This window comes from Cannabis sativa, chromosome 7, assembly GCF_029168945.1.
Source record: "Cannabis sativa cultivar Pink pepper isolate KNU-18-1 chromosome 7, ASM2916894v1, whole genome shotgun sequence".
NCBI classification, from domain to species: domain Eukaryota; kingdom Viridiplantae; phylum Streptophyta; class Magnoliopsida; order Rosales; family Cannabaceae; genus Cannabis; species Cannabis sativa.
The window spans coordinates 43356465-43428375 of NC_083607.1; the positions used below are offsets into that span (position 1 = coordinate 43356465).

Below are 71911 nucleotides of genomic sequence, written 5' to 3' on the forward strand. Positions count from 1 at the left end.
CAGAGTCAGTGCAGCGGACCAATGAGGCAATAGAGAAAATAAAAGCTAGAATGCTTGCCTCACAGAGTAGACAGAAAAGTTATGCAGATCCGAAACGCAGAGATGTTGAGTTCCAAGTAGGGGACCATGTGTTTTTACGGGTATCTCCGATGAAGGGGATCAAACGTTTCGGGAAAAGAGGCAAGTTGTGCCCTAGATTTACAGGACCTTTCGAGATTCTCGAGAAGATAGGTCAAGTGGCATACAGGTTAGCATTGCCTCCAGCTTTATCAGCAGTTCACAACGTATTCCATGTCTCGATGTTGAGAAAATACGTTTCAGATCCCTCTCATATACTCAGTTATGAGAGCCTAGAACTGCAGCCATATATGTCTTATGAAGAACAGTCAGTGCAGATCCTGGATAGAAAGGATAAAGTCCTTCGGAATAAGACCATAGCATTGGTCAAAGTTCTCTGGAGAAACAGCAAGGTGGAGGAAGCCACCTGGGAGCTAGAGTCAGATATGAGAGCTCAATATCCAGAGTTATTCAGGTTAGATTTCGGGGACGAAATCCTTTTAAGGGGGAATAATTGTAAAGACCGCTTAGTTTAATTTGGAAATTAGCAGATAATCACGTTTAATTATGAAATTATTTATAGCTATTTAAATAATTATTATACTGTTATTATTGAATTCAGAGATGCATTTTTTATGTCATGTAGTAGTTTTCATAATTTTGCATTCCGGTGCCCGGTATTTTGGAACTCGGTGTTTGGCTCAGTAAAATCACAACTTAGCATGTTAGTAGTTTGGGACGGTTTATTAGACATTGGGAATGTCGGGAATGGGCGGGAATTTAGAATTTCCCAAAAATACCCCTTTAGTGTGATTTATGTGATTTTAGTGTGAAGGGGCGAAATGGTCATTTTGCCCCACTATTAGTTTGTCTTTTTGTGACTTAATGAATGAGAAATATGTGTTGTATTTGATGATATATTGGCTGAAATAAGTGAGTAGGTGGCATTTCTCTTATTTTCCAAACTTAGACAAAAATAGAAAAAAAAAATTCAAAGGAAGCTCTCTCTCTCTTTCCCTCTCCATTTCGGCCTCTTTGTGCAGCAAGGAAAAGGGGATTTTTTCTTGTGAATCTAGTAATTTTGAGCAAGTATTGTGTGATCCTTGAAGAGGTATTTCTTTGTCTAGTTTTCTTACTTTGTTTTCTTAAAATTTTTGATGAAAAAGATGAGTAATGCATGATGATTTTGATGATGTTGCTGCTGTAAATTGTTGTTGTTGTTTCCATGATTAAAATGTTGATTTAAGTAGGTTTAATTAGGTTGAATTGCATGCTAGTATTTCTTGCTCTAGTTGGATAGAATTCTTGTTAAAAAGCTTGAATTTTCAAAGAAAAATTGAGGTTTTGGTGGCTGTAGTGTTTGCATGAGTTAGGTTTTAGTTTCTGCAGTTGTTATCTGCTTGATTATGAGTTTGAAGCATGGATTGGATGCATGTTAGTTGTTATTAACTGTAGAAAATAGTGAATCGAATTATGTGTGTATTTCATAGAATAGTACATATTTATATACAAAGCTAGGAGACTAGGAAATAGGAAACTACCAACAAAATAGGAAACTACTAAATACAAGTTACCCTAATTCTTTTACACCTAATATACAGCGAATACTCTAACATTAACCAAGTTTGAGTTTTGGAACTCAAAGCTTGGGCTTTAATGGTGTTTTTCGTTTCTGTGCGTTCTGGGTGAATTTAATGCTTTAGAAATGTTATTTGGGTTATATGGAATAGGTCTGGAAGGTTTGAGGTGATTTGGTTTGGATTTGGTTGAGATATGAATTTTTGAATTTCTGCCTGCGAGGAACCGGAATTCCGGTTGTGCATCCGGAATTCTGGATGGGCTTCGAAAATTCCCAGAACCAGAATTCCAGTTGGGCAACCGGTCTACCGGTTGGGGAAATTTCAGAAACCCTAGTTTTCCTCGTTTTTATGTTATTTGGGGTATTGCCATGCTTTTTATCGATAGGGAAACTTTTAGTTCCTAGTTTAAGTCCCCGGGAAGTGATTTAGCGTATCACTTATAGTGTTGTGATTTTTATGGTTTAGGAGCCTGTAATCCGCCGCGCAGATAGTTCCAGTCAGGTTGACCGGCACACCTGAATTCGGAATCCAGGTAAGATTAGTATAATAGTATGCATATGTAGATTACATGTTTAGCGTGCATGTAGGAAGCCTGTTAGATTACATTAGATATGTATGTTGGTTTCGAACCATCCAACTGTGTCACGTCGATACAGGCTGGAGTATGACCAGCAGCCGGAGTATGACCGGTTCGACCGATTAGGCTGACACTATCACGTCGGTACAGGCTGGAGTATGACCGACAGCCGGAGTATGACTGGTTCGACCGATCAGGCTGATACTTAGGTTGGTGGTTCCGTACTATTTGACGTATCACGTCGGTACAGGCTGGAGTATGACCAGCAGCCGGAGTATGACCGGTTCGACCGATCAGGCTGATACTGTAACACGTCGGTACAGGCTGGAGTATGACCAGCAGCCGGAGTATGACCGGTTCGACCGATCACGCTGTTACTTGTCAATAGTACCGTCCCTATGAACGTTCAGAACTCAGTACTGTGTTGGACACGGCAGTTAGGGGGACTCAGTATCGTGTTGGACACGGCAGTTAAGGTTATGATCAGAGGTATGGGCGTGTGATCATGACCGGGATTTATGTATGAGTATTATTATGCTTTTCTTACTAAGTCTGTCGACTAACAGTGCTATGTTTATGTGTAGGTAAAGGCAAAGCTAGAGCTGATGGACCGTGAACGAGCCTATGAAGATTGTACATGTCGGGGCGGTTAGGCCTGGAGCGTACGATCCTCGGGACAGCAAGGCTATTTTTTTGTAATTAGTCGCTAGGCGACAAGTATTCTATTTAGACAGTAAACTTTTGTAAATGATTTTGTAATCGGGATCTCGAGTCTTTTGTATAAATATTTTACAAGTTTAATTAAAAAGCAAAAATTTTAATTAATCATGTTTTCCATAAACCTCGTTGATTAGCAACGAGCTGCACAGCATGTTTAAAAATCACGTAATACGCCTATGCTAGTTAGGGTGTTACACAGGCTCTGGATTTTGTTCTTCTGAGCCGACTGGAGCAGGAGGATCTATTGTTTGAGCAGGAGAAGTATCAGCAGCCTGGTCAGAAGCTTGGCCGGAAGTTGAAGCAGCCACCTCTTTCCCACCATAGGCAACTTGGGTCGCGCAGTACTCGAGGTACATTTCCTTGGCGTCGCCTAAGTAGTCGAAGTTGGCCTGGGGATTACCCTTCCAAAAATCAAAGAAGAGCTCGAGGCCGGCAGTCTCCAAAGCATCTACCTTCTCCCTCAAGCGGTTCGCTTTGACCGTCTGAGCGTCCTTATCATCCTTCAGCCGAAGGTGGACCTGCCGCAGAGAAGTCCTCTCATCTTGAAGACGATCAACATCGGCTGATAAAGACTCGATGGTTTCCTCAAAGCGATCAGCAGCCTCGAGCTCCTTTGTCAGCACGGTGACCTTCTTCTTGGCAACAAAAAGCTTCTTGTTGGCCTCACCCAACTCATGGCGAACAGCTACAGTCTCCGCCCTGGCCTCCTCAGCTTCCTTCTTGGCCAAGTCCGCCTCCGCCCTGAAGGTGTTGGACACAGCCGTACTCTTGGAAGCAGCAGATTTAGCCCGGGAGTAAGCATAACCCAGCTTCAAACCGACCTGCACAAAGGAAAAGGTCAGCATATGAAGCTAAGTATGAAAAGCTAAAAGGGAAGTGTCAAAAAAGAAAAGACTAACCCTGGTAAGCTCCTGCAAGACTCCGCCCACCAACACATCCAGAGATGAGTGGTCTGCACCAGCCAGCTGCTGACCGACCTCAGGAACCAGCCGGTTCATGTGATGAGCCATCACCTCCCTGCCCTACTTGACCTCAGGCATCACGGGCATGGGTGGAGTTGGTGTTTGCTCCCGTTCAGGAATCCTCCTGACCAGTTCGGACCCAGATGTTGGTGGCCCAGACTCCTTAGACTTGACAGATTGGGGAGTAGAAGGATTTGCAGCAGCCAGATCCTCAGAAAGGTCAATGACCTCTCCAGGAGGCCTCTTCTCTGAAGACCCCTCTCCGACCTTGGACTTCTTGGTCGGAGGGGAAGCACTAGAGCCTCCGCTCATCCTCTTCTGCAAGGCGTCCATCATCTGCCAAAACATGTCTACACAAAAGCAAAAATAGCATGGTTAGCAAAAACCAACAAAAAATACAAAGTATGGAAGCCAAGAAGCTGAAAAAAGAAGCAAAGCGCAGAGTGACGGTCCGCCCAGAAAGTCAGAAGTCCACCATCACCTGACATCGACTTTATCTCAGCCATAACGGCCTTCCCTTTTCCGGCATAAGGATGGGATGGCCGAACAGGTGAAATGGGCTCCCTTATCGTTACGAAAATTATGATCACTACGCAAGTATACACAATCAAGTAGTAAACTCACACAGGTGAGGTCGAACCACAGGGAATTGGACTAATTACTACTAAATTATACTTATGATTCTATCTGGTAAAATAATACTTTTTACGAATCAAGTAAGACAATTCAGAAAATTAAAAATAACAAAGGAAGATTAATCAAGATAAGAAAATAGGGAGACGAATCCTGTTGTTAAGTTACCAATGTTAATGTCTAATTGATATCCTTCTCTTGAAGTGAATGACAGATTATAAATTAACCTAACTCTTTTCAGATCTTTTAGGTTCTAAATCTCATGCTCTCTAATTAATCTCTTAATTAAACTAACATGAAATCAGCATTAAGCAATAATCTATTTGTCACAAAGACTATGTAAATACTTTCGTTTCACATCAAAACCTAGACTGTCCAATTTTAGCATTCTCAATTCTCACTTTTCAGATTTCGAATTGAGATCATAAAACATGTAAAAGGTGATCAATCTTGCACATGGAAATTAAACACAAATATGAATAGTGTTCACAATCAAGATGGAGGAATGGCAATTATTCATTAACTAGGAAAAACTTAAACAACATTCATCATTCTCCCTAAATAGGAGTTTAGTTCAAAACATCCATAATCAAATCGATAATTAACATTGAAATACAAAAGAACATAGAAATATTAAAGAGAAGAGATAGAACTAGTTGAAGCAATTGATCCGGGTCGCCACAAGCCGTTCTTCTAGCCTCCTTCTTTGTTTCTAGGGTTCTAATTCTGAATCATCCCTAATTTTCACGAACTCTCACTATTTAAACCAAGTCTCAACTTAAAAATTCGTGAAATTACGAAACTGCCCAAAAATCCCGTCATTGGGGTCCCCGTCGCGACTGGCAAAGCTCCCATCGCGACGGGATTAAACTTTGAAACTTCAATATCCTCTCTGCCAGTTCCCGTCGCGACTGGCATGTTCCCCGTCGCGACGGGAGTAAACTTTGACTCCTTGAAAATCTCTCTGCCAGTTCCTGTCGCGACTGGCAAATTCCCCGTCGCGACTGGAACAAGCAGCGACACCAATCTTGGATTTTCTTCTCGACTCTTTCACAACTTTTCCTCAATTCTTGAACATACTTTCTTTAAATGCCCGAGGACCTAAAACCAAAGAATCAAGCGTAATATAGCCCTAAAACTAGAAACAAAGAGTGAAAACTAACCGAAAATATGACCCGAAACTTAGACTAATTTTAGCCTAACACTTATGCGAATGCCGTGTTCCACGGGCTTGGGCGTGGCCGGGAGTTTCTTCTTCCTCCTCAAAGGAGCCACCTGCTCAGCCTCAGCCTCAGCCTCAGCTTCATCTTCAGGATTCATAGGCTCATGAGTGTACTGCTTTGCCCGAACACCACCCTTCAACTTAGCCTCCCCCTTAAGTTGAATCAGCTCATCCTCCGAATGAGCTCGTTCAGGCCGAGCAGCAGCAGACTTCCTCTTCTTCCCCGTCACGGACTTAGAAGAAAAGTCCTCAGGGTAGAGCCCATACTGCACCAAATTTGCATCGGAGGTCAACTGGATAATATCCCTGTCTTCCGCCGGCAACCGGGCAAGTTTCTGAGCCCTATCCCAAAGGGTAAGAGTGAGGGGAGGACGGTGATATGTCGAAATCTGCTGAAACCGAGTCCGGGTGATGTTCGGATCCTTCACCATGAAGTACTCATCAACAAAACGCCCTATTTTGCTGATGGCCTTGTTGTCCGTCCCGCTCAACCACTTGAAGCCTGGCTGAGAGAAGTAAAAAATACCCCAACCTGCCTTGCTTGGGAGTAGACTTCAAGTCGAATAACCAAGCGACCTCATGGGGAGAGGGAACACCCCATTCCTGGGAAGCATAGAGGACGAAGAGGGCAGACAGATACTTAATGCCCTTGGGAGTGATCTGGGCCAGGCAGAGGCCGAAGAAGTCCGCCACATCCCGGAAGTACTTGTGCAAGGGCATCAATGCCCCTTGCTGGCCGTGAGCCCCCGACCAGGCGCACATCCCCTCACAAGGGTTTGAAGCATGATTGTCGTGGGCGGGAATGAAGCAGTCCAGCTCGCCCAGGTATCCGTCCTGGTCGAGAGTGCGGAGGCGCGCCTCCAAAATCTTGGATGGAGGACTCACCCATATGGCGCCCAAGGCACCCTGCCTCCGATGAGGAACCGCCTCAGCAAGCTCCTCGGTGACGTAGCTGACGCCTGCAACCAGAACGTCCCCGTTAACATCAACTAGTTTCCCATTCTCATTGTACTCCCCATAGTTAGGGGGTTCAATCTCCTCCTCTCCCCTCAGCAGAGGGAGGGCTGCCCGGACGTGCCTCGTCCAGCTCCTCAATTTCCTGGACTTCAACGTCCCCCTCACGGTCCTCCTCCATGCGGACTGCCAAATCCTGTTCGGCGTCGGGCAAGGTGGCAAGCCGAGCCACCTGGGGATCAGAAGCGTCAGCCAGACGCGTAGTTTTCTTCGTACGAGCCATCATTCTATGGCTGGGTACGGAATCAGAAAAAGGATTAGCACGAAGACGAGGGTGGACTTCTTGCAGAAGTTGAAGCAGTTCCTGGTTTATTTGATGCTCGGGCTCCCAAGACTCACCAGGGTTCATCTACAAAAGACAATACGCAAGATGAGTGTTGGACGGAGTATCAAGCGAAAAAACAAGCAGATATGCCGACCAGGAATACCCAACAGAATAAAGAACAGCCATGTTCGAAGAAAAGTCTAAACTCAAGAAGTCAGAAAGTTTTTCTTGAGTTAGGGCAAAAAAGTTCATGAACCTTAAAGAAAGCAGAGTGAAAAATAGACGCAATGCAGTTCTAAAGTAAGCCTCACGGCTGAAAGCTAACGCAAGGACATGGAAAAGAAGAGTCACAGAAGTTTCAAACCCTAGGGTTTCCTAGAGTGTTCTTTCTACAGCAAAGATAAAGGAAGTCAGAAACTTACTCAAAGATTCAAGTGTCCAGATTCAAGCAAGCCTGAAATCGTCTGAAAGCTCTTCAGCAACTTTGAAGCCAGAAAATTCTCTCTTTTTGCTCTGAAGTTTGCTTAACAACGAAGGGTGATTAAATGGGGTAATGTGCCAGTACTCCAAGTATTTATAGGCAAAGGGGTAACTGTACGTAAAGGAACCTCAGACGCCTCGACTTCCCGCCTTGAAAGCAAATATGGGAAATCAAAATAATCGAGTGCAACCGTCAGCCGTGGAGAGAGAAATTCTGATTTTCAAAATATTAATTGTCAGAGCATTAATTAGCCGAAAACCGAAGGGACGCCCAGTCAGCTTCATATCGAGTCTCGAACGGTCACGCTCGACACGTGTCCCCTTCCAAGGCAGAGCCAGCTCGGAAGAAGTCTATACGCAACCTCAGAGGTCCCGCATAGACTTGGGGGGCAAATGTTATCCCAAAATTGGCACTTTAACGTGGTATCACAAGAATGGTGACACGTGGCATCAACTTAGAGCACCTGGTCGGATCAACATGCCGAGCAGGATGCCTCGCTGGCATGTCCATAACGGAATACTCAACGAGCCGTGCAGAATGAGCAACACTTAGCAAATTCAGCCAAGCACTTCGTGAGTCACCAGCTCAATCCCTATAACTCAGGGATCAACTTGCGTGGATATGGCATACACACGATTCCACTATCGGTGTATACGGCCTCAATCCCACGATCCTAGCATTCAGCAATGATCCCACGATCTTTGTGTTTATGTGCTTTGTAACGAGAGAGGAAACTCTTCCTCCTTAAGTTTCCTACCCTATAAATAGTGAGGAATGTTCACTGGGCAAAGGAAAAGGAGAAATCATACGCCAAAACGCTATAAGCTAAGGCTATCTAAGAATTATAGATTCAGAGATACTATTGTAAGAGCTATAAGAAAAGGAATCTTCTTCCTTATTCTTAAGTCAATACAACTAACGAGGATTAGGCTATTACCGAACTACTCGGGGCTGAACCTCTATAAAATTTATGTGTCTTCTTATTATTATTTGCTTTATTACATATTCTTATTACAACATATCGTTCATCGCTTATTAAAAGACTCATTGTCGTTGGCTAAAAGCGAAGTCAACAAGAATCATTAACAAAGGAGATTTACATTCTCACTTGTTTTTATTAATGATTCTATTATAGATCTTGGTATTTGTTGCTTGTTTCAATTCATTAATCAATTCCAAAAAGTGAACTAGAGGAGAAGGTAACAGACTGCCATAAAGATTTTCCTCTAATAGTGGTGAACATATGCAAGCTTAAAGTGTCTACCTATAGATTAAAACAAACATCTCACAAATTGGTATTATATCATCTTTTCCTTTAGGTTTGAAAAGAGAATTATGGAAATAATTATATACCAGAAAGTTAGTGGGAGTAATATTTGTTTTATATATAGACAATATGTTGCTTACAAATGATGATAAAAGTTTTCTATATAAGGTAAAATAATTCATATCTCAAATTATTATTTTGAGATAAAGAATATAAATAACATATATAATTTTAATTAATTAGAGAGTAGCCACAACATCTCTAATTAAATAAAATTATGTATTATTCATCTAATATAACTTTTATCATAGGTGTGATAAATTCAACTCAAACCAGCATCTGAAAAATGATCTGGAATGAGAATAAATTAAGAACATTCATTTGCTTCTATTTTTTTTTTTTTTTTTTGAAGCCTGATGTACTTAAGAGTCTGAATAAGATTTTGCATTACATTTATTTCAGGATCATTAAGTAGTATCAGAATAACTAAAGTTAAGACCACTTTATTCTTCATACAAAGTGATGAGGTGTCCTTAAGATAATAAAAATTATGGTCATACATATTTTGTTAAGAAGAATTGACCATCTAAAAATACAGTTAACCAATTAGATTCTAACGTACTTCACTGGTTATATTGATTCACGTAAGTCAATATTTGATTACGTCCTTAAGATTTCCAGTAAGTTGTATTGTGGAGAATCTTGATTATTATTTCCACTATAGAAGTCAGATTCATTTATTGTTTTGAGGATACATCTCGATGATGTATTATAGAGTTTCATAGTAGGCCAAGAGTTTAGAATTACAGTTTCATTAGGCCATTAAGAAAATTTTGCAACAAAATCAGCTACAATATTTATGGCTAACAACTATAAGGGTACTGGTCAAAGCTAGCATATTAACATTAAGTATTTAGCCATAAAAAGACATGATAAGTGGTCATTAATCACGCAAACCGAATTGGGTAATCGCATATCCTTGACTAAAGGCATGCCGCAACACAAATTCAAGGATCATAAAGTAAATATGGGATTCAGTTACCCCATATTTAGTTTTTATTTGTACAACTAAAAAGTATACAATGAAACTCTAATTTAGATATTTTCTCATATTTATGTGAACCTTAATTTCGTCTGAGCAAATTATCATAAGAGGACCAGAATAAACATAAGGCTTAGGGTTTATTCGCTTAAGTACATTGCCACATTAAGTACATTGTTATATAATAAATATATCGTAATACATGGAAGATAATACTCAACTTATAATGAGGACATATCGCTATGATTCATATGTTATATAATGAGGAACGTTTCAGTTTGAATGTTTTAGTTTAAAATGCTGACCAAGTGGGAGAATATTAGAATATTTCTAATTAAAGAATAAATAAAGAATTGATTTTGTGATAATGAATATTTTATATTCATTGAATCTGGACATAATTAATTACGTAATATTCTAATATTGCTCAGATTTCAATATTCATTACCTGATTTGATTTCCTGAATTAATTGTCAAAATATTCTGACAATTAATGTGGCGCAGATACTGATAGAGTATCTTACCTATAAATATAGGGTCTCGGTCCCCGAGCTCCTCACTCATTCTGATCATAACAGTGAAATTCCATCTAAAGAGAGTTGAGATAGCGAGGAAGCTCGATTATCCACATCAACCAGTTTCCTTTGCAGATCAAAGCTTGTGTGGGTTTGAAGCTCAAAAGTTAATGGCAGGAGGTATTTCGATCCTATAGTTATATAGTGTATGTATTCATTCATTCCGCATGTTATATACACATACATATATTTCATTTTATACATATAAATGTCCAACAAGAATATGTAATTATTTTCTGTTTATAGATTTTTAATGGGCATATTTGTCTTTTCTATTTTTAATTAATAAAAGGGAAATTACGCCATATACTATTTTTTAACTTTTTTTTTTTCAAATTTACGATTTAGGTTTTTAAAGTGGTTGCAGCGCTAGTTGTAATAGGGGTTTCTGTACGATTTTTTTTGTTGCAATTTAGGTTGCAGTGCTAGTTGCAATAGGAGTTTCTTTGTAGAATTCCGTAAAAATGCAAAAAAAAAATTATAATGAAGACATATCGCTATGATTCATATGTTATATAAAGGAACGTTTGGGTTTGAATGTTTTAGTTTAAAATGTTGACCAAGTGGGAGAATATTAGATATTTCTAATTAAAGAATAAATAAAGAATTGATTTTGTGATAAATTAATATTTTATATACATTGAATCTAGACATAATTAATTATGTAATATTCTAATATTGCTCAGATTTCAATATTCATTACCTAATTTGATTTCTTGAATTAATTGTCAAAATATTCTGACAATTAATGTGGCGCAGATACTGATGGAGTATCTTACCTATAAATATAGGGTCTCGGTCCCTGAGCTCCTCACTCATTCTATTCATAACAGCGATATTCCATCTAAAGAGAGTTGAGAGAGCGAGGAAGCCCGATTATCCATATCAACCAGTTTCCTTTGCAGATCAAAGCTTGTGTGGGTTTGAAGCTCAAAAATAAATGGATGGAGGTATTTTGATCCTATAGTTATATAGTGTATGTATTCATTTATTCCGCATGTTATATACACAACATATATTTCATTTTATACATATAAATGTCTAACAAGAATATGTAATTATTTTCTGTTTATAGATTTTTAATGGGCATATTTATCTTTAATATTTTTAATTAATAAAAGGGGAATTACGCCATATACTATTTTCAAACTTTTTTTTCAAATTTACGGTTTGGGTTTCTAAAATGGTTGCAGCGATAGTTATAATAGGGGTTTCTGTAGGATTTTTTTGTTGCAATTTAGGTTGCAGCGCTAGTTGCAATAAGGGTTTCTTTGTAGAATTCCGTAAAAATGCAAAAAAAATTATTTTGAAGTGTAAAAATAAAAAAGCCCCTTAATAAAATTAAAATTAAAATAATTTAAAGTTAGAAAAGGAAAATGTATTCCCTATAAAAATGGGGGGAGAACCATTCCTTTCTAAAATTTAGTTAACAATTGTATGTGAATCAATATCATACTATTCATTTACATTCTTTTTAACTAAACATGCCAGTAAATGAATGATTACCTTATTATTGATTCTTATTACTCATTAATAAATATGCCAATAGTGGAATGACCAAATTTCTTTAAATATAAAAGTTGAAGAAATTTTTTTAATAAGGTATATATTTTAGGGACAATATTAATATTGTCTAAAGAGAGTAAAATTGGTAATTATTGGCGGACATAGAAATTCAAATTTGGGAACTAGTTTTCGAGTGAGTTGGCAAAATAGGCTTTATGAAAAAAAAATTCAGGAAAATGACTTTTCAAATATTTTAATTAGCAAAATAGCATTCTTTTAAAATTGATATAATAATTAATATAACAAATACAATTAATATTAATTTTTCTTTATCATTAAAAAAAATAGATTTGGTTGGACTCCCATATGAGTTTTTATCTTCATCTTCATCTTCATCTTCATCTTCAATTGAGTTCTTTATTACCATATGAGTTTTTATCTTCATCTTCATGGCACTACTCAAGTATTTCTTCTTCATTGATATTCATGCACATTTGACCTAAAAAATTCAAGAAACCCTTAAAGAAGAAGTGAAAATTCCATCCAACAATTGTAAAGGTTAGTAACTAACTTTACTCTCAAGTTTAATGATTGGGCATTTGTTATTTTACAGTTATATAACAATATAAAATATAAAGCATGAATTTAGGTTATTCTAAAAAAAATGGTGTGAAAATAACTCCAGTTCGAGGTTGAAGATGACCTATGATATGCGACCTTGTGCGACCAATTTTGGTCGCATATGGTCGTTTAGTGAAAACAAAAAAAAAATACTATGCGACCATGCGCGACCATGTAGGTCGCACATAGTCGCTCAGTGTAACTAGAAAACTACACTATGCGACCATGTAGGTCGTACATGGTCGCTCGATGTAACTAGAAAATTATACTATGCGACCATGTAGGTCGTACATGGTCGTACATGGTCACACATGGTCTAACATGGTCGCTTTCTACTAATTTTTGGATTCCAACATGTATTTCTAAATGCATCTAAATGGCTTCAAAATAACTATAAGCTAAGTGATTTGATATTCTTACTTTACACTTGTTAATTTGAAACTTTAACTTTATGATAGGTATGGATCATATCTTTATATGCATGGACTATAATGGTGAGTAGAAGATTACCAATAATCGTATTTGGGAATGGTTTGGTACTAGTTGCAACAAGGGATTTGTGGTTGATCGTAGTATCAAGTTTCATCAACTAGTGAATAAAGTCTATGAAAAAATAGGTGTTGATCGAAATTTGTATGAAATTAAAATAACTCATAAGGTGGCAGGTGAAACATTCAACAAGATAGCACCAAGTAAGATTTCTGGTGATTCTGATGTGGAGGATCTATTGAAGGAGTTGTACAAAGTTAAAGAAGTGATTCCTTTATTTGTGTGCGTAAAAAGAATAATGATAAAGGAAAGACAAAGTTTGTCAATGATGATGATGGTGATGGTAATGAACTCACTGGTCATGATGTTAAATTTGATTGTGATGATGATGATTTTGATAATGGAAGCTGCAATAGCGTACCGTATTGAAGAGTTTAATAAACACCTCGACCAACTTCGCAAAACATATCCACGTGTCGCTAAGTATCTTGAGAATGATGTCAAGTTCAGAAAGTGGTTTAGAGCACATTTTGTTGGTAACCGATATGAAGTCATGACCACTAACATAGTTGAGTCAGTGAACAATATGATGCGAAAGGCCAGAGAGTATCCAATTATTACTATGATTGATTTTATCATTAGCACGATGGGATAATAGTTTTTTGAACGTCGGCAGGAAGCATGTGTAGTTACAACTCCATTAACACCAAAGAGGGAAGAAATATTACGCAAGAGATGGGATGAAGTCAGTTCATTGATAACTCTCCAGTTAAATGAGAATGAGTACAATGTGTTAGGCTAAAATTAGTCTAAGTTTCGGGTCATATTTCAGTTAGTTTTCACTCTTTGTTTCTAGTTTTAGGGCTATTTTATGCTTGATTCTTTTGTTTCAGGTCCCCGGGTGTTTAAAGAAAGTATTTACAAGAATTGAGGACAAGCGGTGAAAGAATCGAGAAGAAAAACCAAAGATTGTGTCGCTGCCTGTTCCAGTCGTGACTGGGAACATGCCAGTCGCGACGGGAACTGGCAGAGAAATTTCAATAATTCGCTGCTTAACCCCGTCGCGACGGGGGCTTTGCCAGTCGCGACGGGGACCCCAGTGACGGGATTTTTGGGCAGTTTCGTAATTTCACGAATTTTAAAGATGAGATTTGGTTTAAATAGAGAGAGTTCGTGAAAATTAGGAATTATTCAGAATTGGAGCCCTAGAAACAAAGGAGGAGGCTAGAAGAGCGGCTTGTGGCGACCCGGATCGATTGCTTCAACTAGTTCTTTCTCTTCTCTTTAATTTTTCTATGTTATTTTCTATTTCAATGTTAATTATGGATTTATGGATTTGATTATGGATGTTTTGAACTAAACTCCTATTTAGGGAGAATGATGAATGTTGTTTAAGTTTTTCCTAGTTAATGAATAATTGCCATTCCTCCATCTTGATTGTGAACACTATTCATATTTGTGTTTAATTTCCATGTGCAAGATTGATCACCTTTTACATGTTTTATGATCTCAATTCAAAATCTGAAAAGTGAGAATTGAGAATGCTAAAATTGGATAGTCTAGGTTTTGATGTGAAACGAAAGTATTTACATAGCCTTTGTGACATTTAGATTATTGCTTAATGCTAATTTCATGTTAGTTTAATTAAGAGATTAATTAGAGAGCATGAGATTTAGAACCTAGAAGATCTGAAAAGAGCTAGGTTAATTTATAATCTGTCATTCACTTCAAGAGAAGGATAGCAATTAGACATTAACATTGGTAACTTAACAGCAGGATTCGTCTCCCTATTCTCTCATCTTGATTAATATTCACTTGTTTCTTTAAGTTTCTTGAATTTCTTTCTTCCTTTTTCAATCATAAATACTTTTGATTTGCCAAATAGAATTATAAGTATAGTTTAGTAGTAATTAATCCAATTCCCTGTGGTTCGACCTCACTTGCGTGAGTATACTACTTGATTGCGTGCACTTGCGTAGTAATTAATAATTTTCGCAACAAGTTTTTGGCGCCGTTGCCGGGGAATTGTTTAAAGATTAATATTACACAAAATTATACTAACTTCTACTTTGGTTTATTTCTGTTGCTGAATTTCTAACCCGTCTCTTGCAAAGCTACTTTTATCTATTTCAGGTATCTTGAGTGCATGCGCCGCCAAGGGCAAGCAGTTGTATTACCCGTCGACCCTGAAATCGAGAAAACTTGTAGGAGAAACAGGAGGAACAAAAGGCAAGAGAGAGTTTCAGCACCTGCTGAAACACTAAAAATCATGGCTGACAACGCTAATGTTGTGAATAATGCTGCAAATAACGGCAATAATGGTGGCGCCGTGGAAGATCAAGCTAATGGCCGTAGCTTGAGAGATGACATTCTCCCTACTCTGACGGGAGTGTAGTCATGTATCAGGCCACCGGCAGTGGATGCGAATAACTTTGAGATCAAACCTGCCATACTTCAAATGGTGCAGTCTTCAGTTCAGTTTGGTGGCCTCCCTTCTGAAGATCCTAATCTGCATCTCTCGAACTTCATGGAACTTTGTGAGACTTTTAAAGTCAATGGAGTTAGTGATGATGCCATTCGTTTGAGACTGTTTCCATTCTCACTTAGAGAAAGAGCCAAGAGCTGGTTAATCTCCTTGCCACCAAATTCCATAGCAACATGGACAGACTTAGCAACTAAATTTCTGTCTAAGTTCTTTCCCCCAGCAAAGTCTGCTAAGCTGCGAGGAGAGATCAACAATTTTTGTCAACAAGAGAATGAGTCTCTCTATGAGTCTTGGGAGAGGTTCAAGGACTTAATCAGAAAGTGTCCTCATCATGGTATTGAGAAGTGGATGCTGGTTCATAATTTCTATAACGGGTTGGTTGGTAACACTAGAACCCTGATAGATGCAGCAGCTGGTGGAGCCTTTATGAGAAAGAGTGCTAATGAGGCTTATGATCTATTGGAGGAGATGGCTCTAAACAATCAGCAGTGGCCAACTGAAAGGAGTCAAACTAAGAATGTAGCTAGTGTGCTAGAGGTGGATGTCATTACAAAGCTGACAGCTCAGGTTGAGGCCCTAACAAAGCTGATCACAGTGCAAGCCAAACAAGCTCAAGTGGTTTGTGAGATATGTGGAGGTCCCCATCACTTTTCTGAGTGTCAGGCAGATGTGGATGATTTGTCAATGGATCAAGCAAAAGCCATTGGAAACTATTCCCAAAACAATAAATATGGGCACAACCAACAGGGGTTCTACCAGCAGAGAAACCAGCCCCAACAAAACCAACAACAGCTGCAACAACAAAGTTCTAGTGGAGGCTCCACTATCCAAGCTGATTTATTGCTCCAATTCATGATAGAAACTAGAGCCTCTATTAAAACTCTAGAAACTCAAATGAAACAATTGGCTACTCAAGTGGAAAAACAAGCTCAAGGAAATTCGCCTAGCACTAATGATGCAAAAGGAGAAGAGCAATGTAAAGCAATTTCCTTAAGGAGTGGAAAGAAATATGATGGGCTTGAGATGATACAACCAGTGGATGAAGAGATTAAAGATCAAACAACACCAACTCAAGCATCATCAGATAAGAAGATTACTGATAGTCCAGCACCACCACAACAGTCTCCACCAATCAGTATTGATCGTCATGTGAAAATACCCTATCCTCAGAGACTCCGAAAGACCAATCTAGACAAGCAGTTCACAAAATTTCTAGAGGTCTTTAAAAGACTACACATCAACATTCCTTTTGCTGAAGCCTTGGAACAAATGCCCCGTTATGTGAAGTTCATGAAGGAGATATTGCCTAAGAAGAGAAAATTTGAGGACTATGAAACAGTGGCATTAACTGAGGAGTGTAGCGCCATTTTGCAAAAGAAACTACCGCCCAAGCTTAAAGATCTGGGTAGTTTCAATATTCCATGCTCTATAGGGGGTTCGGTGGAAACTAAAGCTCTATGTGATCTGGGAGCAAGCATTAATCTAATGCCCTTGTCTGTCTTCAAACGGCTAGGATTGGGAAAAGCAAAGCCCACAACAATGACTTTACAACTAGCGGATCGTTCTTTGACTCATCCTCGTGGGATAATTGAAGATGTACTGGTGAAGGTTGGTAAGTTTATCTTCCCTGCTGATTTCCTAATTCTTGATATGGAGGAAGATTCAACTATTCCCATTATTTTAGGAAGACCATTCTTAGCCACAGGCCGAGCATTAATAGATGTTCAAAAGGGAGAGTTAAAGTTGAGAGTGCAAGATGAAGAGGTCAATTTTAATGTTTTTGCCCCAACCGACATTCCTACCTGTTGCAAGATTGAGATGGTGAAGGGTTCTTGTGTTAAAGCTGATAAGAAGAAAGCAAAGCCTAAAGAGCGACTTCGAACGATTCGACGTCATTGGAAAAGATTGATGTGTGGTAGTTCTGAAGGTGAGCTTACTCTTGTGCGAAACTCTGAAATCAACACGATTGGTGGTAAATTTTCTTCATTTAGTACGAGGGTTCTTTTGGATGAAAAGGGTCCGCCCAACCCCTTCTGATGGGGGTTCAGGTAAGTCCTTCTCACCTTGAGTATAATAGCACATTGGGGACAATGTCATATTTAGTTTGGGGGGAGAGACTTAAAATTTTTAAATTCTGCACTTTAATTTCTACATTTTAATTATCTGTTTTAGTTTTTTTTTTGTTTTAGTTAAGGAATGGCAATAAGCTTGACGATAGTTGTATACTGCTGATTAGTGTGATGTGATCTGAAATTGTAAAATAACTGTGTGCTTGATTCTGCTAACTCTTTGGATTAGTTTGGATGCTTAGAAACCTGTGTTTATCTGCAAATACTCAATTTGTGAAAATTGTTATAATTGTTTTACGATGGTTTGTGGTAAGATTGACAGGATAGCTTAGAACTTGCATGTTTATTCTTTTGAGACGAAATCCTTGATAGTGTTCAATTGGAATATGACTTAGGCATTTGTTGGATAGTTTGAGCCTTTCAAGCCTACCGTAATAATGTGTATCCCTAGTTAACCTTTTGAGCCTAAACCCGTTATGTTTTTCACCCATCGATTTGAAAAATTGCAACTACACTATTAATTTTTCTTCACCATGTTATCCATGATATCATAAGCTAAATAATTAGTTTGGGGGAGGAGAAATATTTAGTGTGAGAGAATAGTTAGAGGGAGAAGAACTTGTGAGATTGAGAAAAGAAAAATGTGTAATCCAATATCACTGAAGAAAAAAAAAATGAAATATGAATGATGGAAAAAAAAAAAGAAGAAAGAAAGAAAAAACACAATAAAAAGTAAGAATGTGTTTGAAAAAATTCAGTGATGTTGGGAAAAATAATAGAGATATCTTCTCTCAGTCTTGGTAAATGCGGGAACATTATGGGGTTTTGAAAAAGAAAAGTAAGAAGCTTGTGGGTTCTGTTTGTGTGCTTATGATATCTTGAGCCAAAACCGCCTTTTGTCTATTTCTGAATGTCTGAGCCATAATGCCTAAACCTTGAAGACCTAATGATTCTAAAGGATATTGTCAACATTAGGGGAGAAAGGTAAGCATGCAAGCTTATGAGTTATCGGGATGTGGAACTGTTGGAAAGAGTAAAACTTTTATACCGATGTTTAACATATGAATAAATTTTGTGGTTATACATAGTGTTATGAATTGAGCATCTGAGTTAATTGTTAGAGTTAGTAGGATCGAAATTCTAGTTTTTGCAAGGAAGAAAGCAGAGCATGAGTCAGCAGTGTAGTGATTATCTGATAGCGTAGTTAGTTTTCTTTTACCTTACTCGGGGGCGAGTAAGAATCTAGTTTGGGGGAATTTGTTAGGCTAAAATTAGTCTAAGTTTCGGTCATATTTCAGTTAGTTTTCACTCTTTGTTTCTAGTTTTAGGGCTATTTTACGCTTGATTCTTTTGTTTCAGGTCCCCGGGTGTTTAAAGAAAGTATTTACAAGAATTGAGGACAAGCGGTGAAAGAATCGAGAAGAAAAACTAAAGATTGTGTCCTTTGCTCGATCCGGCCGCAATCGGGAACATGCCGATCGCGACGGAACTGCGAGAAATTTCAATAATTCGCTGCTTAACCCCGTCGCGACGGGGGCTTTGCCAGTCGCGACGGGGACCCCAGTGACGGGATTTTTGGGCAGTTTCGTAATTTCACGAATTTTAAAGATGAGATTTGCTTTAAATAGAGAGAGTTCGTGAAAATTAGGAATTATTCAGAATTGGAGCCCTAAAAACAAAGGAGGACGCTAGAAGAGCGGCTTGTGGCGACCCGGATCGATTGCTTCAACTAGTTCTTTCTCTTCTCTTTAATTTTTCTATGTTATTTTCTGTTTCAATGTTAATTATGGATTTGATTATGGATGTTTTGAACTAAACTCCTATTTAGGGAGAATGATGAATGTTGTTTAAGTTTTTCCTAGTTAATGAATAATTGTCATTCCTCCATCTTGATTGTGAACACTATTCATATTTGTGTTTAATTTCCATGTGCAAGATTGATCACCTTTTACATGTTTTATGATCTCAATTCAAAATCTGAAAAGTGAGAATTGAGAATGCTAAAATTGGATAGTCTAGGTTTTGATGTGAAACGAAAGTATTTACATAGCCTTTGTGACATTTAGATTATTGCTTAATGTTGATTTCATGTTAGTTTAATTAAGAGATTAATTAGAGAGCATGAGATTTAGAACCTAGAAGATCTGAAAAGAGCTAGGTTAATTTATAATCTGTCATTCACTTCAAGAGAAGGATAGCAATTAGACATTAACATTGGTATAACTTAACAACAGGATTCGTCTCCCTATTCTCTCATCTTGATTAATATTCACTTGTTTCTTTAAGTTTCTTGAATTTCTTTCTTCCTTTTTCAATCATAAATACTTTTGATTTGCCAAATAGAATTATAAGTATAGTTTAGTAGTAATTAATCCAATTCCCTGTGGTTCGACCTCACTTACGTGAGTATACTACTTGATTGCGTGCACTTGCGTAGTAATTAATAATTTTCGCAACACAATGTGATGTGTGGAAAACTCGATGCAATAGTAAATTTAAGGTCAAAGAGTTGCACGTGCAAAGTTTTTCATATTGAGAAACTTCCATGTATCCATGCAATAGCAGCAGCAGGAAAGGCACAACCCCAAAATACTGGGGAACTCTTATATTCTATGTGTTCACAGTACTACACATCAGAATATTGGTTGTTAGCATATGCTGAAACTATTTATCCTGTACCTCCAAACTCACAATGGACTGACATTCCTGAAGATATTCTTGCAATACAAGTGATAGCACCTCCTGAAGACAAGACTATAGGAAGACCAAGAACCAATCGCATAGCTTCCAAAGGTGAATTTCTTAAGAAACAATATAATTGTGGAGCATGTGGATAGTTAGGACATAATTCGCAAACATGTCCACAAGTGCCATCAGATGGTAGAAGCACAACTCATGTGTGATTTATTATTATGTAGTTCTCTAAATTATATATTTAATATTTCTTGTGTTTGATATATGCAAACTTTTATTTATATCTATTTGTAAAATTTATGCTAATTAAAGTACTTATTACGGATCTTGTGCGACTCTGTGCGACCATGTGCGACTAAGTATATTTCAAAGTATATCCTAATATGTGTTTATGCGACCCTGTGTGACTATGTGCGACCATAGTATATTTACAACTGTATTCTGATATTGGTCTGTGCGATCATGTGCGACCATAGTATATTTAAAACTTTATTCTGATATTGGTCTATGCGACCATGTGCGACTATATGCGATCATAGTATATTTCAAAATATATCATAATATTGGTCTATGCGACCCTGTGCGACCATGTGCGACTATGTGCGATCATAGTATATTTCAAAATATATCCTAATATTGGTCTATGCGACCCTATGCGACCATGTGCGACTATGTACCACCATAGTATATTTTAAAATATATCCCAATATTGATCTATGCGACTATGTGCCACCTTAGTATATTTCAATATAATCATTTAATACATTATATATATGACAATAAATTATTTAACTATATTTTCTAAGTTATTTCATTAAGTATGTATGTGTATAATCATTTAGTATAATTTATAAATTATAATTAAAGTATATTATATAATTGTATAAGTCTATGTGATTATTTAATTACATTATATATATATGAGATTCAATATATAAATTAAATTATTTTGTAAAATATGTATGTATAACAATTTAAGTTTGTTCATCGCCGTTAATAGCAAAGTTATGTTTTTATCGAAGAACATAAAAGACCATGATGGTCGCATAGTATAAATTCAAGGTCGTTTATGGTCGTTCAGAGCAAATTCAAGTTCTTTAAAGTTTGTTGAAGAACATAAAAGACCATAATGGTCGCATAGTGTAAATTCAAGGTCGTTTATGGTCGTTCAGAGCAAATTTAAGTTCTTTAAAGTTTGTTGAAGAACATAAAAGACCATAATGGTCGCATAGTGTAAATTCAAGGTCGTTTATGGTTGTTCAGAGCAAATTCAAGTTCTTTAAAGTTTATTGAAGAACATAAAAGACCATGATGGTCGCATAGTATAAATTCAAGGTCGTTTATGGTCGTTCAGAGTAAATTCAAGTTCTTTAAAGTTTGTTGAAGAACATAAAAGACCATGATGGTCGCATAGTATAAATTCAAGATCGTTTATGGTCGTTCAGAGTAAATTCAAGTTCTTTAAAGTTTGTTGAAGAACATAAAAGACCATGATGGTTGCATAGTATAAATTCAAGGTCGTTTGCGGTCGTTCAGAGTAAATTCAAGTTTATCCACAAAATTACAAAATTCGGAATTATGAACAAGGACATGGTTAATTAAGGATCTGCACTACCCACATATAATTGAATTGCATATGCCTTCCTGAATGTATCTATGTTGTCGTCGTTGAGCAACATTGTAGCTAACTCGTTGCACTTACCAGCAATGTGCATTTTCATTGTCTTAAGCATGAATATACCACAATCTCCGCTATAAAGACAAAGTTAACTGCGTTAGCATTAATATTAACAGTTTGGATTTAAAGGCACACATATTAAATAAAACTTACGTTCTCTTGTTCAGAGGAACAGTATTTGCAGGAGCTACTTTTATACTCATGAGATCACTACACTGATGATGGAGGCTCCCAATATGGCAACTGTTTTTATGTAAAAAAGGAAAATATGCTGCAAGTGGCTCCACAAATTTTTTCATTGCCTCTATGGAGATCAAGTGATCTGGAATCGAGTCATAAATCAATATTGTCCAACTATGTCTGTCAACTACCACTAACATCCAGTGTGCATCATCATTCCAAGGCACATAGAAGTAATTGACATCCGACCAAATTCTTCCTCTAATTGGTCTGGTACCTTTGACAAACATCATTAGCTCTTCATTGATTTTCCAACCAAGCCATCAAGGAATATGATTTCTCGGGACTCTTTGTCCTACCATTTCATCCAACTTTGGCATTGCTTCGCAAATCCATATCTATAAAATAAAAATTCATATCAAAATTATATCTCAAAATACAATAAAAAATATCTAAAAAATAAATAAACTAAATTATAATCATAATCATATTTCTTACCAGAAATATCCAAGGACAACTAAAGAGGTTCCACTTAATATCCTTCTCACTTGGATTATTCTTCATATCTTTTTTAGTGATTTGCTCTATTATTTTCTCATATGCCAACTTTCCCCAACAATAATTGTCAAATATTGGTAGATTGTCCACTAGTTGTAGCCATTTAAGATCTATTACCGAAGAAGGACTTGGCATTATTAGAAATACACTGAGCAAATAGATAAAGCACAACTTCACTCTGTGTCTAGTCTTTACTTATCTAGATATGCTATCTAGAGCATTGGCAACATCTGTTATTTTAATAGACATCATGTTCTTGAAGTATTTTTCTTTTAACTTGTTCTTAGAAGAAACAAGCTCCATTTCTTCAGGTGTCGGGCCACCATCAGTGTACAATTGACATACTATTGCAAATTCTTGGAGAGAAAATCTCACAGGTTTCCCATTAATCAAAAACCATAACTCATGCCTCTTTTGGCAATCTACCCTCCTCAAAACTATCTGGTTTACTAAGGTGCCAGGAAAAAGCCCTTTAGTATCGAGGTCCAAGAGACGACCCAATTGGGAGTAATGTTTAAAAATATCATGATCAGACTTTGTGAGCTAATTCTTTATTTGGCCTATTACACTTAGTGGGAATTTGATGGTAACTTTAGATTTTGCAGCTGTATTAGTAGTAATGGCACGAGATATACATGGAAGCTCTGTTGTTAATATAGTTTTGGGCATCTATAATAATAATGTGTGAAATGAATAAAAAATATATAAATGATAAGAACATAAATATAAAAAGTATAAAAATAATTACAAATTTAACTAAATGAATAAGGTCACAAGTGGTATGAAAATAGATAGTGAGACCATGTGCGACCCTATGCAACCTGTGCGACCTTGTGCAACCTTAGTGGTCGTTTATGGTTGTTCAGAGAAAATTCAAGTTACATAGTGTAAATTCAAGGTCGTTCAGAGCAAATTAATGTTCTTTAAAATTGGTTGAAGAACATAAAAGACTATTATGGTCGCATAGTGTAATTGAAGATCATTTATGGTCGTTTATATCAAATTCAAGTTCTTTAAAATTAGTTAAAGACCGACCATGATGGTCGCATAATATAAATTCAAGGTCGTTTATGGTCGTTCAGAGCAAATTCAAGCTCTTTAAAATTAGTTGAAGGACATAAAAGACTATTATGGTCGCATTGTTGGGATTTTATGCCCTAAATAAAACACATTTCAATCTAATCTGATTTGTTATCAATAAAAGATAAGAAGTCGTTTATGTTTACATGTTGTTTTCATGTTTATGGTTTAATATATACAAAATCTGTTAAGTCCAGAACATATAGTCATTTACAATTACAGTGATGTCAACACAGTGGAATATGATTGTGATTATATGCTTCAAAAGACAAAGTCCATGTTTCATCAGTGCATTGGATTTACACTGATGTGATAATCAGCGATGAAGTGCACTTACACTTTGCATAAGTGTTATGTTCTTTCCAGAACATTGGCAAAGTATGCTAGTTTCGAATGTATGGCGTATACATTGGATTGGGACCGATATTGATCTTGGATAAGATATTATAATATTACCGTTGTATCTTTCTAAGTCAATATCATTAGTTGGTCTTAGATCAAGAGATCTTAATCCTGATATGCTTAGGTTCAATCTCAGGAGTGCTATTCATGTTCTTTGATTTGTTAGTTAAGCCTTCTTTCGGGTCAGGGTGATACGTACATTTTGGGAACATGGTAGTATGATTGAGTGGGAGCGCTAAACATAGATATGGAATCTATAGCTTCTATAGGTATTTAGAAGTGAAACGATGATTTCCTTCGAGCTTGGCTTAATAGAGGTAAATGGAAGAGCTCTTGTTTCAGTGATTATATTTTAGTTCACTGAAATATCATTTACAGGAAGCTAAGTGTTTTAAGGATAAAATACAATGAGGAGTGAAACGGTAAATTTATTTCTATTCGGTGTAAATCATCTATAGAGGATCTTTGATTATTGAGATTATAACGATGGTTAAATGTTGATAGCGTATCTATATGGTGGAACATATAGAGCGTTCTATATGACTGAGAGTGCAATTCCAAGTTCTATGAGTTGATGCAACAAGGAATTAATAAGTTAGGGAATTTACTCGGTAAATTCTAGTTTGGCTTATTGGAAGCTCAGTTGTATAGGCCCATGGTCAACATACTAGTTGAGACCATACTACTTGTAAGACTCAGATAATTGATTTCAATTAATCAATTATGATTCTAAAATTAGACTGTGTCTAGTTTATGAATTTTCACTAAGCAATGGCTAAATTGTGAAGAAAAGAGATTCTAGGTTTTATTTATTAATTGAAAGACTTTGATTAGTCTAATTAATAAATATATTAAATGGTAATTTTATTTGATAATTAATTTTAATTATTAAATAATTAGATTTGGCATTTAAGTGGTTAAATTGGAAAATTGGCGTTTTTGAGAAAATGAGATGGAAAAATGACAAAATAGCAAAATTGCAAAGTGAGGCCCATTATCCATACATGGCCGGCCACTTATAGTGCAATTTACCATTTATTTTTTTATTATTATTATTTTAATGCCAAATAAATCTAACCTAACCCTAGGTGGTTTACTATAAATAGGTAGTGATGGCTTCAGGAAAAATATGATGCATCTCATTCCTTCAAAAAAAAAAACTCAAAGCCTTCTTCCTATACCCTAGCCGCCACCTTCTCTCTCTCTTCCTCTCTTCTAAATTGAAGTCCTTGAGTGATAGAGTGAGTGCCCACACACATCAAGTGATATCTCAATCATAGCGTGGAAGATTGTGAAGAATCCAGAATCAAGAGAAGGACATTCGGGCTCAGATCTTGGTGATACTCTGCGACAAACAGGATACAAGGGTTAGAGATCTGAGCGAAAGAAGACATTATATTCCGCTGCACCCAGTGTAAGGTTTTCTGAGACTTTATATGTGTTTAATTTTATTGTTTTAGAAATTCATATTAGGATGTTAATGAAACATACTTGTTAGTAAATCTAGATCCTGGTAAAACATATTCCAACACGCATAGTGTAAATTCAAGGTCGTTTATGGTCGTTCAGATCAATTCAAGTTCTTTGAAATTAGTTGAAGACCGTAAAATATTATGATGGTCGCTTAATGTAGATTCAAGGTCGTTTATGGTCGTTCAGATTAAATTTAAGTTCTTTAAAATTGGTTGAAGACCATAAAAGACCATGATGGTCGCATAATGTAAGTTCAATGTCGTTTATGGTCGTTCTATGCAAATTCAAGTTCTTTAAATGGTTGAAAAACATAAAAGACCATGATGGTCACATAATGTAAATTTAAGGTTGTTTATGATTGTTTAGAGAAAATTCAAGTTCTTTAAAGTTAGTTAAAGAACATAAAAGACCATGATGGCCGCATAGTGTAAATTTAAGGTCGTTTATGGTTATTCAGAGAAAATTCAAGGTCTTTTATCTATAAATTACAAAAATCAAAATTATAAGCCAAAATGCTGTAATAAAATATATATATGTTACATGTTCATGTTCATTGGGTGGTGTGGGTATTGTGGTTGATGCATCACTTGTTGATTCCATTATAATTCTGAATGATTAGTTATTGCAATAAGAGATTGAGAGAAGAAAAATATTAATAGCTACAACTGAAAAAAAAAATTAAAGAAAAGAAACAAAATGAGAAGAGACAAGGAAATCATTAGGGTTTACCTTTGTTAGAATGAATTTCAAATTCTTTTGTCTATGGCTGGCACCACTTGCCACCATTTATGATAATGAGTGGTCTTTTTGGTCTTACTAGCAAGAAGAAGAAAAAGGATGAGAAGAGGAAGAGAAGAAGAAGAATGGTTCACTTGTGAGTATTCATGGTCTTTTTAGTCTTATTAGCAAGAAGAAGGAGTGACTTAGGTGAGGAGAAGAGGAGAAGAAGAACAAAAAGAAAGAGGAGACTATAAAAAAAAAGTTAGGGTTAGTATTTTATTGTATGAGGTTTTAATTAATTTTGTTTAATATTAAATTAATTTTTTAAATGTTAAGGGTAAAATAAAAGTAATAAATTGTCCTGTGACGTGCTTTTACGGAATGTATTTCGTAGTATGTCAGATGGGTCTCAAATAACTCCATCATCTAATGGTAAAGTACAATCACAGGACAAAATGATGTCCCTAAAAAAAATAAAGAAAAAAGAAAAGTTTATTTTGCTAATTTCTGTCAAAAAGTCTATTGACAAATTTTACCTAGTTTTCTTATTTCCCCGAGAGTGAATTGCAGGTAGAGACTGAAAGAGGGGAGGGTGACTGAGATGTTGAGGACTCGGTTGGCATGGACAACCATCGGGTTCGCGGTCTCAGCCGCGGCAATTTCCCAATTCGTTTGGAAAGATCTTCTGGTCGATCGTCACACTTTTTCCTCCGAGGTAAACACTAGACACCCTTATATTTGCAAATCTTCAAAATTTGTTCATTTATATATATGTAATAATAATAATAATAATAATAATAATCAGTTTCCTGTATTTCTCCGCAGATGAGACAGAAGTTTGATGCTCTTGAACAAAGAGTTGCAAATCTGGAGTCTGTTCCTTATCAGAATTCAAATTCTATTACTAATACTGAGGTACTTGGTACTTTCTCTTCGTTCACTCCCCCTTTATTTATTTATTTATTTTTAATTCTTTAATCATTTGGGTTAAATTCAATATAAATATTTATGCTTTTATAAAATTTGACCGCAACTTGTGTTAAATTCAATATAATATTTATTAGAATTATAAGAATAGTAAAATGACATTTCACTTTTTTTTCTAGGTAAATCATTATGTATATGAGACTGGATTAACTATTAAGTACTTTTTCTTGTGTAAGGATGACTGATTCATTGTTGCAAAAAAGTGATAAGTAATTAGTGATAATTTTTTTCCCTTTTAATTTTGAAAAACTGAGCAATAATCTCTTTTTCTTAAAATTCAGAAGGCAAAATAAGGTGCTCTATTATTAATAATTGGAATAATATTTATGAACAAGTTGCTTTCGTTTGCAATTAATGTGTATCCAAACCAACCACGAAAAGCAAAGCTTATGCAGTAACAATGAATTATAGACTTGTCAAGAGTCCTCTTGAAGGGATTTTGGCTCAGTCCAGTCCAGTTCTTACCTTATATACTGCATATTGTATAAATATATTTGTGTGTATATATATTTATATATAAATCAGTATTTCCTACTTTAGAACTAGAATGTCCTATCTTTGTGTTAGATCAACCTAAAAAAACCCTTGATATTTGTTTGGGGCATGTAAGTAGATAGATGTTATTCAGTATTGTTGAGGATGAACTAAGGTTTATTAGTGCTTGGTGTGGTATTTATGGAGTAGTAGAATCATTAAAGATGTTAACACACAGGACTAGTGAACAATTATTCTCTCTCGCTTTGTGTTATTTTTCTTATATTGGGTGAAATGAAGTTGCAAATAAAACAAGCTCGTTATGGCATTGTGATAAGTATTTTGTATACTAAAATGCAACGTTTAAGGCTTGAGACTTCTCTGGATGACTTTGTGAAGTAGAGGGGACTATGGAAATGTTTCTGTAGAATTAGTATGGCAGGCTTAGATGACTTTGTGAAATGGACGGGACTATGGAAATGTTTCTGTAGAATGGCAGGCTTAGATGACTTTGTGAAATGGAGGGGACTATGGAAATGTTTCTATAGAATGGCAGGCTTAGATGAGCTGTTGCCCTGTTTGTACCGTCACAAACGAGGAAAGTGGTGGGAATTTTCATTTGGCCAACTTGATTTTCTGTTCTACTACGTTGCTTGTAGTTTGCATAGATTTCCATAGGTCGAATATTCCCCAAAAGTCACCTAATGCAAAACTGCTTAACTGTCACTCACCACTTAACACCTTGGCACTCAGTCAGTACCACTAGGCAGACTTAACTTGTTCCTGCTTCGTAGGACGCCTAGGCTATGTGAACCATGTAGGAGGTCTATCAGCGAACATGAGGTTGCTTGATGTTGATGTAGTTTTCATAGATTATTGCATTTATTTCTGTTTCAAAGCAGGATGCCATTTTGTAAAGATCTCACTCTTTCGTTGTACAAGTTCAATAATAAACAAAATCATATTGAGATAATGCTGTTAAAGGTCACTTTTTTTCAATTGTTTTGGTAATGTGTTACCTTTTGCAGGCTGAAGCCTAAATCTAATTAAGAGCTCGAATGAAGTTTTGCCTGTTGAGTTCTATATCTGAATTGGAGCCTTAAATGCTGGTTTTCACTTTTTTCTGATATTAACTAGAGAGAATGTATCCATATTTCGTAAGGTGACATCATACTACTCATTTATGAGGAAATGAGAAGTTTACTATTGTTTTTAAGAAGAAAAAATGGAGTACAAATATGAACACATGGAGTGGTTTCCTTCCTTCAAAGTTGTGTGCTAAATAAGTTCTTTGCTACCTTGTTTAATAGTAATGTAGAAATGACTCTTGAAGCACCGTTTAGTTTTATACTTTTATTCAATAATCAACAGGAATATTTAGGCCATTTCCTTCCACATAAATGGATAGTTGGAACAGTTGGTGATCCCAAATCTTCTTTAGTAATTCGGAAAAGCCTATACTTGAGAATAAAAATAATGACACATGGAATGGATTACGGTTACGTTTCTCTTTTATGTAGCTTTACTTTTTCTTTGCTAAATGTCTCATCTACATGCAGGTGTTTTGTTTTTCTTTTTATATGGCTTGATTTTCAAGTCAGATATTTTCTGTTAAAGCAACTACTGTGCTCTTTCTGTAAAAAACAAAATTCTCTGTAATATCCATCAAAGAAAAGTTCAAAAGTAGAAGTCTTTACAAAATCTTAGAATCCATAATTGTAATTTATTATATCTCACAAATTAACATCTATTACTGTTGTCTAATTTGATGCTGATCTTGACACGATTATAATAATTGCATCATTTTGTGTTTGTGCAAGCACACTAGGTCTAACCCATTTTGACACTTTTGTATGCTTGGCATAACATATCTATAATCAAAATTGTGAAGGACTATGTGCTTCCACAAATGTCTGCATACGTGCTTCCTTTTACTAATCCTATAATGTTCCCACTGTTACTGTATACAACAACCATACATTTGGAAGAAAGATAATTTTCCAATAAGATCATCAAATTCAGAAACAACCATTATTTGTAGCTGTGTGTACACCAATGGTGAAGTGGTGAACCAAAACTGTTTTCTGCATATATTTTTGTAAAGGAAACCTCTGTACAAATAGTACCTAACCAGTGATAGACCAATATGCTTGTATACATCAGACAGGCATAGCATCCTCCCTATCCTTATGCATTGTTCTAATAACTGTGGTTATCTGTTCAACTTGTTCTTCGCTTGAACATGACGAAAGAAGAACTTTTGCAGTTCCTCCATCTGGGTAGCAACCAGAATCAATCATTTCTTCAAAAATTTCTAAGCATCTTGTGTACAGTTTCTTTCTAGAGTAGGCCCCAAGACGAGAAGTCCATGTTACGACATCAGGTCTTAAATTTTTACTTGGAATCACTTGGAAGAGCTCTTCCATTCTGTCAAAAAATCCAGCCCGTCCATAAACATTAATCAGGATGTTATATGTACTTATGTCTTCTTTATATTGTCCTTTTTCCATAGCAGCAAGAACTTTCTCCATTTTGTCAAACTGCCCTAATCGACCGTATAGGTTCAGCATACTGTTTATGACAAAAGTGTCTGGATCCAATCCATACTCTTGCATCTGATTCACTATATCTTCACATTTAGCTACATTGCCGATTCGAGAGTAAGCAGATAAAAGCAACATATGGGATTTCATTGTTGGGGTAATCCCTATACGTTTCATCTCTTCAAACATGGCTTCAGCATCTAAATATGAAGGGAAAGAAAAGTTACAACAATACCAAAAGTTCAGGATAGAGGATAAGAGTTATTTCAAACAAACATGGCTGATAGATTTTAGTGACATGAGTTGCTAAATCATATGTAAGCCTAAGATAATTGGGGCATTACACCATAACTGTTTGGGATTGCAAAAGGATGAATTGTTCCATAGAACCTTTGGGACATGGAATATGCCGTTGTGAAAAGATTGCAATTTTCGAGTGAATCCTTGCACAAGTACACAGATCTAAATTATTCCCTTGTTGCTTAGTTAAAATGAATAACATTTTGCAAGCTGACTTCTAACATCATTCCTAGTGTTTGATGCTCTAAGAGGACCTTCCTTACGACACTATGCTCTAGGAGGATCCTTTTTTGGTTAGATTATTCATCATTAATACTAGTATCAAGTTTTCTTTCTTAAAAGTTGGTTCAGTGAAGAATATCAATGAATGTTTGTAAATTGCTGGATTTTAAATGTCAGAAAAAGTAGGGCAGAAATTGAAGTCGACAAAATGGGATATTTCCAAGTTTTAGTTTATTATACCTTCGTGAAGACCAGCTCGTCCATATGCATCTACCATGATATTGTATGATGCTCTATCTGGTTCACAACCCATGTGCTGCATGAGTGAAAAAATTTCTGCAGCTCCAAATGGAAAACCTGCCCGACTGATTGAAGAGAGTCATAAAAATTATGCATGTCAAAGCACCGTAAAGGAAAAATGCATAGAAAATTAACTTTAGTTTTCCACCAGAAAGTCAACATTGATAACACTTTATACTTGTCTCAAATAAGATTTCTTATTTGCACATATGGCTTGCTGTATTAACCCCTTTAGAAGTAGCAAATTAGAAGAGTTATAGTGATAATATCTGTCACACAGCACAATTATGCATATGCAACTTCTATGATGGCATGTATCGAAAGTAAACTCATCAACCAATTCAAATTGAGACGCTTCATATGTTTTTGCATTAAGCCAAACGTTTTTCCTTTGAAATGGCCAAAACAAGGCAGTAATTTTCCTAGCTGTGCTTCACAAATCATCACCAATTTTTTCTTCTAGATAAATGAAATTTGTACATAAAACTATCTTTCTGTAAATACAATTTACAGTTGAACACTTGGGGCATTTAGACTTTGTAGATACTAACCTGTAAGATTCCATTAGCGCATTATAAGCATACACGTCAGGCTCATGACCTGCTTCTTGGAGCTGTTCAAATATTTCTTCTGCTTTTTCACAGAGCCCCTCTCTGGCAAATGCATTGATCAGTGCAGTATATGTGCAGATGTTTGGCTTACACTTTTGACTTCTCATTTCATGAAACATCTTCAACGACATATATGATTTACTTTCCTGCATATAACTCCAACTTTTAAAGATTTAATAGTAATGAAAGAAAGGATTAAAAAAAAAAACCAGCAATACTCGTGAGTCTCTCTTCAAATATTCACAAATTCACAGTATTTGTACTGATTTTAACATCATAGTATTTGTACTGCAATAAAAAAGCATAGTCTGTAATTGAAAAATATGATGATGTTGAATAATTTGGTAATCCATGTAAACATGACTGAAACCTGTGCAAAATAGGAGGCGAAACAAAAAATTAAAATTTAATAGAGCTAACCTTTCCATATAAGTTGATCAGCATTGTATAAGTGTTAGTAGATGGCTGGCAGCATTCTCTCTTCATCCTTTGAAAGATCTCTATTGCTTTTTTAGGCTTTCGTTGTTTTATAAGCCCATCAATATAAGCATCGTACACGACTGTGCCTGAATAAATGATGTTTAATCATAAATTGACAATATATATTAAAACAATGCCAATTTACACCTTGCTAGTTGCTACTAGCTAAAGAAGTATTAATTAGTACACAGAAAAAACAACAGATAGTGTCAATAATCAAAAGAAGGTTACTAAAGAAAGGAATAAGTGAAATATTCACAAATTCACTTGGAAAATTGTCCGTCCTAGTCTTTGAAGTGAAATATAATTTCACTTATGAACTTCTAAACATAAGATAAGAGTATAAGATCTGTCTCTAAATTGTGCTGGCTGTTAGATATCAGTAAACGAAGTTAAATAAGCATGAAACAGTGAAACTAAGAATGGCAGTATAAATGAATGTAGAAAAATAAGTCCATGTATAGTGAGAAACAGTAGGTCTAGAAAATAATGAGAAGTTCTCAAATGACTCAACTACACCATCTGATAACTCAATCAAAGGTAAGATAATCATTGAAAAGTTACAGTTGATGAACTATCATACATACGTGTAGTTCTTGAACATTAACTAGAACACCTCTGTTCAGCATACATGTAGATAAAAGTTGATAAGGAACCATACTTGGAGGAAGGCCATATTTTCTCATTTCGCCAAATACAGCTTCAGCTTTCTCTAGCAACCCAAATTTGCAGTAGGCCTTCAAAAGAAGGGCATACGTATCTTCAGTGGGCATGCAACGAGCTTCAAGAAGTTCTAAATATGTGGATTCTGCCTCTTTGTACAATGATTTTTGTCCATAAGCGTCTATGAGTAAATTGTAGCAGATGACATCTGGCTTGAAGGAGCTTTTGTACAGTACCCACTCAGATATCTGGAGAGGTGATATTAAAACCAGTGTTAATGATTATTTGGTAATGATTGATAAGGGCACTCATTTAGCTGCATCATTCTCCCCACAAATTATTCATACAATCCAAATTTGGCTACTCAGTATGGCATCCAATCTACCATCAGACAAACAATAATAGGGATTTGACTACAATCATCTGTACATAAGCTACTCCAAAACTTCTAACACGATTAATGCTTTCATATGCCTTTGTGTTTGTAATTTTCTGTTTTAAGCTGATGATTACTATGCACACTTGTGTAAAATCCATTTGATAGAATATCAGAATAAGAGTCTAATTAGCATTAAAACAGAAAATAAATAAAGATTGGTCATTTAATAAAATAAATAGTTTTAACATTAAAATTTTTGAGTCTAAGGTCATATGAAAGTGCTCAAGCACAAAACTTGTGAAGTGATTTTGCACCCACCCTTGACCAGTATCACAGAGAAAAAGAATAGTTTAAACAGAATAGTATTTGGTTCTCACCAACATTATAGGACCCCATTGTTTATTTAGACGAAGTTGAACAGCTACATTTATGATGTCATCCCATATCTCATGAGAGGCTGGAAGAGTATCAAGAACTTGCCAAATTCTTTTCTGATCCACCTCTTCCTCCAGTACAAGGTCTAGAATCTTTTGGGCAGTGGGGCTCATCACTGGAAAAATTCCATCCACGAAACCTGATCCATATTTCCATCCTCGCCCTCTTAAAGAACCACCTAATTAATACAAAGAAAGGAAAGAGTAAAAACTTGAAGATAATACATATTAAATTTTTTATAAAATGAGTCCAAAAAGTAATGTACATCGTTTCCTAGACAACTTCTTGGTATTAAAGCTTCTGAATTTTCCACGCTTGTCAATATACAAGCTGTCAGACTTGCCCTTCTCAACAGCTCCACTGCTTGAACTCTTTGCTTTCCATCTGTGCTGATTCCCAAAACTTCTCCCTTCAATGAATATACAACTGATATTGCATTTAACGATCAACCTGCGTGAGTTTAGCCCAACATATAATACAAATTTTATCAATTTGTTTTCATATCCTTCCAAACATTTTTATTTTCACAATTCAAGATAAGCCATTCCCGTTTAAGCATATACAACCACACAAAGTATGGTTGTTGGTGCTAAGTTGATGAAGTAGCAGTTGGTTTCAAAACCTTATTCCAAAGATATTGCAGTACGCCAGGTAATTAACTAAAACATTCGTACATTTTATGGATAAGTGAACTGAAAGGGAGGGACGCCATAAAAGGAGAAATTGAAAAACCTTGAGTAAGACTTACATGAATGGTTGGAAGAACTGAACATCTGAGGCGAGGTTTTAGTGCGTGAAAGACCACTGAAACAAACTCCATTGATGATGTTTATAAGCTTAAGAAATGAACACGACAAAAAAAAGAGGGAATATCAAATATATCTATGCATGCAGACAATGGATAGGAAGGTAATACTGGATTATCCTCTCGCGAGACAACACGCCACTAGGCCACGTGTTTTCTCTTATGTCTAAATTAAATATAAATTTAGTTAATTGAAAGAAATTGTTAGTAGTCACCACCTAAAAATAAGTTTTGTAAGTGATTAACTATTATTAAATTAAATTTGCATCAAAAAAACTATTATTAAATTAAATTATGTGGCGATCCTTCACCACTAGGTGTGACTTTTATCATTTTTCTATTGAAAATGAATGAAGTAAATTAAAGAAAAAATTAGGTGTGAATACATCTATTTAGAATTGGGTGGTTTTTGGAGCCAATTAAAGTTTTTGTACCATATTTCAATTGGCTAGTTAGTTGTGCCTTGTATGGTTTTTTTTTTTAATTTTATTTTATAATTTAAAATTCAATTTAATTTTTAAGGTATAATAAAACATTTTAAAATAATTTTAAGTTTGATGACTGGCTTTTTGCACTTATTTTTTTTAATGGTTTTCATGCTTTTATGGCTTTTGTGCTATTTTTTTTTTTTTTGTTTGCTCTAATTATTGAAGGTAGATTTGTGATATGCTCAATGAGTACAAAAAGTATTTTATTTTGTACTCTTGCCTTCTACAAATGATTTTTTAGATCTGACGTGTTTCAAGTCTTCAAATTATAATATAGATTGTTTTACCATATTTATTTACGTACATTAGCTATTTTTTTTTCATTAAATTGTGTGCTAAGAGTTTTTTGTATTGTTATTCTGTCGGTCAATTTTGAGGAGGGCCAACTTTTACAGGGCCAACTTTTACATTTTAAATATTATTTATTTGAGAGTTGTTGTATTCTTACTATTGAGATTTTTTTTTATTAGGTTTTAATATCATCGCTTGAGGATTAATTTTTTTTTTTATCTTATTTTGTTTTGAAAATGTTGTGGGGATCATTCTTAATATGGTAATGAGTTGGCGTGTAGTATTCAATGATACAAGTTAAAGCCCTAGCTCTTTGAGTGTGATGTTTGAGGAAGTTATAGCACCTATTATGTTGTAGATGTGCATGTATATTTGTATTCTTTTTTATTTTGAATAAATCCGTCTGTTCAAAGAAAATGTGCATGCTTACAAAGTTTTACCAAAAAATTAAGGAAGAAAAAAAATAAAGAAAAAAGAATTCTTTCATTCCAAAAAAAAAAAATCCTACCACTTTAAAAAAAAACAATTATTTTAGTATAAGTACAGACATAATTATTAAAAAAGTTCCATATTAATTTGAAGGAGAGATTTTTGAGATTAATTTTTTTTACGTAGTGATTAGAATCATTTATGAACTTATAATGTAAACATTCGCAAACAGCATATGAACATTCTTGAACTTGGATAGCTCATCATCTAACAAAAAAATATTAAACAGTAATAAATTCATAATTAATTAATTAATGAAAGTTATCCACCCACAATATAAAAAAAATACAACGGAAAAATTTAAAATTACTAAACAATAAAAATATTATGAAAAAAAAATAAAGATGGAAGAAATAAAGCCACGAGTTGAAAAGTTTGTGACTATTAAGCACTAATAGTTTAATGTTTCACTGTAAAGCACATTTTATCATCCATCAAATCATGATTACAATGATTCCTTCAATAACATTTTTAGCTTCTAGGTTGAACAAATGACATGAATACCTTAGATATTTCCTTACCACAGAAAAATAGATTGTTTGGTGGCACTCTATGTTGGTTGTAGTATTGAAAGAATATTTGTTGCTCCATATCCCCAACACTTGTATATATATTCTCATGCAAGTGAAATCGCAATAAATGTTTTAAGAGAAAATAAAAATGTAATCGCATTCTACCATGATTTTTAAAATTTTAGTTAGATTAATTTTTTAAAATATTTCTATTCAAAACTATTTAGAAAAATAGGAATTTAGTTCAACCACTTGGCCAGTATTTTATATATTTATTATTTTAAAAATTTTGAAAGTTTTTGTTTAATGTTAAATTTAACAGAAAAAAATAAAATTTGTTAAACCAAGAAATATGGTTAGATAAGCACTTTTAATATATAAAGATATATATTGTATATAAAGTTAAGAATATGTTTTTAATGGTTAACAAAATGTATAATAAATTGTAAATAATTTTTTTTTGCACATATATTATAATAAGTTAATAAAATGTATGTAAACTTGTAAATTTTCCTTTAAAATGTAGATATCATTAATATATATATATATATATATATAGAATCCTTCTTAATAGGTATTACCCATTAATGAATACTAAATAAATTTAACTATAAATATTAATTTAAAAAATATTAAGCCATTAAATTTTGATCCAATGGCGAATATTAAAAGAGAAATTTAAATTTCTACGCTTAAATTAGCTACTTAATTAAAGAAAATATCAAAAAAATACATCTTTTTACACTATATTAAAAATAAATTTATATGAAAAACATTTAAATAAAACTCAATATTTTTTTATCATTTTTTCACCAATTTTTTTTTATTATTATTTTTTTTAACCGATGAAACAACCTCAGCCCATATAATGAAAAAATGAGAGATTTTTCTAATTAAATAGAAAAATTAAGTATAAAAACTCAAATTTTTTTAATATTACCTTCATGGTAAAATACCCCTTAAGAGTGCACCCATATATATATAGATATATATATATATATATATATATATATTGTGAGTAAATTAAGAATTCTGTAAATTATTTTAATTTTAAAAATATCTTCTCAAAAGTCTTATTGGGAGAAGCTACAAATCCTACCTTCTTACAAAAGAACTTTTCATTTTTTATCCAAACACCTCTACAAGGATTTTTTTTAATTCTAAAAACTAAAAAATAGGTTATAGCCAAACAAGATTATCATGTACTGTAACTGTAATAGTGGAACATGATATCTACCATTGTAAAAAAATTTCACTAAAACTGTAAAAGGAATGATTGAATTAATCAAACCTTCAGCTTTTATTGCTGTGTTAGAGAACTTTCAGGCATTAGACACATGTAACCTCTCAACTTGTGCAAGTTTTCAACATTATAGCCATGAAGCAGCCTCCTAACTTTTGGATGTTTTCTGATCCCTTGACAAAATTTAGTAGATGAAACTGCAGTAATATCCTTTTAAAGTGGCTCGAGTTATATACACGTACATCAAAGATTGGAAAAGCATAATGCATACTTATTTGTGGTAGACTGTTAGTCCTGTATATATCTGTATCTGTATCTGTATGCCGTTATCTATTTTGCGCTTCCTTTCAGATATTTTTGAATTTTGTACATGCCACCCCAGAGTCTGAAATATAGCCAATAAGTGGCCCGAAAATTCCATAGCATTTGACAAAGTAAAATATGAGATACCTTATTTCACCAAAAGTGTCAGTTACGCTAATGTTGCTCTCTTGCCTTTTGCATTTCTCGACTGCAAAACAGAGACATTATCATAAGCTACAGAACAAAAACAAAAACAAAAACAAACACGAGCATATTGTGTAGATGAGGTGTGAAGATGTGTTTGCCGGAGAGAACCTGTGCAGCAAGAGATCTCTTGGAATCCAAAAACTGGCTGTAAATTCCGAAGAGGCGTTGCTTTTCTGCTTCCGAAACAGATGGTCTTGCCCTGGAGGCAGTGGATTTTAAGAGAGCGTCAGTAATTACTGGCTTTTCCCCTGGTTCATGCATGCTTTCACCACCCAGAAGGTCATGAACCGCTTCAAGCTGTGCATCTGAGAGCAATGCTTGAAGGTCAGCTCCACTAAAACCTTCAGTCATATGAGCTATGGCATCTAAATCAACATCACTGGAGAGTGGTAGCTGCATCAATTTTAAAAATAGAGCCATTATGACAGGCAAACAAATAACGGAAATAGAAGCTTCACTCCTTGCACCAGAGTTTAGTCTTTTACCTCTTTTTTTAAGTCATTTTGACATAGAGAACTAACTAATAAAGATACATTCATCGAGGCCATTGTTCAAAAAAAATTAAAGATACATTTATTGAAAATAATCGTACTAACCTTTCTAGAGAGAACACTTAGAATCTCCAGCCTTTCACCTTGAGATGGAAAATCACAGAAAAGAAGGCGATCTAGCCTACCAGGTCTTAAAAGTGCAGCATCAAGTAAATCTGGTCTACTGCTTGACAAGAAAAGAAAAAGAAAAAAGAGGTCAGACACATCAGATAATTTATATAATTTATGTGATGGCATGAAAAGTAGATGACCTCTATGAACAATGTACACGTACAAAAAAATGAAATAAGTATATTCAGACTACAAGATACTGTACAAGATTTAATATCTGTTAGTTAACATAAGTACCAGGAAGTGATCACACTTTAGATAATGTACCACATAATGATGAGATGAAAAAAATACGCAGCACAGCATCTCACAAAAGAATCTACTTACTAGAGCATCGTTAAATAACTCAATGTTTAAAAAGCCTTTCATAAGGCTTTTTTTTTCTAAAAAAAAAAAAAAATTGCCTTTTTACGCCTTAGGGAAAAGAAAGACTTATGCTTCCCTGTTGGAGGCATCCCTTGGCGCCTCAAGGCTAATGCATCATATAGTATTGTTATTTTGGGCTTGTTTGAGGTGCTGTGCTCTACAAAACTAGCTTAATAGCAATTACACTATTAAGTTTAGCATAGCAAGTGTATTATCTTTTTTTGAAAAGAGAAAAAGGTCGCTTGTCTTAGACCAACCTCCCCCGTTACAGTTTTAATGCCCTCACTTGTGGCGGAAGAAAACCGTGGTAAACAAAATAAAAACGACACAATGAGTCACCCTTTACAATATAAGACTTACAAAAAAAAGGAAACTCTTTTCAAGTTTTACAACATCAGTGAATGGTTTCTGTAGAATTATGTAAATATTTAATATTAATTGTGTATCAATTATTTAGGAATTAGAATTATCTTATTCTTTAATATCCCTGATTTTTAGGAGATTAGTTGACCTAAGTTATTTGTATAGCTTTGTAATCTATCTATTTATATGTAATTCTTTGGTGAATAAAATAATTCAAGCCATTATTCAAAAATCTACATGGTATCAGAGCCGGTTAAAAATTTCTATGCCCTAATCGATTTTTTTTTTTTCTTTTCTTCTCTGCCCTAATCGCACCAGTCCCATCTCAGTCGCACCAGTCCCATCTCAGTCGCATTATTTTTTAACCAGCCTAAAATCGCACCAGCCCCTAAATTCGCACCAGCCCTTCTCATCTTTTCAACACATCACATTCTTCATGGCTACTGGAAAAGACAGCCTAAACTCAGATGCATCCTCCTATCCATCAACCCTCTCTAATCCACATGCATCAACAGGTTCTTCATCTCACAATGATGCTGTTTCTCTGGTCACCAGCCACAAGTTCAATGGCCATAATTATCTTCAATGGTCACAGTCAGTAATGATGTATATCGGTGGAAAGGGGAAGGAAGAATATCTCACAGGGGAGATTGAGACTCCAAAACCAGACGATCCAAAGTATAAAAATTGGAAAACAGATAACCACATGATCAAATCTTGGCTTGTTAGTTCAATGAATAATGATATAGGAGAAAATTTTCTCTTATATTCGACAGCCAAGGAACTTTGGGATGCTGTCAAAGATTCTTATTCTAGTTCTGATAATACATCAGAATTATTTGAGATTGAAGCTGCTCTTTATGATCTTCGCCAAGAAGATACTACAGTCACACAATATTTTAACACTCTTACTCGTTTTTGGCATCAATTAGATTTGTTTGAAACTTATTCTTGGAAGTGTGCAGATGATACTGCTCTATACAGGAGTATTGTAGAGAAAAGGAGAACTTTCAAATTTCTTCATGGTCTCAACAAGGAACTTGATGCTGTCAGGAGTAGAATCATGAGTATCAAGCCACTTCCAACTGTCAAAGAAGCATTCTCAGAGGTTCGACATGAAGAAAGCAGAAAGAAGGTCATGATGGGGGCTTCTCTTCCTCCTACTCAAGAATCCTCTGCTCTTGCTGCAAGAGGACAGCAGAAGGGTCGACCATGGTGTGACCACTGTCGTAAACCCGGGCATTTCAGAGATACTTGCTGGAAACTTCATGGAAAGCCTGCCGATTGGAAGCCAAAATCATGGAAAGACAAAGAGAGTCACGGGAACGTCGCTGCCACTCTAAATACTGCTGCTGTTGTAGGAAATGGGGACACATCTGATTCATCACCGTTCACTAAGGCGCAGTTAGAGGCACTTCAGAAACTCCTAAGTCAGTCACACATCGCTGCAAAGCCTGATACTACACCTGGTACAGGACATTTGGCCATGCAAGGTAACCTTTCAGTAGCTTTTATTGTCAATAAAAGAACTACTAACCCTTGGATTCTTGATTCGGGGGCATCAGATCATATGACAGGAGATGCAAATATTTTGTCTGAATTTCACACAAGTCTAGAGCATCATACAGTGAAAATTGCAGATGGCACGTTCTCTAAGGTTGAGGGTTTGGGTTCAGTCAACATAAATAAGAATCTAACTCTCACTTCTGTTCTCTATGTGCCTAAACTGGATTGTAATTTACTATCAATTAGTAAATTTACTCGTGACCTAAATTGTGTGACTAAGTTTTACTCAAATTTGTGTGTGTTTCAGGAATTGGATTCGGGGAAGATGATTGGCAGTGCTAAGATGTGTTCTGGGCTCTACATCCTACAAGATTACACTCCTTCCGTTAGGATAACTCCGAAATTCAGTTTGTTTTCTTTAAATAATCAATCTATTTCAAATAAAGATAGTGATATTATGTTGTGGCACTATCGTCTTGGTCATCCAAATTTTCTATATTTGTCAAAAATGTTTCCAACTTTATTTACTAATAAAAATCCGAAACTTTTTTGTTGTGAAATTTGTCAATTTGCAAAACACACTCGAAGTACCTATTCTAGAATACCATATAAATCTTCCAAACCTTTTTCATTGATCCATAGTGATGTGTGGGGTCCCTCGCGCGTAAACAATATAACTGGACATAGATGGTTTGTATCTTTTATCGATGATCATACTAGATTAACTTGGGTGTTTCTCATGAAATCAAAATCAGAAGTAAGTGAAATTTTTAAAAACTTTCATTCTATGATTCAAACTCAGTTTCTTACTAAAATTCAAATCCTTAAGACTGACAATGCCAAAGATTTCTTCAAATCTATTCTCGATCCTTATCTCACACAACAAGGCATTCTACACTTAAGCTCATGTGTTGATACTCCCCAACAAAATGGGGTTGCTGAACGGAAAAATAGACATATTTTAGAAGTTGCTCGTTCTCTCATGTTTTCTACTCAAGTCCCCAAACATTTCTGGGGTGAAGCCGTTCTTACAGCCACCTATCTAATCAACAGAATGCCATCTCGAGTACTCAACTTTCAAACTCCATGTCACACGGTTTTGAAAGAATTCCCTCATACAAAATTCATTAGTCTTCTTGATCCTAAGATCTTTGGCTGCACCGCCTTCGTTCATCTTCATTCTCAAAATCGTAGTAAGCTAGACCCTAAATCTATCAAATGCATTTTTCTTGGTTATTCCTCTCATCAAAAAGGTTATAAATGTTATTCTCCTATAACTCGGAAAATGTATAACACTATGGATGTCACCTTTTTTGAAAATCATGCTTACTACAAATCTGAGATTCAGGGGGAGAATGCAGGTGAATCTCATCTTTGGGACACTATTCCAAGTATTAATAATACTTCATCTCCTAGTGTTCACCATGAGAATTCTTCCGACTCTCAAGTCATAGAAAGTCAAGTCTCATCCTCCTCTAAACTCATGGGTTCCCAAATCATTGAACATTGTCCAAATCCACCCATTGCTCTTGCACCTTGTCAAAAACCAGAAATTCGTGTCTATACGAGAAGGAAAAAATCTGGTAAAGATATAGAGCACACAACACATCTGGAGGACCACCATGCATCGGAACCGGATCCTCATTCCCCAGAAACTCATTCAGGTTTAAGTAATTCTAACCATGATAAGGTTGTGCAAATAAATGATGATTTAGATTTGCCAATTGCATTGAGAAAGGGAGTTCGCGCATGTACAAAGCATCCTATTGGTAATTTTGTATCTTACAAAGCATTATCACCATCCTATCAGGCATTTGTCTCTATTATTGATAACATACTGATTCCTCAAACAATTCAAGAGGCTCTGACAGATCCTCGATGGAAAGAAGCAGTAGAAAATGAGATTAGTGCTTTGATGAAAAATAATACGTGGACAATCACGATTCTACCACCTGGGAAGAGATCTGTGGGTTGCAAATGGGTCTTCACCGTTAAATATAAAGCAGATGGGAGCGTTGAGAGGTTTAAAGCTCGCCTTGTTGCTAAAGGCTTCACTCAGACTTACGGAATCGATTATCAAGAAACGTTTGCGCCTGTTGCCAAGCTTAACACTGTACGTGTTCTATTATCCCTTGCTGCAAATAAAGATTGGCCCCTCCATCAACTTGATGTGAAAAATGCTTTCCTAAACGGCGACCTTGAAGAAGAAGTTTATATGGACATTCCACCAGGCTTTGAGAACTCCTCAAATCAGAACAAAGTGTGCAAACTCAAGAAATCTTTGTACGGTCTCAAACAATCTCCACGGGCATGGTTTGGTAGATTCACTAAAGCAATCATACAGAATGGGTATACTCAGTGTCAAGCAGATCACACCTTGTTTGTTAAGTTCTCGTCAGATAAAAGGATAGCTATCCTAATTGTCTATGTAGATGACATAATACTTACAGGTGACTACAAGGAGGAAATGGAGAGATTGAAAGAGTTCTTATCTAAGGAGTTCGAGATTAAAGATCTTGGTTATCTTAGATATTTTCTTGGCATGGAAATTGCTCGATCAAGACATGGCATATTTGTTTCTCAACGTAAGTATGTTCTAGACTTATTGAAGGAAACAGGAATGCTTGGATGCAAACCTGCCCCAACTCCAATGGATTCCAACAAGAAGATGGGTTTAGGAAAGGACATGACATCAGTAGATAGGGGGAGATATCAAAGGTTAGTTGGACGCCTCATCTACCTATCTCATACCAGACCTGACATTGGTTTTTCAGTTAGTGTTGTCAGCCAATACATGAACAATCCTACTGAAGAACACATGGAAGCTGTTACTAGAATTTTAAGATACCTCAAGATGAATCCTGGGAAAGGTCTTCTATTTAAGAAAAGTGATAGCAGAGAGATCAAAGTCTACACTGATGCAGACGGGGCGGGGAGACGTAACAGATAGGAGGAGTACTTCAGGATATTGTTCTTATGTTTGGGGTAATCTAGTGACTTGGAGAAGTAAGAAACAATCAGTGGTTTCAAGAAGTTCAGCTGAAGCAGAATTTAGAGCTCTTGCTCTAGGTGTTTGTGAAGGGATTTGGCTAAAACGATTACTGAGTGAACTACGACTATTTGCAGGAGAGTCCATTAAAATGCTTTGCGATAGTCAGGCTGCTATTAGTATCGCTAAAAATCCTGTTCATCATGACAGGACAAAACATATTGAGATAGATAGACATTTCATCACTGAGAAGATTGAAAATGCCACAATTCAAACTATCTATACTCCATCAAGACTGCAAACAGCCGATGTTCTTACCAAAGCCCTTCCCAGAACTGTCTTTGATGAATTAGTGTGCAAGTTGGGAATGTTTGATATACATTACCCAACTTGAGGGGGAGTGTAGAATTATGTAAATATTTAATATTAATTGTGTATCAATTATTTAGGAATTAGAATTATCTTATTCTTTAATATCCCTGATTTTTAGGAGATTAGTTGACCTAAGTTATTTGTATAGCTTTGTAATCTATCTATTTATATGTAATTCTTTGGTGAATAAAATAATTCAAGCCATTATTCAAAAATCTACAGTTTCTTACGCAAAAGTGTATTTTCTAATTATTGCGCATAATAATAGTTTCAAGTAATTAGAAAATACCACATTATTTTGAAGGGCAAACATTTAATTGAAGGGTGTTATATATATATAAATATATATACATGAATTTGCCTTACATTTTAGTGCTATGAATTGCTTTAATTTTTGGGTATTACTGTTTAGAAGTTCACACGATTTAAAAGACAGAATTTTAATATAAGAGGCTTACACCTCAATACACCTTATTTGGCTACTTTCTTATGTTTAATCATTCAGCAGGTCATGTTTTCATTATCATGGGCACTCACATTCCTCACTAAGATACACACAAGATATTCTTCCAAGATCTAAAATGATATACCGATCAAACCAATCACAGACTGACCTTGTTGCCGCAAAAACAAATACCCCTGTCAAAACTTCAACACCATCTAATTCAGTAAGAAACTGCAACAAGGGGATACAATAATGAGAACCAAATCAAGTCAAGAAAGAAGTGACTGAAAAAAGAAAAAAAAAAACAGAGAGAGACACTAACTTGATTAACAACGCGGTCTGTTACTCCAGTATTGTCATGTCCTCTTTTGGGGGCAATAGAATCAAATTCATCAAAAAATAGAAGGCATGGGGCTGCAGCAGCAGCTTTGGAGAATATGTCACGAACCTACAAGCCAACATATAAGTATCAGCTGCAGAATATGCGTTCCAATCATAAGTAATATTTTGTAAAGGAAGTGTTTATTTTGCTTGCCACTTTTAATCTTGGAACAGATATAATTCTCAAGGTAACTTTAATATTCAGATTTTATTTCTAGCATGCTGGTATGTAATTGTGTAGCAATATTATGTTACCATTCTAATTCCATTGTTTTCTTTTATGTGAAAAAAAAAAAGGATTTTGGAGGGCGTAGCAAAAACTGTAAGCGTCTCAGTAATGAAAATAAAATAAATCGTCCTCTTACAGCTTGCTCAGAAGCACCAATATACTTGTTCAGCAACTCAGGCCCTTTGACAGATATAAATCGTAGTGAACAGGCAGCAGCGGCAGCACCAACTATGTGTGTCTTCCCACAACCCGGAGGTCCATATAAAAGAACATTTGATCGTAATCTTAATGGTGCATGTGCAAATATGTCTGGGAACTTGGACGGCAATTCAATCATCTGATATTACCTTTAAGTTAGTCACAATTTGAGAAATATCACCACATCTTATATTAAGGAAAAATAAATAAACATATTCCGATTATAATTCAAATGAATATAAAATACAAATGATGTTACAGAGTAATAAGAAATAGACACCTCTTTAATACCCTTCTGAATCTCAAGAAGACCACCAACATCATCCCACCCAGACCGACCACTTTCTGGAGCAGATTTAGTAACCTCCCTCATTGCTACTGGAAGGAAATCGTGCATTGCCCGAGAAAAATCATCCCTTAGTAAAGTGGGCTTTTCACATTGGTCCAAAGAAGAATGGCAAGACAGAAATCTACCAATGGCAGCATGAACAGTTCTATCAACCAATATTTCCTGAAATAATATGATTTTGTGGCAAATTTAGCTCAAAAAATGACTGAGTGTCATATTTGGCCCAAAGGTTATAGTTGTACTCCAATGCAACAGGTTCAAATTGACTCCAAAGAAAACATAGTCATTAAATTTTTATTAAAACTATATAAAAAAATTATTTAAATAGATAAAATGTTCAAAAAAAAATTTAATTAATAAAAATCATTAATTATTGGTAAATGAGTAAATGCGTAAATAAAAAAGATGACATTTATATGCAAATTTGACTCATGCTATATTTTGTGTTAAATTTGGCCCAACTTAGAATGTGCAAGATTTGGCACACCTCTTACAACAATATTGGAGCTTCATTTTTTTAAAATGTATTAAAAGATATATCACTTTTACATCCCTCTCCACCAGAGAGGCTCTTAGCACTTAAACACAATATGGATTATCAATTACCATGATACACCTTTCTCTCAAGAAAAAGAAAAAGGAATGGAATACACACTACCTAAATCTCAGAATCGGAAATTTAAAAATGTAAACAAGTTAACAACTGACCTGAAAATATCTGTGTAAAATATCTACTCTACAATTTGTATATGACCAAAATATTTTAGGTACAAGACTTTGGAAAACGAAGAAACCCATTTTTAGTAACCAACAAAATTGGTGTAAACATAAATTATAGTTTTTATTTGGAAAAAAAAAAAAAAACAGCAAGACTAAAAGGCAAACCGAAAATTTAAAGTATTAACCAAAAGGAAAAAGGCCATTCTGTGAAAGTTGGAATACTTGACAAGTCTTGTTCCTTACAGTAGGATAGTAGGACTCCCCATTCCCTATTTGCTATGTTTCTTATTGATAATACCATTTTGCATCTTAGTAAGAAAAAGAGCATGCAACATTTAATTATAAATAAATGCACATATCACACTGATAACAGTAGCTTACATTCATGATTTTTTGACCATGTACTATAAGAAAATCAAAGAGTGTAAATACCAGATCGTATGCATCATAGCCATCACATTTCGAAGCTACATCTTGTAAGATGCTTTCAGGACATTGCAAGCAACGCTTCTGAATTTCATGCTTCAGTATGGCTGCCCGTTCTGAGGCAGCAGGAGCAGGCATTTGAACATGATAGTCAAACCTTCCTGATCATTTAAAAAAACCTATAATTCAGAATATACAATATAATATATGTGTGTGTGTGTGTACACACATAAATGACAAAACTTATGTGGGATTTTCTGCAAGGATCAGACACTAGAGAATAGAGTCTAGACTAACCAACCTGAAGAAGTCAATGACTGAGGTAGTCCCTCCAAAGACTTGACAGAAGCTATGAAGGCAAGGGGGCCAATTCCGCAAGCAATATTTCCCTTCTCCTGTTCACAAAGTCAATAAAATTGTGTTAGAAGGTTACTGGACTATGGCACTGAGATTGTAATATAGCTGGTCACTTTGGTTGATGAAGAGATGGAAGCTAAAGAATGCTAATTACAGCCTAACAATGAAGGCTAATTGAAAAGATAATGCAAGGCAATGAATGTCAGAGAAAAGTTAACCATGGCTTAAACTGAACTTAAACCTCTCTGTGGGATTTATCTTGACAAAGTTTTCCTCTGTTCATTTAATAAAGATATAATTTTATTAATTAACAACAAATCAGAGAACAAAAGAATTTAAAAGCTAAAAATATATTAGAAAACATCAGCATTACTCTGCCATTCTCATCCCAACTAAATGACTTTAGTGGAAAGATTAATACCCCATATTCATCCATAATATCTGTCAGAAATTCTATCAGTGCAGTTACAGAGCTTGAAATTTGAGATCCCTCTGAGTCAGAAGTAGAGGAAATAATAGAGTCAAGATCATCAAGGATAACAAGAGATGGTGCATGATCTAAAGCCTCTGATATATAGCCAGAGAGTGTTTGACGAATGGTTTGGGCCTTCTCCACAGCAAGTTTAGAGCAAGATACAAATACACTGCAAATAATTATAAATCAATGTTAATGAATGGGAATTCACTCCAGAAAGTCCATCGAAAACAAGCTTGGACTCTGGTTATAACTCAAAAAGGCAAGTTATTCTTACAGCTGTATCCCAATAAGTATGTGCCATACTGAAGAAGGTTTAAATTTTTTTTTATTATAACAATAAGTATTCCATTTCATGTTGTTAAAAAGGAGTTTTGCACCTACTAATTACCTATTTTTAAATTTGTCTTTCGCTGGTACTGTTTGGCCTAGGTTATTATAACAAATGGGAGTTCATTGGGTTCATCCAGCATCTTGCAAAGATATATTGCTGCAAATGGATGGTCTAGCAGCTGTAGAGGATTTTTGCAGATGAACAAGAAGGCAATGTTAAATGTATTGGGAACATCTTTGCCATTTTAGGGGTCTATGGTTAGAAAGAAACAATAGAATATTTGAAGTTGTAGAAAAAGATGTATCAATTGTTTGAGTTTGGTTAGGAATGTGGATAAATAACCTCCTTTGGTTGTCAGGCTTTTATGATTCTTAATAAAACTAGTCATGTTTCTTCAAAAAGAAACCAAATAGCACAAACATCCCAAAATAACAGAATCAGAAGATAACACTATAATAGATTACACATCGTACATGTATGTTAAGAAGTCTTCTTGTTCCTGAAGAAATTTGGCAACAGCTTTTGCTAATAATGTCTTCCCTGACCCCTAGTAGTTAAAAGTGATGAATTATTATAATTAAAAAAAAACAGCGTTTGAATAAGTAGTGTCATGTAAATGACATAAGAAGTTACGTATAATATACAGAAAAAGAGTAAGCCGCACTTGAAAAGGAATTTACTCAAGAAGCATATTCATAATTTGATCTCAAGATCAAGATATAACTTCAGTAAATAGCATATATCTTTTCAGCTAGAAAAAGAAAAATAAGTTGTCAAATAAAAAAAATAGAAAGAAAAAGAAAATAAAGATCAAAAAATTGATTCTTGTTCATGACAACAACTGATAATAGACATTCTAAATTTTAAAGAAAAAACAAATTTAAGAGATGACTCACTGAAGGTCCATATATTAGAACATGTCCTGGAAGAGGAAGATTGTATGAACTGAACCACATGCTTGAAGTAGAGGATAGCAATATCATCATTCCTACATTTGGAAAAGATTAGGAAAGAAAAAATAAAACAAGGTTTTAATCCTCACAAGTATTATATGGTTTACAAATGTCAGGTATAGATAACTGCAATATAATTACATACTAGGCAAGTTGTATTCTAATATATGTCATTTCTTCTAACTAACATAAGGTATCAACCTCACTGAACGATGTGCAATGCAAAACAGCAAAAGAAACTCATGGTCTATAAATGTGTAGCCTGCATGCAACATGAATTAGGATACATAAAATGTTATAGAGTAAGCATTATTGTTGGCCCCTTTAGCAGTCTCATGGTAGTCAAAAGATTATGTGTTTTCTGCTAAAACAAAGTCAATGAAAGACAACTAAGACAGGCTGAAAGAGTTTCAGAACAATTAATCTTTGTCCTTGCTGACGAAGAGGTTAGCCAAAGACAGTTAGAAGAAAGTGATTTTAGAAATGAGAGAGAATTAAGAATCATTTATCCATTCAAAAAAAAAAGAATCATTTATGAAGAAAATAGTTTTCTATTTCTTGCCGGAAAAATAAATAAATAAATAAATAACCTACTATTTGTAACGTCTGAAGCACTTGTCCCCATCCAACCCAAAGAAGATATGTCAGTCCTTATATCTTCATCAAATATTCTCTCTCTGACACATTTAAAGGTTACAGGATCACCAATCCTGTTAGACAATGCACCTTGCAGATCATTATTGTTCCCTTCATTTATTTCATCAAAAACCAGCTCATAAGCACTTCCGCCTAAATGGGAGTCCTCAGGAATAGTCAATACATATAATATTTCAACTGGCAGTTTACTAGGCTTATTTATGTTCTCTAGAAAATCATTAGATGACATCATAGTATTTTTATGTGACCCAAACTTGTAGCCTTTCACTTCAAAGTGAACCAATGTTTCACTTCCCAGAATTAGTGAAGTAACTTTTACTCCTGAAGTCGATGAAATGGAATCAACTTGCGCACTGAACCATGCTTTAACAAGATTTTCTAGACCCTTAGCACTTTCATCCTTACAAGGACCCTTCTCATCCTCTTTGCAATGAGATTCATGTGAAAGAGCAGCAACAACTTCCTCATGGGTTGCCCAGTCTACAACATTCATATAAGCTACTGAACTAGTATTGAGATGCAAATTTTTTGTTCTGCGGTTTTTTTGGTTATCAAGCACTTCAAAATCATTCTTCTCTGAATGCTTAATTTTTTCTACCTTAAAATGACAAGGAGAAAGTGAAAGTGAGGGAATATCTTTTTGCAATTGACTGCATCGCTTTAAATAAACCCCTGCAAGAACAAATGTTGGAACAAATTTAAATTAGTAAAAGAAACAGGAAATGTAGGACTACTTTATATATATAGCAAATAAAATTTTACTAGAAAAATAAAATAAAAATTAAGATAAGGAATTAATTGGAGGCCACTAAATCATCTAGATAAAATGTGGAGGAAATGGATATTACAAGAGTCATTAAATATCTATACAATGTCATTTGTCTAATAAAAGAAACTACTAAGAACATACAAAGTCATCAAAGGATCATTCAGAAAAATGTAATCACTCATTTTCCGAGATGATTACCAAGGAGGAAATTACATGACGAAGGCAGGCCATATAGCTCCTACTGAGATCAAAAAGTAGATACAGCATAAAGGTTAATGAACAACATGCAAAAACTTGAAAAATGTAAATATAACACCTAACACTTACATCGTCCGATGAGAAAATATTTCACATAATAAATTTTGTAAACTAAAGTTGCATGCTGGTGAACTATTCCAAGGAAAGTTTTGATTAATGTAGATACTACTCATCCTTGATGCAGTGTAAGCTTAAGTCACACACTAGTCAACAGTTTCAAGGAATATATTAAATAAGAATGATATTGTTGACCAAGGAAGGGCAAACGCACATGAATGCAGGCCAGCCCTCAAGTAAAGACGAAGAGAGTGGGCGATCATCACATGCCCTTTGGCAACCGAATCTGAAACCAATATGCGCACAACTGCTTGACGATGTTCCTGTTTAATTGCAATTTTAGCATCCTTTGAAGCAAGATTGCTCTTTACTGTCATTCCATTCTTTTCAGAATCTTTTACGCTATCCTTTGATGATAACCGAGGCACTAAAATTACGGACTGAAGACTATCAAGTTCATACATTTTTGCTGTTTCTGGATGTACCATAGCCACTGAAGTGAGGACTACATCAAGCTCAATGCTTTCGACAAAACTTTTGTGAACTAGTCTCCTGTTTCCATCTTGAACACGGAGTAGAGCCATTGCAGTATGACGTGCTTTATTAGAAGATAACAAGGAAGAATCATGACTTGAGTCTAAATTTTTCCTGCGTCTCTTTGGAGCAACTGCAACTTCTGTTCCTGGCACAAGTTGCACTATAAAATTTGATGTCAGAATCAAAGTGGATTACAACATCCTCATTTATTATGGCAGGCATTTGGAAATTCTTAATACCATGATATAAGTTTGGGCTGAAATTAAACCTCCAATTAAAAATTAAAATGCATGTTGTATAGTTTCAAGAACTTTAATATGTACCCTGGGTAGCATTTAACAAGATAATTGAATATGAGAAGCACTTAAATGTAGCATCTTACCCACCGCTTCCTTGGGAAAAGTTGAAACCACACAAAACATGATGATAGTACGGCCACCCAACCATAAAGGAAACGTCATCTTTTCCTGAACTATCCTAACCTGTATTTTACCCAAACTTTCCACATAAGTAACTACTCAAAAAAAAAAAAAAATGGAATCACTGGATGAAAAATAAGAAGAAAAGTTGACCCCATCCTTTCATATGTATAGAAGAAGGTGAAAGAGATTGTATAGAATTGCTTTATGTAAGTAACAATAATATTCTGAAGAAAGACAACACATTCATGAAATTCAAAATATAAATATACATATTATATAAATAAATTTAAAAAAATAAAGATACTACAAATAAACGAGACAAAATTATAGTTGACAGGATCAAAATACCGTATCAGAATACCACTTAAAAACAAGCCCCAGTTCAAACGACCAAGAATGAAAATTATTATTCATCAATGTTCTGAACCGAAATTCAGTGGTTTCTCTCGACAATCATGTCAATTTGGATTAAACTTCATGCACGTATCAAGGCAATCATTGTAACTAAATTAGTGTGAGTCTATATACTTTAAAATATTTGAAGACGGAGGTTTGTTAATATCGATGGCAGAAGTTCTTTTTGTGTGAGGTGACCTTATTTGAATCTTTTTATTGCTAAAATTCATTTGTTTATAGTTAGTTGAGAAATCGTCGTGTTTGAATTAGGTATTTTTCTTATTCAAATTAAGATTTTTTGCTAATTTGCTCTATCTGCTCATTGAGTGAGTGATGACACCAGGAAGAGAATATGTAATCAAAAGATGAAATGAATAAATTTGGTATTCAAACATTCAATTTGAATATAAAATGCTAAAACTAATGTTCTTTTGAGTTTGTTAATACCTGGTTCAATATAGCTGCCTCTGCAAGCTCTGCGTTGAGCTCCATAACTTCCCAATCATCCTCAGTATTTGGTTCAATGGTTACCAAAGTAGCTTTGGCCACATTTGGCAGAGCTCGGACTGTGACTCGTGTACCCTCTCTTAGAGATATGCAATCCGCAAACTGCTGAGCAATCTGCGTCGTTTAAAATAATCCAAATTTTTACAATCACAGCAAAATTAAATAGTAAAACCAAATTTGAAAAGACAAAAGAAAAGAAATTGACCTCGATTGAGGAAGAAGACGAAGTGGCGCCAGACCAGGCTATGGTCCAGTGGTCATCGTCTGAGGTACGGGAGCGTAGGTCGAGAGCGAGAACTTCCGGGAGGTAACCGGAGGAGGAGGAGGATTGGAGGGTTTGGATTAGGAAGAGAGGCAAGGACACGAAGCAGCTCTCCATACCAGCGACCAACTTGACATCAAAATCCATGGCGGAGGCGCGTGAGGACGACGCTCCACCCCTAAATGGCCGAAGGGAGAGAGATGGAGGAAATGAAAAAATTGTGGCAAAGTGGCGACGAAGAAGAGAATTTCGAAGTTCGAGGTCTGTGTACTGTGCTTGCTTATTATTCTATCCACTGCTGTTGCGGCTTCATTTGTCTCAGGCTGGTTATTTTATTGTTTACACTATTTCAAATTAGCGGCCTATGGTTGGCAAAGCATGCTCTGCGGTTAGACGATGAGCTATCCTGGTTCGAGGAGGTTCCAGCGCCGGTAGCGGACGTGGGCGTCGTAAATTCATAAGTGATTTTAATCACTTTGTCAAAAAAAAAAAAAAAATTACCACCGATCAAATGTATGCTTAAAATATTATTAATTTTATATTATGTAGTGTGTTAAATTTTTATTGTAATTTTACCTTTATTTTTTAGTTATTTTATTGTTATTTTAATTATTATATTTTATCCTGACAGTTCTTTTAGTAATTGGTTGGAGACCATCTTTAAGTAAGTTGAAGCTGAAATGATTTGTCTTATTGCCATGTTGAATCTGGAAGGTTACGAACAAGGTTGTTTGGAAAAAGAAACACTCCTCTATTAATGACGTGCTTACTTCTGCACAAGTAGCTCTTGATCACTGGAATAAAGCTCAGGATAAAATTTCGTTATCATTAATATGTCTGGAAAGCATCGATGATGGCGCTGAGTCATGGACTAGACCCATAGAAAACACAATCAAGATTAATGTAAATGCAGCACTCTTTGATAGCGACAATAAGTATGGTTTCGGAATTGTTGCCCGAAACTATCTTGGTCACCTTGTTCCAGCACAGGCCAGTTGCCATGGCGGAAGATATGCAGCTGAAGTCATTGAAGCCATGGGGATTAAAGAAGCTCTCAGTTGGGTAAAGACCAATAATTGGCAACATGTTCAAATTGAGACGGACAGTCTTGTTTCAGTACAAGCTATTCGAAGCAACCAAAAGCAATGAGGTCCACTTTTGGCCTTTTAATCAAAGACTGCCAACTTTTGTTATCTACCCTCCCAAATGTTAATTCATTTTTCATTAGACGATCAGCAAACCAAGTAGCACATTATGTTGCTAGACATTCTCGGTATCAATTTGATCGTAGCATTTCTGATATTTCTAATTCTGGTGAACTCTTACATCTTTTGTATTCAAAATGCTAAATTATTCAATGAAGTTGATATTTCATCTCAAAAAAAAATTATTATATTTTATTATTTTACGGTTATTTTATAAAAAGATAGTATTTTTGTAAAAAAAATTGTATGAGTAAAATTATAAACTTTTATCTAAAATTCAGTATTTTTGTAAAAAACCCTAATATAAAACTGTATGCTTAGAGCATTAAGGTGTTCTGTATTTTAGCTTGAGGAAAAAAAAATTATATTTTGGGTTAAATTTGGTCGAATATATTTAGTCTTTTTCCACCGAGGAAATTGAGAGAGCGTTCTTTCAGCTCCCCCTGGACAAGGCTGCCGGTCTCGATGGTTTCAACTCTCATTTCTATAGAGCAAACTGGTCCCTCCTAAAGAATAATGTTCTAGCTGCTGCCCTTAGCTTTCTTAACGGTGATGGGAATATTGCCCCTCTTAACACCACTCTCATCACTCTCATCCCCAAAGTTAAAAACCCCACCTCAATCTCTGAATTCAGACCTATTAGCCTTTGCAATATCATTTATAAAATCATCTCGAAAACCATTGCTAATAGGCTCAAACTTGTTCTTAACAATCTGATCTCTCCAAACCAAAGTGCTTTCCTTCGGGGTCGGCTTATCTCGGACAACATCATTATCGCTTAGGAAGTCGCTCACTCCATAAAGCTTAAGTCTTGTGGGAGGAGGGGTTGGATGGCGGTTAAGCTTGACATGGCCAAGGCCTTTGATAGAGTGGAGTGGTCTTTAACCCTCCTTCGCAGACTTGGAAGGACTGCTTGAAGTCTATCCTACTCCTCATGATACTTTCCCTTTGATATTTTCAAGCGAAGTCTAAGCTTGAATTTTTATATAACTTCAGCTTTCCTTCCCGGAAGTTGAAGCTTGTTACATAAAAATTCAACATGACTCTTGCATGCACGTTATTTTTTGTGCAGGAAAGTTCACTAGGGGTACAAAACATCTTCAACCCTCCTTCCCGGACTTGGAAGGACTGCTTGAAGTCTATCCTACCCCTCTTGATGCTTTCCCTTTGATCTCTTCAAGCGAAGTCTAAGTTTGAACTTTTATACAACTTCAGCCTTCCTTCTCAGAAGCCAAAGCTTGTTGTATAAAAATTCAACATGACTCTCGCATGCACGTTGTTTTTTGTGTAGGAAAGATCACTAGGGGTACGATACATCTTCAAACCTCCTTCCCAGACGCTTGAAGTCTATCCTACTCCTCCTGATGCTTTCCCTGTGGTCTTTTCAAGCGAAGTCTAATCTTGAATTTTTATACAACTTCAGCCTTTCTTCTCGAAAGTCAAAGCTTGTTTCATAAAAATTCAGCATGACTCTCGCATGGAGGTTGTTTTTTGTGCAAGAAAGATCACTAGGGGTACGATACGTCTTTAACCCTCCTTCCTGGACTTGGAATGACTGCTTGAAGTCTATCCTACTCTTCGTGATGCTTTCCCTTTGATCTTTTCAAGCAAAGTCTAAGCTTGAATTTTTATACAACTTCAGCCTTCCTTCTCGAAAGCCAAAGCTTGTTACATGCATAAAAATTTACACATGACTCTCGCATGCACGTTTTTTTTTCGTGCAAGAAAGATCACTGGGATACGATACGTCTTCAACCCCCCTTCCTGCACTTGGAAGGACTGCTTGAAGTCTATCCTACTCCTCGTGTTGTTTCCCCTTTGATCTTCTCAAGCAAAGTCTAAGCTTGAATTTTTATACAACTTCAGCCCTCCTTCCTGGAAGCCAAAGCTTGTTACATAAAAATTCAACATGGCTCTCGCAGGCACATTGTTTTTTGTGCAGGAAAGATAATTAGGGGTACGATACGTCTTCTACCCTCCTTCCCAGACTTGGAAGGACTGCTGGAATTTTATCCTACTCCTCATGAAGATTTCCCTTTGGTCTTTTCAAGCAAAGTCTAAGCTTGAATTTTTATACAACTTCATCCTTTCTTTCAAGAAACCGAAGGTTATTACATAAAAATTCAACATGACTCTTGCATGCACGTTGTTTTTTGTGCAGGAAAGATCACTAGGGGTACAATACGTGTAACACCCTAAATAATTAGGCACGCTACCCAAAATGATTATGAAACCCTAATCCCCTAACCGGGATTACTAATTAAAAACAGCGCAGAATTTAAACTTTTATATTAAACAGACTGAAAATAAACTTGTAATATATTTAAACTTTTTCAAACATAGTTGGGATCCCAAAAATATTTACAAAATTATTACAAGTTCTTTCTTACTAGCCGACCTAAGCGGCAAAACAGAATACAAAAGTCAACACTGTTAGACCCATAACCCGCTTGGTCTGAAGTGGCATGAACAAGTACATTCTTCGCCCTGCTCCTGAAACTCATGGCTGATCAGCTAATGCCTTACCCTTTCCTGCACAGTAGAGAACCCGTGAGCCAAGCCCAGCAAGACAGTATAAATCATAACAAATATATTATGCTCATTCACATATGTCTGTATAGCACAGACCTGATCATTATTTCATCATGCCCATTTATGTCTACGTGGCGTAGACCTATGTGTTGCGCTCACACATCTAATTAAATCTAATGACGTAGACCCACGTGTTACTCTCACACGTCTAAATACATTAAGGCCTTAGAAGCGGTTCATCTCGGTTATGAGTACCGAGTCCAACCTGATTATGCCTTGAGCACATAATCCTTAAATCTCATTTCAATTAACATGGCATGGCATTTATACACATATATCACTAGGGTAATAACCCTAGGCTATTAGACCGTTCCTATTAGGGTAATAACCCTAATCCCGGTTACTTAAACATTCATGCATATCATTCTCAACATAAGCGCCACTGCGCATACTCTACGTGCTAATCACTGTCTTACCTGTTGTCCCGCAATAGTAGAGATTCCAAATCCCCGGGTGCTCCTGACCAGGTGCCGGTAATCCTAGTCACACACAATCCGGGATTTTCACAAATAGGGTTAACCCCTGATTTCACATTCATAAAATAAATTCATGGCATTTCAAATACAGATAATCACATAGAGCTCAAAAAGAGCTTTCCAACGGTATAAAGAACGTCCCAAACGGAGTCCCGAGTCAAAAGTTATGGCCAAAACAAAATTGAGAAAAACAGAATTTCTCACTGCCAGATCCAGTCGGGACGGCCGAAAATCCCGTCGCGACGACTGGGTTTAGAACACCCCAAAACTCCATTTTTAAGGTCTTAAACATGTTAATTTTCCATAACTTCGAACCTCAATCATACCATACCCAAAATTAACTTCTTACAGTTAAAAAACATCACAACAAACATCAATTCTAACATTAATCAACAACACCCAACCAAAGCTCCAAAGCTTGAGCAAAATCAACAAAATTCCATTAACAAGAACTTGAACTCCAACTTCAAACAATAAATTTCAGAGCTCAACACCAGAAAATTACACTAATCAAATCCTCTAATTTCTGTCCAAACCTAACCCAAACAAACATATGAATTTAAAGCTTAAAGCATGCTCAAGACAACCCCACCAACCAAGAACATGCATCACAAATTCAATACCACAACCACAAAATATTTTCATGCTTTTCAACAAATAATTTCAGCAATAAATCTCAGATTAAAACCAGAGAAAGTTACCTCAAACTCAATCCAAGAACAAGCTCAAAAATCTACAAACTCAAAGCTTCAATTCAAGGCCAAATCCAAGCAATTTCTTCAAAAATCAAAATTGAAAAAGAAAAGGGTTTGAGAGAGAGAGGGGGGGTCGGCCAAGAGAGTTACAACCAGAAAATTCTATTTTCTTTTTCATTTTTGTCAAAAATGCCATTTCACACACTTATCTCATAAAGCCAAATGACTAAAATGCCCTTAGGGCCATATAACTTCCACTTTAAACATACAAGGGCAAAAATGGCATTAACACACAATTTCAAACCCAATTAAATTTCAGATTATCAAATATCAATTAAAATGCCAATTAATTCAATCTAATTTTAATTTCGGGCCCGAACCCGGTTCGGCCCGAAATACCCCGTTGTGACTATACCGCGCCAACCTGTCAGAACACACCTGAAAAGACAACACAGGCATACTATATAATAATATAGTTCTATTAAGCACGTAATTAACTTAATTTCATCAATTTACCCTTCTCGGGTCATAATTACCAAAATGCCCCTGGCTCACCAACGGGGTCTTAACATGTTAAATTCATATAATTTCACATATGTTGAACTATATAATAATATAATTCCTCAATTAACTCATAATTATCTAGTCAGGGTTTTGCTAATCCATTTCTTAATTCCGGGTATTACAATTACCCCCTCCTTATAGAAATTTCGTCCCGAAATTTACCTGAACAACTCCGGATATTTCTGCTGCATATCCGTCTCGAGTTCCCAGGTTGCCTCTTCTACTTTACTGTTCCTCCACAGTACTTTCACCAGTGCCACTGTCTTGCTTCTCAAGACTTTTTCTCTTCTATCAAGTATTTGCACTGGTTGTTCCTCGTATGACAAGTCCGGCTGAAGTTCCAATGCTTCATAACTCAGAACTGTTGGGTTTTATGCCCTAAATAAAACTCTTTACAATCTGATTAGTTATCAATATAAGAAATTTGAAGTGATTGATGTTTGCATGAATTTTACATGCTAATGGTTTAATATGTTTAATATGTTTATTACATTCATACACACAAAATCAGTTAAATCCAGATCATATGTTTATTCACAATTACAGTATCGTCAACACAGTGGAATGTGATTGTGATCATATGAATCAAAAGTTTTGGTCCCTGTTTCATCAGTGTTATTGGATTTACACTAATGTGATAATCAGCGATGATGTGTACTTACACTTGGAGTAAGTGTTATGTTCTTTCCAGGACATTAGTAAAGTATACTAGTTTCGAATGTATGGAGTATACATTGGACTGGACCGATATTGCAACTAAGTTAAGATATTACAAACTTACCGTTATACATATCTTTCCAAGTCAATATCAGTAGTTGATCTTAAGATTGAAAAGAATCTAAATCCTGATATGCTTAGGCTCAACTCAGGAGTGCTATTCATGTTCTTTGATTTATTAGTTAAGCCTACTTTTGGGTCAGGGTGATACGTATATTTTGGGAACATGATAGTATGATTGAGTGGGAGTGCTGAACATAAATATGGAATCTATAGCTTCTACTGGTGTATAGAAGTTAAGTGATGATTCCCTTCGAGCTTAGCAAATAGAAGTAAATGGATGAGCTCTTGTTTAACTGACTAATTATTAGATCACTAAACACCATTTACAGGTAGCTAAGTGTTTTAAGGGGCAAAATACATTGAGGGGTGAGAACGGTAAAGAAATCCCATCTCGATGTAAATCATCTATATAGAGGATCTTTAAATCACAATAAGATTATAACAATGGTTAAATGAGATAGTATATTGGTATCGTGAAACATACAATATGCTCTATATAAGTCTGAGAGTGCAATTCTAAGTTCTAAGAGTGGATTCAACGAAGAATTAATAAGTAGGAATTTACTTGGTAAATTTGGTTCACTTATTGGAAGCTCAGCATATAGATCCATGGTCCCCATTCTAGTTGAGAACATTCTGCTTGTAAGACTCATTAATTGATTCGTGATTGATCAATTATAATTCTAAAGTTAGACTATGTCTGATTTTATGAATTTTCACTAAGCAGGGGTGAAATTGTAAGGAAAAGAGTTTTCTAGGTTTATTTATTTATTAATAGACTTTATATGTCTAATTAATAATTAAATTAAATGACAATATTATTTAATAATGTATTTTAATTATTAAATAATTAGTTTTGGCATTTAAAAGGTTAGAATTGGAAAATTGGCATTTTTGAGAAAATAGAGATAAAATTTGATAAAATTGCAAAATTAAGTGGGGCCCATTACAACACCTATGACCGGCCACTTATAAGGCTTTTTCAAATTATTATTTTCATTATTTTAATGCCAAATAATTCTAAACTTAAACCTAGTAAGTTGCCTATAAATAGAAAGTGATGGCTCAGTCAAAAAACAAGTTTTTAATAAGCCTTTCTGACAGAAATTTCTCTCTTCAGAAAACTGAGCCTTCCTCACTCTCTACCTTGGCCGAAACCTCTCTCCCTCTTTTCCTTCATCTTTTTCGTGACCCTAGTGAAAGAGTAAGTGCCCACACACAAGAAGCGCAACTCAATCATAGATTGGAAGACTGTGAAGGATCAAAGCTTGAAGAAGAAGGAGATTCGGGCTCAGATCTTGATTATACTCTGCTACAGAAAGGAATCAAGGGTTAGAGATCTGAGTGGAAGGAGACATTTATTTCGCTGCATCAATGTAAGGTTTTCTTAACTTTATATGTGTTTATTTTATCGTTTTAGAAAGTTCATATTTAGGATGTTAATAAACATACTTGTGAGTAGATCTAAGATCCTGGTAAAATAATTCCCAACAAGAACATGGGTCGAGTCTGAGACATATTTCCGAAGCATTGAAACATGAAACACATTATGTACAGCTGCCAGCGCTGGGGGCATAGCCAACCTGTACGCTACTTGCCCTATCCTCTCAAGGATTTCAAAAGGTCCAATGAACCTCGGGCTAAGCTTTCCTTTCTTCCCAAAGCGTTTTATGCCTTTCATCGGAGATATTCGGAGAAATACCATGTCCCCGACTTGAAAATCAATATCTCGACGCTTTGGATCGGCATAACTCTTTTGCCTACTCTAAGCCGCGAGCATTCCCGCTCTAATCTTATCAACTGCCTCACTTATTTTCTGAACAGCTTCGGGACCCAAGAACTTTCTTTCACCCACTTCATCCCAGTGAATGGGCGATCTACATTTTCTTCCATACAAAAGTTCATAAGGAGCCATCCCGATTGTTGCCTGATAGCTGTTATTATAAGAAAACTCGATCAGGGGAAGGTACTTTACCCATGATCCTTCAAAGTCAAGCACGCATGCCCGTAGCATGTCTTCTAAAATCTGAATGGTCCTCTCGGATTGTCCATCCGTCTGAGGATGAAAAGCTGTGCTGAACTTTAACTGAGTTCCCATAGCTCGATGCAGACTTTCCCAGAATCTTGATGTAAACTTCGGATCTCTATCCGATACAATGGACTTTGGGACACCATGCAGACGAACAATTTCTCTGACATATAACTCAAAGATATCGATCAATGGAGAAGTTCGTCCGAACAGGTAAAAAGTGAGCAGACTTTGTAAATCTGTCCACTATGACCCACACAGAGTCAAACTGTCCTGTGGTTCTAGGCATACCTACCACGAAATCCATAGTTATATCTTCCCATTTCCATTCTGGTATTTTCAGCGGTTGCAGCAACCCTGCAGGTCGCTGGTGTTCAGCCTTCACTTGCTGACACGTAAGGCACTTTGCAACATACTCAGCGATGTCATTCTTCATACTTGGCCACCAAAACATGGCTTTTAGGTCTTGGTACATCTTTGTCGACCCTGGATGAACTGAATAAGGAGTCGTGTGAGACTCATCCATGATTTCTTTCTTGATGTTCTCATACATAGGCACACAAATTCGATTCCCAAATCTCAACATTCCCGTTTCCTCCACTGAAAAATCACTAGCCTTCCCGGCCGAAACCCTAGCTCGGGTTTTTATCAATTCTAAATCCTGCTTTTGTGCTTCTTTAATTCTCTCGAGAAGAGTGGATTGCAGGGTAATATTAGCCAATTGCCCCACAACCAACTCAATTTGAGCTCGAGTCATTTCATTTGCCAGTTGTTGAGAGATTTACTTCATAGAACTTAGCTGACTCTGACCTTTTCTACTCAGGGCATCAGCAACTACATTGGCTTTACCAGGGTGATAAAGAATCTCACAATCATAATCTTTCACCAGTTCTAGCCAACGCCTCTGTCTCATATTCAAATCTTTCTGGGTAAAGAAATACTTCAGACTTTTGTGATCAGTGTATATCTCACATTTCTCGCCATAAAGGTAATGCCGCCAAATCTTTAGCGCAAACACCACTGCAGCGAGTTCTAAATCGTGAGTAGGGTACCTCTGCTCGTACTCCTTTAACTGCCGAGAAGCATAAGCTATTACCCTCCCAGCCTGCATAAGCACACAGCCGAGACCCTGTCTCGAGGCATCACAATATACCACAAACTTTTCCTTATCTGAAGGAAGAGTTAGTACAGGAGCGGTAATCAAGCGTTGCTTTAACTCCAGAAACTTTTCTCACACCGATCGGTCAAACAAACTTCTGGTTCTTTCGGGTCAGCTCCGTTAAGGGTACAGCAATCTTTGAAAAACCCTCAACGAACCGACGATAATAACCAGCCAAACCCAGAAAACTTCTGACCTCTGTAGCTGACTTCGGTGCTGGCCAATCCCGAACAGCTTCAATTTTGGCCGGATCCACCATGATCCCATCTTTATCCACTATGTGCCCCAGAAATGAGACACGGGGTAACTAGAATTCACACTTTTTGAACTTAGCATAAAGCTTGTGATCCCGTAATCTTTGCAAAACCGCTCTGAGATGCAACTCATGCTCTTCTTCTGTCTCAGAGTACACCAAAATGTCGTCAATAAATACAATCGCGAACCTATCCAGATAATCCTTGAACACTCGGTTCATCAAATCCATGAATGCCGCCGGGGCATTAGTGAGTCCGAAAGACATCACAAGAAATTCATAGTGTCCATACCGAGTACGAAACGCAGTTTTTGGGATATCTTCCTCTCGAATTCTCAGCTGATGATAGCCTGAACGAAGATCGATCTTGGAAAAGACCGTCTTCCCCTTCAGTTGATCAAACAGATCATCAATTCGAGGTAAAGGATACTTGTTCTTAATGGTAAGCTTGTTCAACTCCCGGTAGTCAATACACATTCGCAGGGTTCCGTCTTTCTTCTTCACAAACAAAACCGGAGCACCCCAAGGTGAGTAGCTCGGTCTAATGAATCCCAGATTCAATAATTCTTGAAACTGTATCTTCAATTCCTTCAACTCAGCTGGAGCCATTCGATACGGTGCCTTAGACACTGGATCCACTCCCGGAGCCAGTTCAATAACAAATTCAATTTCCCGAACAGGTGGCAATCCCGGCAAATCTTCTGGAAAGACATCAAGGAACTCACATACCAATCTCGTATGCTCAGGCCCTGATGTCACAGGTTGGCTAGTGTCCACTGCAGTAACTATGAACCCTAGACAACCTCTACCCATCAGGTCTTTAGCTTTCAACAACGATATTCTCGGTATACGTGCCCCCTGAACTTTACCCACGAACACTGTTGGGTTAGCACTATCGAGCTCAAACACCACCATCTTCCGCTTACAATCAATCATTGCTCCATACTTAGACAGAAAATCCATTCCCAGGATTATGTCAAAATCAGATAATTGCAGTTCAATTAGATTGGCGGTCAATTCACAACCGTCAATCCAAAAAGACAAGGACCGAATCCACCTTGTGGATACTATCAGGTCTCCCGAAGGTAACAGGGTTCCAAACCCCGAAGCATAAATATCACATGGCTTATGTAAACTTTCTATCACTCTACTCGATACATATGAATGAGTAGCTCCCGAATCAAATAACACAGCATAAGCACAACCATTAATAGATAACTGACCTGTCACAACTGACGGACTAGCATCAGCATCTGCCTGAGTTATAGTGAAAAGTCGCCCCGGGTTCTGAGCAACATTCTTCTTAGGCTCTTCTTTCTTAGCTTGGGGACAATCCCTGATAAAGTGGCCCACCACGCCACACTGAAAACATGCCTTGGCTCGGCACTCACCAGGATGATGCTTCTTACATTTAGGACACTCAGGGTATGACCGGAATGAGGACCCGCGGCCTTGACAGCCACCTCTGTTTCCCCGAAACTTTCTATTTCCTCCTGAAACTCCGAAAGCCTCAGCCTTCCGCTTGTGCTCAGGGTTGCTACTGTCGATCCCCTTACTGAAATTACCACCAGCAGGAGGGTTTGATGCCATGGCGGCATCCTTTACAGCCTGCTCTTTCATCACTTGCTGCTCGGCCTCTTCAGCAATTAAGGCCAAGTCTACCACTCTCTTATACAGAGTGTCATGGGATGTGGTAATTTTCAAGTCTCGACTGATTGTAGCATTCAGTCCTCGAACATACTTCTGTTTTCTGGTAAAATCGGTAGGCACCAAATCACCAGCAAATTTGGATAACCGGTCAAACTCCAGAGTATATTCGGCCACAGACATCTTCCCTTGAGTCAACTTCACAAAGTCTTCCTGGTGTGAAGTCCTTATAGCCACATTATAGAACTTTTCCTCAAAAAGTTTCTTAAACTCTTCCCATGTCATAACACTGATATCTCGAGTCTGATTCACTATGTCCCACCAGACGCGGGCATGATCTTGAAACATAAAGGCCGCACAATTCACCCTCTCAGTTCCCGTCACCCCCATATTATCGAGGATACGGGTAACAGTGCTCATCCACTGATCGGCCTTAATAATATCAATGCCTCCCAGAAAAGCCGGAGGTTGTAGCTTCACAAACCGCTCGAACACAGAGTCCCGGTGCGGCATAATATACCCTTGGTTACCCACCACTGGCACAGGAGCTGGTGGTAACCCTTGATTAGCTGGGACAGCTTGTTGCCTCAAACGTTGCAACTCTTCTTCTTGACGAAGTATAACACTCCGCATTTCATGAAACATCTGCTGCCAATCAGCAGGAGGATTAGCATTAACAGCCTCCGCATTATCCCCCAGATTTTGCGGAGGTGGAGGCGGTGCTGGTGGATCGGTTCGGGTAGCCCCGGCTCTACTTGCTCGCCCGTGGTCCGGATGATTGCGGAGGGTCCATTACTAGTACCCCTGAAATCAACAACCCCAGCGAGTTAAGCACCGATACCACACTTACGCACTTATTGCCTTAAACCCTAACTCATCTATTTACCTCATTCATATACACATAATAATTAACATTTATAACATGGCATCACATAACACATACATACTCTAGATGCTTGCATACTGCCTAAAATGGAAAGCGGTAAACAGATGATCACACATACAGTCAAGTATTTACTCTCAATACTTACTGCACCATGAGTCGAGCTTATCTCTGACGACGAATGTACATGTTCTACGGTCTACGGGAAGTTTAAAAACCTTGGCGCTACGATACCAAATTGTAAAGCCCTAAATAATTAGGCACGCTACCCAAAATGATTATGAAACCCTAATCCCCTAACCGGGATTACTAATTAAAAACAAATACAGATTTAAACTTTTATATTAAACAAATTCGAAAATAAACTTGTAATATATTTAAACTTTTTCAAACATAGTTGGGATCCCAAAAATATTTACAAAATTATTACAAGTTCTTTCTTACTAGCCGACCTAAGCGGCAAAACAGAATACAAAAGTCAACACTGTTAGACCCATAACCTGCTTGGTCTGAAGTGGCATGAACAAGTACATTCTTCGCCCGCTCCCGAAACTCATGGCCGATCGCCCAATGCCTTACCCTTTCCCCGCACAAGAGAGCACCCGTGAGCCAAGCCCAAGAAGACAAGATAAATCATAACAAATATATTATGCTCATTCACATATGTCTGTATAGCACAGACCTGATCATTATTTCATCATGCCCATTTATGTCTACGTGGCGTAGACCTATGTGTTGCGCTCACACATCTAATTAAATCTAATGACGTAGACCCACGTGTTACTCTCACACGTCTAAATACATTAAGGCCTTAGAAGCGGTTCATCTCGGTTATGAGTACCGAGTCCAACCTGATTATGCCTTGAGCACATAATCCTTAAATCTCATTTCAATTAACATGGCATGGCATTTATACACATATATCACTAGGGTAATAACCCTAGGCTATTAGACCGTTCCTATTAGGGTAATAACCCTAATCCCAATTACTTAAACATTCATGCATATCATTCTCAACATAAGCGCCACTGTGCATACTCTACGTGCTAATCACTGTCTTACCCGTTGTCCCGCAATAGTAGAGATTCCAAATCCCCGGTGCTCCCGACTGTGTGCCGGTAATCCTAGTCACACACAATCCGGGATTTTCACAAATAGGGTTAACCCCTGATTTCACATTCATAAAATAAATTCATGGCATTTCAAATACAGATAATCACATAGAGCTCGAAAAGAGCTTTCCAACGGTATAAAGAACGTCCCAAACGGAGTCCCGAGTCAAAAGTTATGGCCAAAACAAAATTGAGAAAAACAGAATTTCTCACTGCCAGATCCAGTCGCGACGGCCGAAAATCCCGTCGCGACGACTGGGTTTAGAACACCCCAAAACTCCATTTTTAAGGTCTTAAACATGTTAATTTTCCATAACTTCGAACCTCAATCATACCATACCCAAAATTAACTTCTTACAGTTAAAAAACATCACAACAAACATCAATTCTAACATTAATCAACAACACCCAACCAAAGCTCCAAAGCTTGAGCAAAATCAACAAAATTCCATTAACAAGAACTTGAACTCCAACTTCAAACAATAAATTTCAGAGCTCAACACCAGAAAATTACACTAATCAAATCCTCTAATTTCTGTCCAAACCTAACCCAAACAAACATATGAATTTAAAGCTTAAAGCATGCTCAAGACAACCCCACCAACCAAGAACATGCATCACAAATTCAATACCACAACCACAAAATATTTTCATGCTTTTCAACAAATAATTTCAGCAATAAATCTCAGATTAAAACCAGAGAAAGTTACCTCAAACTCAATCCAAGAACAAGCTCAAAAATCTACAAACTCAAAGCTTCAATTCAAGGCCAAATCCAAGCAATTTCTTCAAAAATCAAAATTGAAAAAGAAAAGGGTTTGAGAGAGAGAGGGGGGGTCGGCCAAGAGAGTTACAACCAGAAAATTCTATTTTCTTTTTCATTTTTGTCAAAAATGCCATTTCACACACTTATCTCATAAAGCCAAATGACTAAAATGCCCTTAGGGCCATATAACTTCCACTTTAAACATACAAGGGCAAAAATGGCATTAACACACAATTTCAAACCCAATTAAATTTCAGATTATCAAATATCAATTAAAATGCCAATTAATTCAATCTAATTTTAATTTCGGGCCCGAACCCGGTTCGGCCCGAAATACCCCGTTGTGACTATACCGCGCCAACCTGTCAGAACACACCTGAAAAGACAACACAGGCATACTATATAATAATATAGTTCTATTAAGCACGTAATTAACTTAATTTCATCAATTTACCCTTCTCGGGTCATAATTACCAAAATGCCCCTGGCTCACCAACGGGGTCTTAACATGTTAAATTCATATAATTTCACATATGTTGAACTATATAATAATATAATTTCTCAATTAACTCATAATTATCTAGTTAGGGTTTTGCTAATCCATTTCTTAATTCCGGGTATTACAATACGTCTTCAACCCTCCTTCCTGGACTTGGAAGGACTACTTGAAGTCTATCCTACTCCTCATGATGCTTTCCCTTGATCTTTTTAAGCAAAGTCTAAGTTTGAATTTTTATACAACTTCAGCCTTCCTTCTCGGAAGCCGAAGCTTGTTACATAAAAATTCAACATGACTCTCGCATGCACATTGTTTTTGGTGCGTGAAAGAGCACTGGGGGTACGATACATCTTCAACCCTCCTTCCCGAACATGAAAGGACTTCTTGAAGTCTATCCTACTCCTTGTGATGCTTTGCCTTTGATATTTTCAAGCAAAGTATAAGCTTGTATTTTTATACAACTGTAGCCTTCCTTCCCGGAAACTAAAGCTTGTTCCATAAAAATTAAACATGAGTCTCGTATGCACATTGTTTTTCGTGCAAGAAAGATCATTGGGGGTACGATACGTCTTCAACCCTCCTTCCCAGACTTGGAATGATTGCTTAAAGTCTATCCTACTCCTCGTGATGTTTTCCATTTGATCTTTTCAAGCAAAGTCTAAGCTTGAATTTTTATATAACTTCAGCCTTCTTTCCCAGTAGTCGAAGCTTGTTACATAAATATTCAACATGACTCTCGCATGCACATTGTTTTGTGGGCAGGAAAGATCACTGGGGGTACAATACGTCTTCAACTCTCCTTCCTAGACTTGGAAGCACTGCTTGAAGTCTATCCTACTCCCCGTGATGCTTTCCGTTTGGTCTTTTCAAGCGAAGTCTAAGCTTGAATTTTTATTCAACTTCAGCCTTCCTTCTCGGAAGCCAAAGCTTGTTATATAAAAAATTCAACTTGACTTTCACATGCACGTTTTTATTTTTTTTTTTTTGCAGGAAAGATCACTGGGGGTACGATACATCTTCAACCCTCCTTCCCGGACTTGGAAGGACTACCTTAAGTGTATCCCACTCCTTGTGATGCTTTAACGTCGATCTTTTCAAGCAAAGTCTAAGCTTGAATTTTTATACAACTTTAGCCTTCCTTCCTGGAAGTTGAAACTTGTTACATAAAAATTCAACATGACTCTCGCATGCACGTTGTTTTTCGGGCAGGAAAGATCACTGGGGTATGATAATTCTTCAACCCTCCTTCTTGGACTTGGAAGGACTACTTAAAGTCTATCCTACCCCTCGTTATGCTCTCCATTTCGTCTTTTCAAGAGAAGTTTAAGTTTGAATTTTTATACAACTTCAACCTTCCTTCTCGGAAGTCAAAGCTTGTTACATAAAAATTCAGCATGACTCTCACATGCACGTTGTTTTTTGTGCAAGAAAGATCATTGGGGGTACGATAAGTCTTCAAACCTTCTTGCTGGACTTGGAAGGACTGCTTGAAGTCTATCCTACTCCTCGTGATGCTTTCTCCCTGGATCCTATCAAATAGAGTTTAGGTTTGAACTTTTAGGAGACTTTAACCTTCTTTCCCGAAAGCCGAAGATTGCCTTATAAAAGTTCAACATAACTCTCACGAACCCAATAATACTTCGCCCTTTGGTATTTATAAGCAAATTTAATGTCCCAGCTCATGCGCGCTTTCTGCCTTTCTTAGTGAAAGCCAAAAGCTTTCTGCCACGAGACTCGACATGATTTTTGATGAAATAAACCCCTATGCAAGGAAGATTGTTCGTATAAGGGAGCAGGCCTAGCTCTCCCCCAAGAAACTAACAACTCCCCACACTACGAACAGCCTACAGCCTCCTTTATGGGATTTGCATCGTAGAAAGGGTTGTTGGGATATGCAATCGGGTTCTCGAAACTAGTGTTTTTCTTCTTGGCCCTGCACTTCTCAAAGACCTCCCCTGAAGGAGGGTACGAGGCAATGGGAAAAGGGAAGGAGATGAAAGTCAGACTCAAAGTAAATGACTGAGAATCTGAGCCCCAGAATTCCCAGCTCATTTGGGGTGTATGATATATCTGATTGCCGATAGCTACAACATCCTACTTCCATTCACTAAAATCATTCAACCCAACATGCAACAAAAATGCGGGACGTACTCAACCAAAGTTTCCTCAGAGAGAAATGCGTTGGTAAGGACCAAAGTAAGGAAAATGCTTAAGGCAATCGCAGACAATGCTCCCAAGGCTTGAGTTTGTGAAAAAACTAGACCCAAAAGGGGACAGTATAAGACCTCGTTTCATAGAGAGGGGGCATCTCTTGGCCAGCTCCGAACAAACAACCTTCTATCACGGCCCGAGGAAAGGAAGGGCCAAATAAAAAACAGTTCCTGAAGCAACCAAGAGATGACCAAGGCAAAGGGAAAAAGGTTGAAACACTGGCCGTTGGAACCAAATGGTTTGAAAAATGCAACCAGCCCCTAAACAACCTATCACAACAAGTTTCTAAGAAAGGAACAACAAAAAACATCCTATTCATCTATTAAAAGCCCCCCGACGGCCATGGCAATGTTAAGTGTCTCCGCAGCTAAAAAAGTGTAGTTAAGGAGAGAAATATACAAAAAAAAAAAAGAGAAAGTAAAAAGAAAAAAACAAAATAAATAGATTTAATAATGGGCCAACTGGAGGTTCATGGTTGCACACCACCTAATGGAGAGGAAGGACTCACGCCAGACATCCACTCCACTGTCTTCGTGTAAAAGTCGTGAACGACCTTCATGTTCTTGATGGCAAGCTTGGCGGGCACTTTCCTCCTCCAACTACTGATTGGCCTGCAGCATGCCCTCAATTTGGAACTTGGCGTCTGTGAGCTCAGCCCGAAGGGTCTTGTTGTTGATGCCCAGGTCACGATTTGACGCCCTGACCCGCTCTAGTTCTGTCACTAGCGCGCCAACCTCCACGGTGGCCCTTTCTGCCAGCAAGGCCGCTTGTTAAGAAATAAAGCCAAGTTAGAAGGTTGAAACGCTAAAATAGAAAATAGGGAAAAATAAAAAAGCTAGCATCTTGAAGACTTACCCCAATGGCTTGCCGCTTTGCGCAGTGAGGCAGCGTGAAAACATCCGCTCTGCTGCAGGATGCCTAAGTCTCTGTGGGCAATTTTGAGGCACTCCTGGCCACCTGGTCCAAGAGCTCTGTAGCAAAAGGAGTAGCCTCACGCCCCAGCATGTAGGCCAGTCGATTCTCCAGGGCCTCGACCTCTAGAACTGCCATGCTAGAGGTGCTGCGTGCATGTCCTCTGCAAGCTCTGCCTTGCGGACTACCGATATCACGGCTGCCCACTAGCGGATTTGTAGCCTCTCCATCTCCAGACGCCCTTTCAGGGCCTTGTTCACCTCCTTCTCCCTCTGCATTTTAAGAAGGTTAAAAGGGACTGCCCTCTTGGGGAAGTCGAACACCGCGGTAGGCATTCTGGATTGAGCCTGGGGGAGAGCCCTGGGCTAGCCCAACCTCAGTTGGGCGTAAGGGGGTCGGGGGTGATCCCCTGATCCCCCCATGTCAAAGTCTAACACCATAAGTTTTTGCCTCTTCCTGGCAGAGGAACTGCTTCCCGCCGTTTTAGAGGGGTCGGCCTATTCTGGAGTAGACATGATGTGCCTATCCATAGATTGGCACAACAAAAAGAAAAGGGTCATGGCTTGACCCCAAAAATCCTAGAAGCAACACTGTTGGTCCCAAAAGGAGGTGCACCATTCAAGGCACCCTCCAACTCTTAAACAAATAAGCAAAGAACTTACCGATTGAAGGAGGTGTGTTGGAATCGAAGGTTCTGGTGCAGTGTTGATGGCAGAAAAATGCAACTGAGAGGAAGGGAACTAGAAAAGCTATGACTTGACAGGCAAGAAGAGTGAGAGATGGATTAACTGCTGTAAGTATTTATGGGACGACTGGAAGGGGCATCTTTCACGCGAAGCAGATGTTTCGGTTCACCCCAGGAGGTGTCTGATGATTAGATTTGAGAATTTAAAAGGATGCCTCACTTCCCAACGGGCGACTCCCATCATTACATGCATCGTAAAAAACACTCGAGGAAAAACTGCCCATGTCTAATCACCGCCATTTCGAGTTCCCCAGAGATACGCGCTCGACACGTGCGAAGAAGTCCATAAGTCAGCATTTTAAACTCTGACA

General features: G+C 36.6%; 4 protein-coding genes, 1 long non-coding RNA gene and 1 other non-coding gene across 11 annotated transcripts; 2 read left to right on the plus strand and 4 right to left on the minus strand.

Moving 5' to 3' along the window:
- Positions 1-15727: 15727 nt before the first annotated feature.
- LOC115698432 (small nucleolar RNA R71) lies at positions 15728-15834 on the minus strand. The gene has a single exon (XR_004008179.2). It is a non-coding gene; the product is annotated as a small nucleolar RNA R71 (small nucleolar RNA).
- A 4196-nt stretch (positions 15835-20030) lies between these two features.
- Positions 20031-20402, plus strand: LOC115696511 (uncharacterized). Its single transcript, XM_030623410.1, has one exon. The coding sequence runs from the start codon at positions 20031-20033 to the stop codon at positions 20400-20402; it is 372 nt and encodes a 123-aa protein (XP_030479270.1).
- Positions 20403-26450: 6048 nt separating this feature from the next.
- Positions 26451-29196, plus strand: LOC115697468 (uncharacterized). 3 transcript variants are annotated; one of them, XM_030624487.2, is made up of 4 exons: positions 26451-26756; positions 26842-27065; positions 27176-27265; positions 28840-29196. In XM_030624487.2, the coding sequence occupies exons 2-4, from the start codon at positions 26952-26954 to the stop codon at positions 28849-28851; spliced, it is 216 nt and encodes a 71-aa protein (XP_030480347.1). In that variant the 5' UTR covers positions 26451-26756; positions 26842-26951; the 3' UTR covers positions 28852-29196. The 3 variants fall into 3 exon arrangements, with proteins under 3 accessions (XP_030480347.1, XP_060974861.1, XP_060974862.1); XM_061118878.1 differs by having other exon boundaries at positions 26515-26740; positions 26830-27065; XM_061118879.1 differs by having other exon boundaries at positions 26516-26747; positions 26837-27065.
- A 595-nt stretch (positions 29197-29791) lies between these two features.
- On the minus strand, positions 29792-34676 carry LOC115697467 (pentatricopeptide repeat-containing protein At2g35130). Its single transcript, XM_030624486.2, has 8 exons — positions 34493-34676; positions 34010-34194; positions 33687-33922; positions 32929-33178; positions 32208-32353; positions 31728-31933; positions 31117-31241; positions 29792-30554 (listed from the first exon to the last, which is right to left on the minus strand). Coding segments are annotated over exons 1-8 (1734 nt in total). The 5' UTR covers positions 34495-34676; the 3' UTR covers positions 29792-29970.
- A 2665-nt stretch (positions 34677-37341) lies between these two features.
- On the minus strand, positions 37342-53390 carry LOC115697235 (peroxisomal ATPase PEX1). Of its 4 annotated transcripts, XM_030624159.2 has the most exons (18): positions 53016-53389; positions 52751-52924; positions 51868-51967; positions 51163-51645; positions 49802-50536; positions 49151-49242; positions 48728-48801; positions 47867-48089; positions 47390-47483; positions 47095-47249; positions 45874-46104; positions 45532-45732; positions 45108-45233; positions 44955-45016; positions 38679-38796; positions 38191-38475; positions 38023-38083; positions 37342-37957 (listed from the first exon to the last, which is right to left on the minus strand). In XM_030624159.2, the coding sequence occupies exons 1-17, from the start codon at positions 53217-53219 to the stop codon at positions 38045-38047; spliced, it is 3396 nt and encodes a 1131-aa protein (XP_030480019.1). In that variant the 5' UTR covers positions 53220-53389; the 3' UTR covers positions 37342-37957; positions 38023-38044. The 4 variants fall into 4 exon arrangements, with proteins under 4 accessions (XP_030480019.1, XP_030480018.1, XP_030480020.1 ...); XM_030624158.2 differs by having other exon boundaries at positions 37342-38083; XM_030624160.2 differs by lacking the exon at positions 53016-53389 and having other exon boundaries at positions 37342-38083; positions 51872-51967; positions 52751-52891.
- Positions 53391-56575: 3185 nt separating this feature from the next.
- LOC133029217 (uncharacterized) lies at positions 56576-59066 on the minus strand. Its single transcript, XR_009683371.1, has 3 exons — positions 58047-59066; positions 57286-57348; positions 56576-56809 (listed from the first exon to the last, which is right to left on the minus strand). It is a non-coding gene; the product is annotated as an uncharacterized LOC133029217 (long non-coding RNA).
- Between the last annotated feature and the right edge of the window lie 12845 nt (positions 59067-71911).

Coding starts and splice junctions, on each gene's coding strand:
- LOC115696511 (XM_030623410.1), top strand. CDS start 20,031: ATGTGTGGAAAACTCGATGCAATAGTAAATTTAAGGTCAAAGAGTTGC.
- LOC115697468 (XM_030624487.2), top strand. CDS start 26,952: ATGTTGAGGACTCGGTTGGCATGGACAACCATCGGGTTCGCGGTCTCA. Junction 27,066..27,175: donor GTCACACTTTTTCCTCCGAG/GTAAACACTAGA, acceptor ATTTCTCCGCAG/ATGAGACAGAAGTTTGATGC.
- LOC115697467 (XM_030624486.2), bottom strand. Junction 31,934..32,207: donor TGATCAACTTATATGGAAAG/GTTAGCTCTATT, acceptor AGTTATATGCAG/GAAAGTAAATCATATATGTC. Junction 30,555..31,116: donor ACGAGCTGGTCTTCACGAAG/GTATAATAAACT, acceptor CTTCATATTTAG/ATGCTGAAGCCATGTTTGAA.
- LOC115697235 (XM_030624159.2), bottom strand. CDS start 53,219: ATGGATTTTGATGTCAAGTTGGTCGCTGGTATGGAGAGCTGCTTCGTG. Junction 51,646..51,867: donor TTTTCCCAAGGAAGCGGTGG/GTAAGATGCTAC, acceptor CAAATTTTATAG/TGCAACTTGTGCCAGGAACA. Junction 48,090..48,727: donor GAAGACTTCTTAACATACAT/GTACGATGTGTA, acceptor AATTATTTGCAG/TGTATTTGTATCTTGCTCTA.